Genomic DNA, 72089 nt, shown 5'->3' with positions numbered 1-72089 from the left:
AATCAGAATGAGAGCCCTTCTAAAGTAGTTGAGTCACCTTGGTACAGAGTTACAAGATTGCAAAGCAGATTGAGGAATGCTCCAATTTCTACAAGTAAGATGAGGAAGCTGAAACAGATCAAGAAGAAGAAACCAAAGGTAGACGTACTCAAACTAGTTTTAGAGGAAGATAAGAAACTATTTTGTGAATGGTTTGACAAGAAGGAGAAGTTTCCCAAAATTTTCTTGACTGGCAGCTATGGTTTAAGGTTTTTTGAGCAGTTGTCCGGTGCTAACCCGTCAGTTTTAATTTTTGTAAGTCCATTAATCACTGTGTGTATTTCTTTTTTTTTTTTAGTAGCTCCAGATTTAACGTACAGGTTTTTATAATATTTAGCATGTGGAGGAACTCTTGGTGCTGATGCGTGTATGAAACATAAAACGTCCATGCTTTTATGCCCGTAGTCATACTTTTATGGATGTTTCATTATGAAACAACATGTGCACTGCATGGGATAAAATGAAGGAGGCTGCCAGTAAAGAGGGAAAGGATTTGGACATTTGTGAGACAATTGATGCTTTCCAAGACTTGTGTCTTATACCCCTAATGCTATATCCTCAAGGAAGTACACCAAAACCTGGGGATGTGGAGTGGTACAAGGCAAAGGTGTTGTACTGTGTGTGGCAAATTGATAACAAGTATTTTGTGCCTGTTGTTTTCCACTTGGCAGATGGTTTGATTCGAATTTACCATAGCAATGTCAGTTTGTATGATGATGGTAAACTAGAAGAATTGGTACAACCCCTCGCACTCATGATCCCTAGGATTGATAACTAGGGGTTTTAGCCTATTATTTGCTCTCTTTTGCTTAGGTTTTGGGTCAAAATGCGTAAAGGTATTCTCGAAAACTAACTTAATATGCTTGCTTGCAGGGTTTGGTCAAAATGAGGCAAAGAAGCCATAATCAACTCATGAAGGAGTCAAACCTGCATGAATCCAAGGCTGAGAGTGGAGCGCTGAGAGCGGCAGAAAAGCGCGGCCGCGTAAGGACCACCGCTGAGGTGACCATTATTACACGGTCCGCGAAAGTAGATTCAGAGAAGCTGCTTTGAGTACTAAAATCACCGCTAACCGCGTTGGAAAGGCGCATCCGCGAAATCTTTGGCGCAGCCGCGAAGGGAATTCCACTGAGAGCGCATCTTGAGGTTGAGAGACCTTGCAAGTCGGGCTTAACTGAAGAACGCGGTCCGCGTCCAAATTACGCAGCCGCGATGGAAGCACACACGGACGCAGTTGAAATTACGCGGTCCGTGAATCTAAGCCCAATCCAAGCCCAGTATTGAAGAAACGCGGACCACGCTCAATATTACATCGTCATGAAAGCTCAAGCGCGGACGCGGTCAGAATTACGCGTCCGCGAATCCTCCGCAGGGGTATTTTTGTCCGAAAATTTCAGCCTAGTATAAATAGATCCTTTCATCAATTTTAGGTTAAGTTTTGTTGAGGAGAGCGCGTGAACGACTGGTTTTTTCCTTTTTGGGCAATTTTAGAGTAGATTTACCTTCAAACTTTAGATTTTCATCTTGTACTTTAATATTATGGCTTATATTTCATCTTTATCTTTGATTTCTGCAGTTATTATAAGTAGCTAGACCTCATAGCTAGGGTTGTGACCCAACCCTAGTGTGGGTATTTAATGGGTCTTGAATTTTAGGGCTTAATTATTTATGGGTTAGTGATATTTAGCCTAATTCATGCTAAAATTATAGAATTAGTGGTTGCAAACACTGACTCATGCCTTTATGACTTAGGCTATTCTTGAGTAAGAGGGACTAAGTCTAGGAAAATTAGGCTAACAAGGAATTGGGGTGAACTCAAGAGATTGATAGCCCCAATTAAAGGGTTAAGCCTAGAGATAGTAATACCCGACTTGAGCCAATTTCACTTATATTGTATGCACACCCATTTGGGCTTGAGAAAGCTAAATCGGGCAAAGTGACTCAAACTACCGAGAGGTATAGAGTGAGCACTTATGTGTGATGGTTATATCACGACCCCAATCATAACAATATTGTCCTAGATTCTAGATACCCATTAGATACTCACCTAGGCGGAAGTCACTTCCCTAGTTCCTTTAATACTTGAAAATGTTCACCAAAAATATTGTACTTAGCTTACACTTAGCATACAATAGTATAAAATTAGAACATAATCAATCGCAATAATGTTTGGAAGTGTAATTGGGAACAACACGCACATCTAGATTAGTTAGACACCCAACTCCAAACCAAATTGACTCTCTGTGGAAATCGATCCCGACCTCGTTGGGTAAAACTGCATCGACCATCCTCGCTACTCTATAGTGGTGTAGGTTTGGCCTCGATCACTTTTTGGCGCCCTTGCCGGGGAGTTTGGCGGTGTTGGCTATCTATCTAACTATTTGTGTGTCTTGTTTTGCTTTCCTTCTATTTTTCTAACTTTTGTGTATCAATCGCTCTAGGTACCAAATGGCTCATAATGATGCTCTCATACATGTTCTTCCGGGGGAAGAGGTAGATGATACTGGTGAAGGTGAGGTTAATCTAGGACCTCAAGTCGAAAGAAGAGGCCGCCAGGCTAATGACAACATTCCAAACCCTCCCCCACCTCCTCCATGGGCAGCACACCAGGTGCTACCCAATGAAGGTTACGCAAGTGCAATTGTCCCGCCCCGGATTCGGGCGGGCAATTTTTAGATTACAAATGTCATGCTGACCCTATTGGAGCAAAGGGGCTTCTTCACTGGAGCTCCTCATCAAAACGCATACAAGCATCTAAAGGGTTTTGTAGACACATGTTGGGGGAGCAAGCAGACGTACGTGTCAGAGGACGCTTTGAGATTGAGACTTTTCCTATTTTTACTTAGAGGGAAAGATTTGGATTGGCTTGAGAGGCTACCCAACCACTCCATACACACGTGGGATGAGTTGGCAGAAAATTTTATAGCCAAGTTTTTCTCACCGGGTCATATGGCAGCATTGAGGGATGAGATCTTAGCCTTTAAACAAGAACATAATGAACCCATACATGAAATCTGGGAGCGATACCGAACAATGGTCAAGGAATGTCCAAACAATGATGTGACTGAAGCAATGATTCAGCAGACATTCTATAGGGGCATCAACACGACCAACCAGTGTGTGGTGAATTAGTTAGCTGGGGGAAATTTTATTAAAATGCCTTATGCCGATGCTTGTGACATACTTGATGAGATGGCTGACACATCCTCAGCTTGGCAGAGTCGGGCAAATGTTCCTCAGGGTGACCCTAATGTCATCCATCTTCACAAGGAACTTCATCACTTTCGTTATTTTTCACTTTTGGTATGTATATAACTTTACCATTCCATGTATATATTCATCCCCATTTTGTGTATATTCGTTTCACTCCCCTATTGTACATATTCATTTTACTTTCCGTATTTTACTTTATAACTTCTTTTGTAATTTTCCTTAATAGTTTAGCTTCTTATTTCCTTTAGTAGCTTCTTTTTGAGTTTGTAGCCTCTTTTTACATTTCCGCGTGATCAATAAGCCTTTGATTTTCTTAATGCCACGATTCTTTCCAAAGGTGGATGTTGTGTGAATCGGGTGGCTCCTCCCAACGATGGATGGCATGACAACCTTCTTAAGGGATTGAGTCTGTTTTTCTTTCTGTTTTGATATATAGTAGTAATGAATAAAAGTGTCTCAGGTAGGCTTCACTTGGCACTAACACATTTACCTTCGACCTCATAGTTAGAAACAAGTTGATTGACAAAGAATAGCTCTAGTTGTGACCTTTAGACTCATGAGTTGACTAAAACTATCATCAAGTGGTTTCTTTGAGCCATCTGTGATCTTCAATCTTAGCTAGGGTTGTTGTGGGCCCTCGACTCTGTTCTCTTTAACAATCCATTAGCTTGAGAGAGAGGTGAGGTATTGAATTGCAAGTCCAAGTCCCGTGCCAATAAGTCTAGAACTTGCCCTGAATGTTTGTCTAGGCGAAATTCTAAGACTTCGACACCACCTGCCCCACCTGCTGCAACTCCTTCCTCAACAGCGGCTCCAATTAATATTGATGATGAAGAGGATGTCCCAAATAACGGTAGAGGTTGTGATACCCGGGTTGGAGGTTTGGTAAGATCAAGAAAGTCCGCAGTATGGTAAGATATATTTGTCAGTGAGAAATCCTACCACACGTTCCAAGAATGGTGGCCACAAAGGTTGCTCACCCTCGAGAGGGATTTCATAGAAGCAATTTGATGAAAGAGTGGGGTGGAAATTCTTCACTAGCAAGCTACCAAAGGCCAATGAGTACTTAGTCAAAGAATTCTACGCCAATGTCGCCCACATCAAAAAGGGCACCTATGTGACTAAGGTACGGAACCGGAAGATCAGATTTGATGGCAAGACATTGAACACATATGCCGGGTTCGATGGTGTGGACGAATCTCTATACTTGGAGAAAGTGGCATTAGATGAAACAACTCGTCCATGGTTAGCAGAGGTGATAGCCATACGAGGGACAACACTGTCCTGGCTTACACCGGGAGTCTCAATTGCCAGAAACACCCTTAGCTTTGAAGCTAAAGGATGGTGCACCTTCGTCTGCATCCGCCTTGATCCGTGCCAGCATGACAGTGATATTCCACTCTCCCGGGCGATCCTCATAGTGTCTATCATGGTGGGGTACCCGATAAATGTGGGAAATATCATGGCCAAAAACATCACCAAAGCTATCGGGAAGGAAGAAACATCATACCCATTCCCCAACTTCCTTACCATATATTTAGAGGACCAATATGTAGAAGGGAGGGATTTTGACATTAAGGTGAAGCCAAAAAGACCCTTCTCTTGGTACAACCTTCAGGGAGCAGACAATCCTAAGTCCAAAGGCAAAGCCACTACCGCCGCTGGCCAGTCTGAAGATCCAAGGGTAGTGGCCATTGGGTCCGAGCCTTCCACAGCCGAAGGTTCATCTGCTGCTATGCCACCTCCTTCCTCGGGGCCATCTGTCTCTGCCCCACTATCTGTGCCTTCCTCCTCAGCTTACCCTCAGACAACATTGCGGGTTAGTCAGACTTTATCCAGCATCAACAATTTGATGAAAGTAGCTACATCAAAGCTATCTACCTTATCCAGTGCAGTCGCAGCACATGTAGCTCCAGCACAACTTCAGATGCCTCTGTCAGTGGAGGAATCATTGAAAAAGATCCTTGACAACCAAAAGAAAATTCTGGAGACTCTGAGTACTCATGAGAAGGTAATCATAGATATGGGAAAATAGGTCAAGAAGGTGAACAAGAATCAAGAGTTGTTAAAAAGGAGGTAGAGAAGTTCACTTCTACTGGAGATATTCCACTGGACCTGCTTATAGAGGAGACTACCCATGCAGCACAGACAAGACAGGCATCAGAGCAGGAGAATGAAAGAGAGCAGGAGGCTGAAAGAGAGCCGGTGAGAGGATTTGTGGTGCCCCAGTAAGAAGACCCGGAGATACAGTTGGAGGACCCGGAGGGAGTTGATGAACCCATGCAGACAAAGGCCACATAGGGAGTTTTCTTTACTCTATATCCCTTCCCTAATCTTATTTTTGCTTTTAGCATTGAAGACAATGCTATCTTTTATTTGGAGGGGTGGTCTTATTTTGATTTGATGACTGGCATGTAATAATTATGATATTATTTTCCTTTATTTTTACTTATCGTTATTTTCACTTTTGGTATGTATATAACTTTACCATTCCATGTATATATTCATCCACATTTTGTGTATATTCGTTTCACTCCCCTATTGTACATATTCATTTTACTTTCCGTATTTTACTTTATAACTTCTTTTGTAATTTTCCTTAATAACTTAGCTTCTTATTTCCTTTAGTAGCTTCTTTTTGAGTTTGTAGCCTCTTTTTACATTTATGTGTGATCAATAAGCCTTTGGTTTTCTTGATGCCATGGTTATTTCCAAAGGTAGATGTTGTGTGAACCGGGTGGCTCCTCCCAACGATGGATGGCGTGACAACCTTCTTAAGGGATTGAGTCTGTTTTTTTTTCCTGTTTTGATATATAGTAGTAATGAATAAAAGTGTCTCAAGTAGGATTCACTTGGCACTAACACATTTACCTTCGACCTCATGGTTAGAAACAAGTTGATTGACAAAGAATGGCTCTAGTTGTGACCTTTAGACTCTTGAGTTGACTAAAACTATCATCAAGTGGTTTCTTAGAGCCATCTGTGATCTTTAATCTTAGCTAGGGTTGTTGTGGGCCCTCGACTCTGTTCTATTTAACAATCCATTAGCTTGAGAGAGAGGTGAGGTATTGAATTGCAAGTCCAAGTCATATACCAATAAGTCTAGAACTTACCCTGAATGTTTGTCTAGGCGAAATTCTAAGTGTAGCTCGACTTGAGAAGTAATTATAGGCTCTCCTTGATCCCATTTGAATTGTGAAAGCTTCCGTATCCTACCAATATGATATCCCTAGTCAACCCCTTTGAGCCTAAGCCTTTTTCATTCAATAGCCATATTACAAGCCTTCATCCGTTTTATAATGACCCCCTCTTGGCACCCAATCTTTTCTTAGCATTCATGATGAGCAATTAGCAAAAACATAAGTTTGGGAGAGAGACGAGGAATTTCAAAGTGATAAAAGGTACAAAGAACAAAAAGAATTGATGAATAGGAAAGGCAAAGAAAAGGATGAAGAGTTAAAAAGAAATATGTCAAAAAGAAAGAAAAGGTTGAAGGGGTTCAAAGAAAACAATGTTAAAAGGCATGGAATGATGAGAAAAGGAGAAAAATGATTGTCATGAACAAGAAAGAGTAACAATGTGTCTCTCTAGTTCCCCTGAGGAAGAAGAAAATGACTCAAAGCATCAAGAAAGTATGAACCGAAATGAGAAAATGGAGTGCTTAAGGAAAGATGAAACCATCATAGTTCATTATGTCCTACCTTGATCCAAAAAGCCTTCATTACATCCCGCTAAAGCCATATATGATTTCAAGTTAAGTGAGCTTACATTAGTGGTGATTTACATAATGGGCAAGCTTATGGTACTTAGAGCCGGACTTGTAGAATTCTTTTGAGAGTGATGAGCGCACTTCTTTACAAACCTTGTTTTGAGTGTCACATTCTATAAAGTGAGATTTTCTCATGGAGAGTAGAGGAGGAGGAGTTTGGAATCCACAATGACCTACGTGAGAGAGCGAGCTTCCTTGTTGAATTGAGTCAACTCTTGATGCTTTTGTGTCACATTAGAATTATGGAACTCAAAAAGTCATAGCATGATGTTGTTGATAATGCATTTGTGTTGAGGGTAATTGTTAGTCCCAATTGATGCTTGATGAAATCACCTTAGGAAAGCTGAAATTTTCCTTTCTTTTTCTTGTGGAGGTGAGAATTACCTTATTTGCTTGAGGATAAGCAAAAGCTTAAGTTTGGGGGAGTTGATAACTAGGGGTTTTAGCCAATTATTTGCTCTCTTTTGCTTAGGTTTTGGGTCAAAAATGCGTGAAGGTATTCCCGAAAATTAACTTAATGTGCTTGCTTGCAGGGTTTGGTCAAAATAAGGCAAAGAAGACACAATCAACTCATGAAGGAGTCAAACCTGCCCGAATCCAAGTCTGAGACTGGAGCGCTGAGAGCGGCATAAAAGCGCAGCCGCGTAAGGACCACCGTTGAGGCGGCCACTATTACGCGGTCCGCGAAAGTAGATTCAGAGAAGCTACTTTAAGTACTAAAATCACCGCTGACCGCGTTGGAAAGGCATGGCCGCAAAATCTTTAGCGCAGCCACGAAGGGAATTCCGCTGAGTGCGCATCTTGAGGTTCAGAGACCTTGCAAGTCGGGCTTAACTGAAGAAAGCGGTCCGCGTCAAAATTACGCGGCCGCAATGGACGCACACGCAGACGTGGTTGAAATTATGCGGTCCGCGAAACTAAGCCCAATCCAAGCCCATTATTGAAGAAACGCTGACCGCGCTCATTATTACGGGGCCGCGAAAGCTCAAGCGCGAACGCGGTCAGATTTATGTGTCCGCGAATCCTCCGCAGGAGCATTTTTGTCCCAAAATTTCAGCCTAGTATAAATAGAACCTTTTATCAATTTTAGGTTAAGTTTTGTTGAGGAGAGCACATGAACGATTGGTTTTTCCCTTTTTGGGCAATTTTAGAGTAGATTTACCTTCAAACTTTAGATTTTCATCTTGTACTTTAATATTATGGCTTATATTTCATCTTTATTTTTGATTTCTGCTATTATTATGAGTAGCTATACCCCATATCTAGGGTTGTGACCCAACCCTAGTGTGGGTATTTAATGGATCTTGAATTTTAGGGCTTAATTATTTATGGGTTAGTGATATTTAGCCTAATTCATGCTAAAATTATAGAATTAGTGGTTGCAAACACTGACTCATGCCTTTATGACTTAGGCTATTCTTGAGTAAGATGGACTAAGTCTAGAAAAATTAGGCTAACAAGGAATTAGGGTGAACTTAAGAGATTGATAACCCCAATTAAAGGGTTAAACCTAGAGATAGTAATACCCGACTTGAGCCAATTTCACTTATATTGTATGAACACCCATTTGGGCTTGAGAAAGCCAAATCGGACAAAGTTACTCAAACTACCGAGAGGTATAGAGTGAGCACTTATGTGTGATGGTTATATCACGACCCCAATCATAACAAGCTTGTCCTAGATTCTTGATACCCATTAGATACTCACCTAGGCGGAAGTCACTTCCCTAGTGCCTTTTAACACTTGAAAACTTTCACCAAAAATATTGTACTTAGCTTACACTTAGGATACAACAGTATAAAATTAGAATAGAATGAATCGCAACAATGTTTTGAAGTGCAATTAGGAACAACACGCACATCTAGATTAATTAGACACCCAACTCCAAACCAAATTGAATCCCTGTGGAAATTGATCCCGACCTTGTTGGGTAAAATTGCATCGACCATCCTCGCTACTCTATAGTGGTGTAGGTTTAGCCTCGATTAAGGATTTTGATGAAACCTAGCCAATTTACAGACTTAGGCCAAGATATGCTTACGAAGAAATGGTCCTGGGAGCGTATTTTGGATGTGCCATCCATTCGGCAAAGGTAAATTAAATATGCCATCCATTATGTTTAACTCATCCTTCTGGTTTCTTTAATAACTAATTATGTCTTTGATTATTGTAGTGAAAGCAGTGGAGCAAATGCAATGAAGGTTATTGACTTCCTCCTAACTGATACGTCGTTGGATCAACTTAATGACAAGCGAATGGAGTTGTTTAGGGAAACATTTTTAGTTGGTATCTTCAGGTGAAGGATGGGCCCTTCTTAGTTTTATAATTGTAATTTAAATTTGTGTTCGTCATATGGACAAATTCATTTTGGGTGAACTTGTAGTAATTTGAGATATTTGCATCTACCTCTATGTAATGAAACTATGATATTTTGCATCTACCCGTATATAATAAAACTACCCTGGTTGCGTAATAGACAATGTGTCTAGTAATAAACTAGCTATTTTGTTGCGTAATATACAATGTGTCTAGTAATAAACTAGCTACTTTGTTGCATAGTAGACAATGTGTCTAGTACTAATAATTTCATCAACTATAACATTGCATCAGGCATAACTCAGAGGTTGTGTAATAGACATCGGGTCCATTAATAAACTAGCTACTTGGTTGCGTAATAGACTCAAAGTCGCGTCTAATAACTTCAAAAAATTTAACATTACATCAGTACAATATTACATGATCCAAAATACTTCCAACAAAACAAACTTACAGTAATTAAACTATTCCTACCAACAACAAACCAATGTTCCTTCTTATTTTATTCATCTTAACCACCCCTCCAACTGTACAATTTACAGGAATATGCCTTCTCTCCAATTCAATCCCTCCATCATCATCATCTTCCTCATGAACATACATTGCTAATATATTTTCAAGTTCAACCATCTTCATTTTCACGCTTAAGAGCGTTCTTTTTACACTTCAAATTACTGATAAAGTCAGCAATCCTTGGATCTAGATGATCATCGTCCCATTCCTAAAATTGACATCTTTTACCCTATCGAATCAAATTGGAAAAATAATTTATTTGTAAAATTAAATCCCTAAAATTAAAAAGATGCGAATTTGTGGAATTTATCTTACTTTAGTTTTGGAGCATTTTAAGAATCGCCGACCAGCATTCAACAGAGTTGTAGCTATAAATTAACTGGCAGCCATGCCGCAGTGAAAATTCTTTCTCGATATCACGACCCCAATTTTTCACCTTAGGATGTCGTGATGGCACCTAGTCTCTAAGACTATGTAAGCCTAACAAATGCTGATTAAATAGCAAAATTGAACTATTTAGTCATTTATCATAAACCATTAAATGACATACATAGCTGCAAGCGGCCAGTAGTTATACATTTTTTCAAAACCGGTAGTACGAATTCAAAAGCACTACTAACAGACACTAGAATTTCTAAACATAATACTATTTTGAATTACAATTTAACAGTAACATAATGAAGTAAGATGGTGACTCCGAGGCCTGCGAACATCAAGCATGTATACCTTGAAGTCACCACCACACAGACGCAGCTCTCAACAACAAAATCAGAATACCTGGATCTGCACAAAAATGTGCAGAAGCATAGCATGAGTATACCACAATGGTACCCAGTAAGTATCAAGTCTAACCTCGGTAGAGTAGTGACTAGGCCAGGTCAAGATACCTACTAGACATAGAAACCTGTTCAAGATATACATAAGCTAACAATGAAAAGAACATCAATGTAAGACCAACGTCGGAAAATTATTGATTTACAACTAACCATGAAGTAATAGAAACATAAATGGCAGCAAGTAGTAAAAGCGTAATAAAGAAACAACATAATCAGAATACCAATGAGATGTAAATGAACTTAAATAAGGAAAAAATGGACTTACAACAAGAATTACCCTGAGGCACCACACCTTATAAACCACAAGTCATGAACCACAATTTTCAAATCTTACACATATGGCACCTCGTGCCCACAATAACAATCACCTTCGCACGGCAAATCCCACATGCTACCATGTACTTTGCAACCGTGATAAACATTAATTTAGATGAACGAAAGATATATTTAGATACCATAAAATATAATAACAATCTTGAATAAAGTAAGGTGGCAAATGAAATAATGAGTTTATTTTAAAAATCAAGTAAAGTAAAATAATATCTAATTTGTACGAAGTAGAGTATAAGATGGGTTTAGTTTAGAAATCAATACAATTGAGTAAAAGTATCATTTTTTTAAACAAAGCAAAACATAAGTTAAATTAACAAATTAATTATAGAATTTATTAAATAAAAATATGATAAACAATTTTAAGTAAGGTAAACATCTAACAGGGTGATATACTTAAACATCTAACAGGGTGATGAGTATAATTTGAGAACCCAATTAATATGAAAGTGCGATAACCATTTAGAATAATAAGGCACCGAGTGAGATAACGAGTTATATCTTAAGAGGTACATAGAATAAATCATGTTAATAATTCTTTTATTTAAAACCATTATATTACCAACAACACAACATAATATGATATAGTGACTCCACGCAATTAAATTCACATTGACAGTCAATTCACCAAGTTATAATAGAGGAACAGATTGACATGCTAAAGCAACATAACAAATCATGTAGAATGCATGACTCACACAATAAACCATAATCGTTCCAACACCAAGATAACAATGAATAACCAAACATAATCAAAATGTGGATGAATGATTAAAGGAAGAACAATGACCGTTCAAATCAACAAGTTATTCCAACATGGAGTGTACAATGAAAATCACAACCAAGGTATCTCCTCGTATTCACATTTCACAATTTCAATCACAATCTTTCCTTATATCACCGCGTGAGCCTTACATTTAGTTTTGAAAATTATTGTTTTCCCGAAATAGCTACACGCATTTTAGCCCACCTTATCTCACCGCGTTGCTACAAGTAGTTTTCCTACTAGCAACATGCGTATCAAGCCCACCTTATCTCACCTCATGCGTATCAACCCCTAGCCTTATACTACCGCATGCATATCAATATCACAACACAATCACAACTCGCACTATAAGTACCCATATGCGACAACTTGCCGCAAATTCAACAACACTAATATTTTCACAACAAATAGCCCATGTCTCAACCACAATGTGTACAAAAATTTCAACAATAACAAAATGAATGAGAATGCTCAACAAGGAAAGGTATCTCAACAATTAACAACTTCGCCTCAATGTGATAACGACTAATAACACTTCAATACCAATAACTCAACAAGATGATATTCCACAAAATAACAACTTCAATTAAAAGTGATTCAATAATTAAGAGGTAACAAGACAATAAGGAAGGCAATAGTTTCAACTAAAGTGTAACGACCCGACCGGTCGTTTTGAGCTCTAGCATGTCGTTCGGCGATTTGAGGCCTTGACTAGCTTCATTTCATGTATTACTACTTGTACATGTGGTATGAATCCAATTTTGGGAAGTTCAGAGTTGATTCAGATGGAAAATTCTAATTTCGGAAGCTTTAAGTTGGATGAATTGACTAAGGTTTGACTTTTGATAAAATGACCTCGAAATGGGAATTTGAAGGTTCCAATAGGTTTGTATGATAATCTTGGACTTGGGCGTATGTTCGGGTTGAGTATCGGGTGGTCCGGAAGTATTTCGGCGCTTATTATGGAAGGTTAACATTTTGAAGGTTTAAAGATTTTATAAGTTTGGTTTGAAGTGGATTTTAATGTTATCAATATCCGTTTGGGGTTTCGGGCCTTGGAATAGGTTCGTGTCATGATTTGTGGCTTGTACGTAAATTTTGGCATCCTTCCGGAATGTTTTGATATGATTCAGACGCGTTCGTTGAAGTTTGGAAGTTTGAAAGTTTAAAGAAGGATTTTGATCGTCGATTCTTAGTTTTGATGTTGTTTGGTGAGATTTGAGGCCTCGAATAGGTTCGTTTAATGTTATGGGATGTGTTGGTATGTTTGGATATGGTCCAAGGGGCCTCGGGTTTGAAATGGATTGAAATTGGATTAAAATTTGGATTCGAGAAAATGCAGAAGACCGCTGAAGTCTGGTGTCATTGCACCTGCGACGGTTTGGTCGTAGGTGCGAGGGAGGTCGCCGCAGAAGCAGAGAAGGCCTGCCAGGGGAAGGGCCTTAGGTGCAGAGTTTTGGTCGCATCTGCATAAGCGCAAAAATGAAATGTTAGGCACAGAAGCGGGAGAAGGCGCATGAGCGGATGTGGCTCGCACTTGCGATGTCGTAGAAGTGGGGAATGTGTCTGCAAGTGCGAAGCATCGTGTTTGGGGTGATTTTCTGCAGAAGTTGAGGAGTGGTCGGAAAAGGGATGCCGCTGGGGTGGCATATTGGCAGCAGGTGTGAAATTATCACTGGGCAGAAGGGTTCTTTAAATCGAGACTTAGCTCTCATTTCTCTCATTTTCCACTTGGATGGCCGAATTTGGGGAACTATTTTGAGGGGGTTTTCATCGAACAACTCGAGGTAAGTGATTTCTTCCTATTACAAGTTAAATACATGGATTATACAAGTAATTAAACATAAAAACTAGTAAAAATTGTGAGATTTTGAAAGAAACCTAGAAATTGACATTTTTGGACTTTTACCACAAAATTGGACATGGAATTAGGAATACATTATATATTTAAGCTCGTGGTGTTATGGGTAATGATTATCTTCGAAAATATTTAGAATCCGGACACGTGGTCCTGAGGGTTGACTTTATAGACTTTTCGAGCGGAGTTGGAAATTATTATGAATTGATTTATTATGAGTATTAGCGTATATTTTTATTGGTTTGTACATTGTTTGACTAGTTTTGGAGCGGCGGGCACCGGTTTAAGGTGTTAGAGTGGTGTGGGAGTCGGTTATGAAACTTCAGAGCGAGGTAAGTCTCCTGTCGAACTTTGTAAGGGGGAAACCACACCCAAGGTGATGTAATTATTATGTGCTAATAGTTGTGGGTGCTACGTATGCACGAGGTGATAAGAATCCATGAGTGGCTAAAGCATGTTTATGTCCGGGTAGACTTAGGACTTTACCATGTAATACTTGAAATATTTGAATTCATTCTACTGGCTTAATTAATTGAAAATATAATTGAACTTGATTTAGAAATACATGTATTTATGTTAGGTCGAGCCTTATTACCTTGAGTTGTTGGCAAGTAATTTGAGAAATGGTAAAGGTTATGTTCACCTTGTGTTCATATACTGTATTATAAGCTCGTGTCTCGTAATTTGATAATTCCTTTCTTTTCTTATGGAGCGGGCCGAACGCCTCGGCAGGATTATGTATCACACTCTCATGGGAGCGGGTCGTTCGCCTCTATAGTATAATAGATGCATCTATGGTTCATGTCGGTCGACCCTAAAAAATATACACGTTATGATGGGATCGGACCGATCGCCTCGGCAGTATCATATTCTTTCTGAATCTGGCCGTACGACCTCGGCATAATTGTGCGTTATATCGCTAACAGTCTGAGTATTCACAAGGTTATTCCTTCCATTGATGCCTTGCATCTTATATGGTACTTCATTATCCATTCGATATTGGCACTCGATATTTCTAAGTTGTTGAGATAGAATACGAGATTGGGAAATTGATATCGTTAGAAAGAAATTATGGAAGATTGTGTTAGTTACAGTTTTACCTCACTACTACTGTTGTTCTTCTTATCTGTTTATGATTTACCATGTTGATTTATTGGACCAATAGTAAGTGTCAATGTCGATCCCTCATCACTACTTCTCCGGGGTTAGGCTAGATACTTACTGGGTACGCGTTGATTTACGTACTCATGCTGCACTTTTACACTAAATGTGCAGGATCTGATAAATTCATTTGGTGATCATCTTGGCACGTAGGCGCAGCTGTTGAGGAGACTTTATGTGAGCTGCATTCCAGGCTACGTATCGCAGTCCACAAAGTCTCCATCGTAGTATTTATTTTATCCTGCCTCATTTACATTCTAGACAGGTGTTGTATTATTATTGTACTCCTTAGTAAATGCTCATGCACTTATAACGCCGGGTTTTGGGGGTTTACGATGGTGGTTCCTTATTATAATTCACATAATTATTATTATTTCACCTTATAATTCATATTTGTTTTATACAGAAGTTGGAAATAAAGATCACGGGTTTTCTACGAGTACCAGACCTCACTCTACTTATTTAATGGGATTCACGATTTTAAAGATAATAAAATGAGTAATTAAGTTGATTATGCACCGTTGGCTTGCCTGACGGCGGCATTAGGTGCCATCACGACCAATAAGGATTTTGGGTCGTGACAACTTGGTATCATAACTCTAGGTTCACTTGGCTCACGAGTCATGGGCAAGTCTAGTAGAGTCTTGCAGATCGGTACGGAGACGTCTGTACTTATCTTCGAGAGGCTACAGGGCTGTAGGAGCACTTCCCTTCTTGATTCCTCATCATGCGGTTTGATTCCTTTGAGGCTTATGCCTTTATTTCCATCCTACTCAATCTTATGCGACGTGGAGCGCTTGTTATCAATTGGGCATTGAGGAGTTGTAGTGGTACTGCATATGTGGTGCAGGATGTTTTTCCTAACGTACTCGAGAGAGTTATTATCATCGTCTTATGGAAGGGGGTTCTGTCATTTCATGCCCTGTATCTATATTGCCTATGGTTTTGAGGCTACACACAGATATGTATTATGTTCATGCATTGTTATCACGTGGTGTTGGTGTAATGATGGGGTATTTGTCTACGTGTCGAGGAAGTGAATGACTCGAAAGGAGGATTTCTCAGTGCATGGTTTAGGGGTTCGGCATTTAATTCCAGCAGGGGAAAGACAATCGATCTATGGATGTTCAGGCTTTGGTTGATGGAGTAGCGAGACTTGATATTTTTTAGCGTGGTGGAATTCTCATTTGCGACGTGGTGTCATCATCCATGTTTGAATGCATTAAGGTTCGCCGATGTTATAGTCTTCTCTGATTTGCCTTCGGGGCAGGGTGTTGTGAGGTGGTGCCTAAGAATCAGTTGTCATAAATAGCGGAGTTTAGCGATTTCAGAATCGAATTGGTGTTTCTAATGTTGATGGCTCGAGAAAGATGATATTTTAAGAGGTTTAGAGTTGGTAGCAATTTATTAGTTCAGGTGCTACATGTATGGATTTGATTTGAGGCAACATTTGGGCAGCGAAGTATGAGGAAGGACATGGCGGGAGGTGTCTCGCGGTGGTTGAATTACTAGAAGTCAAGTATGAAAAGCAGAGATCTAGAAGTTACTTAAAGAAGATGGTTTTACCGAAGTGAGAGTGGCAGATTAGCATATGGATTCTGTGGTAGGATAGCCGCATGCCTTGAGAAAGTTTAGAGCGATTTGGGAATCATGGTGGAAAGTGACTAGGTCTACGAATTTTATTTAGGATGGTGGCTACTATACTGAGAAAGATTGAATATGGCAGAGAGGAGTTTGCCTGAAATGAAGAAGGGTGTGAAGACTTGATTATCGTTTTTGGGATGCAACATGACTTCGAGTTTGGAATGTATTGTCATACTTTCAGTTAATGTATATGGGGAATGAACAGACTTTTACAGCTGGTGGACGAGCATGGGCTCATGAGGGTTTACTGATTTCGTAGTAGTGGTACCTAGTGCAGTGTCGTTGCAAGATGTCTGTATGGAATCCCACAAGTGGGTTATCTCTTGTGGGCAGGTTAGCGGTTGTGTGATTTTGATGAAGTTTATGTGAAGAGTTCTACTTACTACTCAGCATAAGGTTGAATATGCAATTGTGGCTGATAATTCGAAATCATGAAAAGCTTAACAAGAGATTTTGAAAAATTTGGCGGGTTAACGGTGCGAGATCATGGTGATTGAGAAGGAGCAATCTTTGTGAGTTCTACATTATGTTATGGTAGCTTAAAGCTAAGTGGGGGAGCCCACCGTCTACGGTTGGATCGCATGGTTATCTGCTTGTGCGATTTCTGGTTATCGGTGCATTGGTGGATTATTTATGACTAAGAAAAAAATATATCAGGGGTAATTCGAGCAAAGAACTTGATGAGTGTGTGCTATATTTAGCCTTATCGACTCAAGTGCAGGTTTTGGAAAGACTCAAAGTTTATGCTTCTTGTGGATGTGATGTACAAGAAAAATAATTTATCCAGTTTCTTTTTTGGGAGTGTTCATGTGATGACAGCGCACTCGAGTTTGTCTTTTATTCGGGACCAAGTCAGAGTGGGTGACTCTCAACAGTGGTTCTAATGGGTTTGTTATATGGCTGAAGACCTGGATTTTGCAGCAGAGTGTGAATAATATTTGGGGGATTTTCTATGTTATCATCGGGTATGTGGGGCAGTATTGGAAAAATGGGAGAAAATAGTTTCGGATTCGCGGAAGGTCTTTCAGAATGGGTGTACCAGTTTGAGATGTTATTGTGCACATGAGGAGGGTATGAGATGGTTCATGGGTATTAAGATGATGTGGTCTCATGAATTGGGTCACTCAGGAGGAGTGTTGTTGAGTTTCGTTATGTTCTCGAATGGAGCTATTATTATTTCTAAGGCAAGTAGAGAGTAAATTGAAATAAGTAGGGTAGGTTAGTAATGGTTTGCATCAGCATAATTGTGGTAATGATAAGTTTCTTCGGCGTGTTAAGTTATACAAGTGGTTTGTGGTTGTACGTGTGGGCTTGACAGCCACCATAATTTGATTTATTTGAGAGGTATTTAATTCCAATGGCCTTGTTATATGTGAATGGATCCCGGAAGAATTATGGCGGTTTAGAGCACAACTTGAGGTTTGTATTTTCTATGGTTATGGGAATTCAGTTCTTCTGGAATGCGTTAAGTGAAAGGGTTCTAGCCAATGAAGCGTTTATTCTACTAGTAGTACATGAGTTATGAAGAATTCTTGTACTCTCGTGTAGCGGCATGGTAAATGCAGTGAGCGGTATGGAAGTTTAGAAGTTGAGGACCAAGGTCGAGGTTTGGTGTTGATAAAAATGTCACGAGATCAGAGGAGCGGGGGGGCATCATAGGTTCAGAGTAAGCTGGCATTTTCTTCAGTATCACCTGAGAACAGTGTCTTATGTAAGAGGCTTTGTGTATTTATTTGCTTTACAAAATTAGTACGGTTGGTGGTATGGATGTGCAGACTTTTTTACCTGGTGTGGAAGGTTGTGGGAGCGTATCTCATGGGTAAATTATATAAGTATGACATGTTAGTCACTTGATTGGTAAGGATTGCAACCGAGCCTGGAGATTATGGTACCATCGTTAATGTGAAAGTTTATGCCTGGAGGGCGCTCTATTCCTTTGGTTGTGAACTGTAGGTATTTTTTCTAGATTGGGACGGCTTCTCGTGTGTGTCATGAATAGGGCCATTGTGGACCCTTGAAAGGTTATTAGCCCAGTATGGTATGATCAGAATCGGTTTGAGGTCCGTTATTGGGTCTAATGTGAATGTGTGCCTATATCAAGTCGGATGTGTTTATTCGGCATAGCATTGCTTACGGAGGAGCCTTCGGACATTGGATGTTATTCCCGTCGTCAGTTATACCATGTAAAGAAAACTCTATTGTGCCATGTGGGTTGTGAGACAGCTTAATTATCCGCACATGTATTGTGATCCCGTGTAGCTTGTGGTATTATGTGAGCAGAATGGCTCTCGAGATGCAGGTCATTTATTTCACCTTAGTCGTGCTTGGGTTCTGTAGCGTATGGCGCTATTCGTCTCCCCAAGGTTGTATTTTTGCACTTGGCGTGCTTGTGGGCGATATTTGGGTATTTCGTAGGTATGAGTATTATGGCTTGATGGGTATTCCCTTATTTACTATTATGTGTGGATCGGATGGCACGCCTCCATGAGTATGTTGTTTGGATCGGGTTGCACGTCGCAACGGTATCATGTATGGATCAGGTTGCACGCCGCAACAGCGAGATGTTGAGTACGATTTCCTATATCTATTCTTGTGCATTTTGTTTCTCATTCTCTGAGAAAGGTTCATAGCATCTTTTTGATTGTTTTATTCGTTACGCGGGCTGGGTAGTTCTTTTCCAGATTTCGTTCTTCCTTATATGTCATATTCGAGTTGTATCTTGTTTGCGCTTCGATGGCGCTGTATGAGATTTTAGACGGTGTGTGAGGTGGCTTATTGCCCGAGCAGCTTGTACTGTATGAGACAAGATTATTCGACCTGAGGTCATTTCGATCGTATTTATGTAGGGTATATTAAAGAGAAAATATCGTTATTCAATTCATAATGAGGTAATGATCCTTGCCAGGAGGAGAGACTCCATGTTTTGTTGATTCAGCAGGTGGGTATGAGTTTCTACACATCTCTTCCGTCGTAGTTGTAGTGCGATAGTTGGAACAGGTCTTATATGTGTTATGAGGTATACTACGGGCTTTGGGCCGGGTCAGTGAAATTTTAGCTATTGTGCTTGGAGGAGGTTGCCTTTGGCAAATGAGTTATGTGGTACGTTGTGTGATGTCAGAATGGGTGCATGATCATGTTTTGGTACAATATGTAGTGATCGATACGGTGTTTGTATTTTAGAATCAGGTCTTGTAGAGAAATTCGGAGGTTGGAATTTGGTTCTAAGGCTTATTGACCAAATAGAAGGGAGAATCTTCAGTTTGGCTCGAGCTAATGTGCTCAACTGGGTTGTGGTGGCACGGGTAAGTGCACGAGGTGTTGAACAGTGATTTTGGACAACTCTGGAGAAGTTCTTGGCACGTTCGAGGACGAACGTATGTTTAAGTGGGGGAGAATCTAACGACCTGACCGGTCATTTTGAGCTCTAGCGGTTCATTCGGTGGTTTGAGGCCCTAAGTAGGTTCATTTCATGTATTTCGACTTCTACGTGTAGTCGGAATCGAATTTTGGGAAGTTCAGAGTTGATTCGGATAAAAAATTCTAATTTCGGAAGCTTTAAGTTGGATGAATTGATTAAGGTTTGACTTTTGAGAAAATGACCTTGGAATCGGGATTTGGAGGTTCCAATAAGTTCGTATGCTGATTTCAGACTTGGGCGTGTGTTCGAGTTGAGATCAGGTGGTCCGGAAGCATTTCGGCTTTTATTATGGAAGGTTGACATTTTGAAGGTTTAAGAATTTCATAAGTTTGGTTTGAAGTGGATTTTGATGTTATCGATGTCCGTTTGGGGATCCGAGCCTTGAAATAGGTCCGTGTCGTGATTTGTGGCTTGTGCATAAAGTTTGGCATCCTTCCGAAATGTTTTGATATGATTCATATGCGTTCGTCAAAATTTGGAAGTTTGAAAGTTTAAAGAAGGATTTTGATCATCGATTCGTAGTTTTGATGTTTCTTGGTGAGATTTGAGGCGTCGAGCAAGTTTGTTTCATGTTTTGGGATGTGTTGGTATGTTTGGATGGGGCCCCGGGGGCCTCGAGTTTGAAAGGGATTGAAATCGGATTGAAATTTGGATTCGAGGGAATGCTGAAGACTGTTGAAGTTTGGTGACATTGCACCTGCGGTGTTTTGGCTGCAGGTGCGGACACACAGGTGCGAGGGAGATAGTCGCAGAAGAAGATAAGGACAGCCAGAGAAAGGGCCGCAGGTGCATAGTTTTGGTCGCATCTGCGCAAGCGCAGAAGCGAAACGTTGGGCGCAGAAATGGGAGAAGGCGCAGGAGCGGAAGTGGCTCGCACCTGCGATGTCGCAGAAGCGGGGAATGTTTCCGCAGGTGCGAAGCATCGTGTTTGGGTGATTTTCAGCTGAAGCAGAGGAGTGGTCAAAAAAGCGACGCCGCAGGTGTGGCAATTTGGCCGCACGTGCGAGTTTATCGCTGGGCAGAAGGGTTCTTTAAATCGAGACTTAGCTCTCATTTCTCTCATTTTTCACTTGGATGGCCGAATTTGGGGAGCTATTTTGAGGGGGGTTTCATCAAATAACTCGAGGTAAGTGATTTTTTCCTACTACAAGTTAAATACATGGATTATACAAGGAATTAAACATGAAAACTAGTAGAAATTGTGAGATTTTGAAAGAAACCTAGAAAATTGGTATTTTTGGACTTTTACCACGAAATTGTACATGGAATTAGAAATAAATTATATATTTGAGTTCGTGGTGTTATGGGTATAGATTATCTTCAAAAATTTTCGAAATCCGGGCACGTGGGCCTGGGGGTTGACTCTATAGACTTTTCAAGCGGAGTTGGGATTTGTTATGAATTGATTTATTATGAGTATTAGAGTATATTTTTTGCACATTGTTTGACTAGTTTTGGAGCGACAGGGCATCGGTTTGAGGTGTTAGAGTGGCGTTGGAGCCGGTTATGGAACTTCGGAGTGAGGTAAGTCTCATGTCTAACTTTGAGAGGGGGAAACCACCCCCTAGTTGATGTAATTGTTATGTGCTAATAGTTGTAGGTGCTACGTATGCACGAGGTGATAAGAATCCATGAGTGGCTAAAGCATGTTTATGTCCGGGTAGAGTTAGGACTTTACCATGTAATACTTGAAATATTTGAATTCATTCTACTGGCTTAATTAATTGAAAATATAATTGAACTTGATTTAGAAATACATGCATATATGTTAGGCTGAGCCTTATTACCTTGAGTTGTTGGCAAGTACTTTGAGAAACGGTAAAGGTTATACTCGCCTTGTGTTCATATACTGTATCGTAAACTCGTGTCTCGTAATTCGATAATTCTTTTCCTTTCTTGTGGAGCGGGTCGAACGCCTCGGCAGGATTATGTACCACACTCTCATGGGGCAGGTCGTTCTCCTCTGCAGTATAATAGATGTTTATATGGTTCGTGCCGCTCGACCCTTGGTAGTGTACACGTTATGATGGGATCGTGCCGATCGCCTCGATCGTATCATATTCTTTCTGAATCTGGCCGTACGACTTCGGCATAATCGTGCTTAACATTCTGAATATTTATGAGGTTCTTCCTTCCACCGATGCCTTGCATCTTATATGGTACTTTCTTATCCATTTGATATTGGCACTTGCTATTTCTATGTTGTTGAGATAGAATACGAGATTGAGAAATTGAGATCGTTAGAAAGAAATTTTGGAAGATTGTGTTACTTACCGTTTTACCTCACCACTACTGTTGTTCTTCTTATCTATTTATGATTTACCATATTGATTTATTGGACCATTAGTAAGTGTCGATGTCAATCTTCGTCACTACTTCTCCCGGGTTAGGCTAGATACTTACTGGGTACGCTTTGATTTACGTACTCATGCTGCACTTCTGCACTAAATGTACAGGATCTGACAGGTTCATTTGGTAATCATCTTGGCGCGTAGGCGCAACTATTGAGGAGACTTTATATGAGCTGCATTCCAGGCCATGCATCGCAGTCCACAGAGTCTCCATCGTACTATTTATTTTATCCTGCTTCATTTACATTCTAAACAGGTGTTGTATTATTGTTGTACTCCTTAGTAAATTCTCATGCACTTGTGACACCGGGTTTTGAGGATTTCCGCTGGAGGTTCATTATTGTAGTTCACGTATTTATCATTATTTCACCTTGTAATTCATATTTTTTTAATACGGAAGTTGGAAATAAATATCATGGGTTTTCTATGAGTACCAGACCCCACTCTACTTATTTAATGAGATTCACGATTTTAAAGATAATAAAATGAGTAATTAAGTTGGTTAAGCACCGATGACTTGCCTGACGGCGGCGTTAGGCGCCATCACGATCAATAAGGATTTTGGGTCATGACATAAAGTATATAAGAGCAAAATAACAAGTAAGAGGTAGAGCAAGTGCTAACAACGTCAAATAGAGCATGTAAGAGTAGATTAACAATGAGAGATATAACATGTTATGACAATTCAATTAAGGGCATGTAAAAAGTCTAGATAATCTAAACCGGTCAAATACCACATATGGCCCGTGTACCCACTCGTCACCTTACCTACACGGCCTTCACATAAAACAAATAGCACAATTAACCCAAATTCTAAGGGGTAGTTTCCCCCACACAAAGTTAGGCAAGATACTTACCTCAAACAAGCCTAATCGATACACTAGAAGCGCCATCCCGCTCAAATCATCCTCCGAATGGCTCGAAACTAGCCAAAAACAACTCAAAATCATTAAATAATGCCATAGGAAGCAAACCAAACCGATAAAGGTCAAATCTTTACACATTTACCCAAAGTCAACCAAAACGTCAAACCCGAGCTTGTACCTCGAAACCCGACAAAAGTCACAAAATCCGATAACTCATTCAATTATGAGTCCAACCATACTAATTTCACTCAATTCTGACTCTGAATTGGTGTTTAAAACTCAAAAATTCACTTTCAAAAAGTTTAGAAAAAATTCCCCAATTTCTCTTTTGAAATCATCAATCAAATGCTAAAAACGAAGATGGAATCGCGGAATATAATCAAAACCGAGTAGAAAATATTTACCCCATGGAAGAAACTTGAAGAACATCTTTGAATTCTCCCAATCCTAAACTTTCAAGATGAGAAAAAATCCAACATTAATAGCCAAAAATACCCAGTTGTTCTGCCTCGTTTCTTGTGCCAAACGATCTCAAAACTCGCTTTTGATGCCTCCAATGGATTCCTCGTGAACTTCTTGTCAAGTTAGGCTTTTTAATAACTCCATTTGACCTTATAATGAAGGATATGTTGGTTTCAATATTTGGAAATAATGTAGATTTTTAAATACAAATTCAATGGCAATTGCGTAATTAATCTGAAAATTCTAGTAACCCAATTCTTAATAAAATGACCATAAATTCCTCATACGATGTCGAAACTTGATGGTTCTAGTTTTTATGGTTTCAAAATTACGATACAGATAAAATGGTTTAGTCGAAACACGAATCAAAGGTTGTTTGCTCAATATGGTAACATTTATGCTCAAATCGACGTCGAAACCGAAAACAATCACCATATAACCCAAACTTATCCAAAACTCATCGGAATTTAACCAAACTTTGTGGGTGTGTCTAAAATCATCATACAAACTTATTGGAACAATTAAAATCCAATTCCGAGCCCGTTTATCCAAAAGTCAAACCTTGATCAACTCTTTCAACTTAAAGCTTCTAAAACGAGAATCATTCTTCAAAATCAAATCTCGAACCGCTCAAAAACTAAAACCAACCATACACGCAAGTCATAATCCATAATATGAAGGAACCTAAAGTCTCAAACAACAGAATAGAATGCTAACGCTCAAAACGACCGATCGGGTCGTTACATTCTCCCCTACTTAAACATATGTTCATCCTCGAACGTGCCAAAGTCATTCCAAAGCCATCAAATCGCCATATAACCTCGCCATACATATAACCATGGGTGATCCCACGTCACCCCAATCCATATAAGCCCGACAACATCACCTAACAGAGGATCCTTACTTCGACCTTAGTCCATAAACCTTAAAACCCAAATCCCCAACATCCGGAACTCATTATATGACCCGATTCTTGCATCTATGCACAGTATAACTCTGAATAAGCTGTATCAATCTATAACCATATCTCAAGACATAATCAGATGATATATCACATAACTCAAATACTCATAGCAATAACTTCCGGCAGCAATAGCTGCTCGATAACCACTCCGACACTGGTAACAAATCTCATATCAACTAAAATCTTGTTCTGAACCTTCGTACACTACCAATGATGAAAGAAACATACAGAAACTCATAATTACCAATCAGATTAACAAGTCGTGGAGCTCTCTTGCCCGATAAGAACCATAGCCAAAATCTAAGTCGACCAGTGATACAATTCTTGCAAACATATGTTAATCAAATCTGATAGCAATCATTTCAGGCCCAATAACCTTACCTCATCTAGTACAAGCTACTCGACCGACCTGTCACACAAATCCTACTTAGAGCCACATACCATGCAATCTGTGCACCAACAAATAATAACTCAAAATATACACAATGATGGAAAGAGAATGGAAATGAAGAACCCATTCCCCCAGCTCAACAGACACTACCACGAAGCGCAATTCAATCAATCTACCACACAAGGGGAAACATAACATACGAAATAAGCACAAAGTATCATATCCTAGCATAACACCGCTGCGATGCATGACCCAATCCGACATCGGTCCACCTGGACAATCAACAACCATAAGCATATAAACATCAAACACACGAAGCACATGACCATAAATATGGAGATATGGATATCACTATATACCAGAAATAGGAAGACCATAACCTAGGCACAATCAACCATTCAACACCCCACGAACAATCTCGCTTGAATTTCGCTACAAAGCCCAATCATAACCACATCGATGTGCAGATAACCAACAGATCACAACCCATCGTAACATAGGAGAGTAACACATGGGCATATCAGAACACGAATGTGATCCACCCTAATCGATAATATACCCCTCCACAATAACTGTGCTGAATAGATAAATATGACCTGATTTAGAACACACATCCTTATTAGACCTACTAGTAGCCTCCAAATCAATTTTGATCCTTCCGAAGTAGGTGGATATCCTACAAAAAGCCCAAAATAACATATCTATATTACATACCATCAGTTGCCAACCTCTTAACATACCTTCACTGTTCATAACCATGGAACAATCTGCCTCGTGAACCCTCTTAGTTTTCAAATCCCTAGAATACTACTAGAATCTCCATATCCGATCACAACTACACTACTCAAAATATTGACACATTCCTCATATATGGTAAGCCCATGAGAATTACTTCTATAATTCTTTTGTGCCACAAAGCAAAAATCTGGACATCAGTAGTTGATCAACCACGTGATTATTGTAATACCAGTCAGGCATCCACAAGTCGAAACACAATGCTTCTTCTGGAGTGTGCACCCTTCTTAGATGGAATCAAATAATGCTAGCATTCTTCTAAACATCTGAAATCGTCCATGTTGTCTAGAACTCGTGACCCCATCCGGGCAAAAATCATAACACACAACATGTTTTGTACGCCGGTAGCAGATATCTAGCTCAAGATGTGGTCAAAACTATCAAGAACTCTTCAAGGCCAATCCACACATCACCAAGCCATCATAACTGAACTTCCCCAACTCAACCAAGTCAGGCAAGCCGTCAAACCCAAGAGTATTTCCACAGAACGCTGGTGAAGCATTACCACACCAAAAGACTAGTTACCTTTGTTGCTATGCTGACCTAACACCACCGAGTTGACCCATATCTACTAATCCTCCTCGACTTGTCTTCAAGTCAACACTTTCCCGTATCGGTACACAATGATCCTAAGTCAAAGCTCGTTGCAGAAGACCCTAGCACGAACCACGTCTCCCGAAAACCCATAAACCATTGTATTTCCTCTGGAGCACCTAACAATGCTGCAACCGAGATACCCACTCTGAAGAGACCTTCTGTGAATATGAATATGTTTCTCTAACCTCTCTTATATTGGAATGTAGATTTAGCAATGATACAGATATTCCGCAAGTTCCAGCACCATCCCATGAAAATCTCAGATCTTAGTCATGTACAATTCCGAGGAATTCCTTAACACTGCATATATACCTCAGACCCAAGACTGATATGACACTTACCTATGCAATCTGATCGTCGATAGTAAACTTCTCTACTTAGCGCGGAGTCATAGGGCATAACATCCGATGATCAACATCACCAACCCTCATAAGCTCGTACAGCACCAATCAGATACACGAACAAGTTTCATCCCATACTTGATCAACTGAGGATCTTCTAACACGTTCGCATCCTTAGTTTGGAAAATACCTCGAGACAATGATCGAGCATCTATGGACCCCTCATAGACCATCCGCAACATTACAAACCGTCAGAGCATAGCTAATACTGAGCGCGCAACATCATATACGAGTGGATGTAAAGGGATATAAGATGTATGCTTCAAGCTGAATCAATGTCGCACGATAAAGAATGAAAGAAGTGGTTCTTAATAGTTCTGTAGCCTATCGAAGATAAGTACAGACGTCTCTGTACCAATCCGCAAGACTCTACTAAACTTGCTTATGACTCGTAGTACCTATGAACCTAGAGCTCTTATACCAACTTATCACGACCCCAATTTCCCACCTTAGGATATCGTGATGGCACCTAGTCTCTAAGACTAGGTAAGCCTAACATATGCTGATTTAATAACAGAATTAACTATTTAATCATTTATCATAAACCATTAAATGATATACATAGCTGCAAGCGGCCAATAGTTATACATTTTCCCAAAATCGTTAGTACGGAGTCATAAGCACTACTAAAACACACTAGAATTTCTAAACACAATATTGTTTTGAATTACAATTTAATAGTAGCATAATGAAGTGAGATAGTGACTCCGAGACCTGCGAACGTCAAGCAGGTATACCTTAAAGTCTTCCGTCGCGAAGACGCAACTCTCAAAAACAGAATCAAAATACCTGGATCTGCACAAAAATGTACATAAGCGTAGCATGAGTACATTACAATGGTAGCCAATAAGTATCAAGCCTAACCTCAGTAGAGTAGTGACGAGGCCAGGTCAAGACACCTACTAGACATAGAAACCTGTTCAAGATATACATAAGCTAACAATGGAAAGAACGTCAATGTAAGACCAACGGCGGAAAAATTGTTGATTTACAACCAGCAATGAAGTAATACAAACATAAATGGCAGCAAGTAATAAACGAGTAATAAAGAAACAACATAATTAGAACACCGATGAGATGTAAATGAACTCAAATAAGGAAACAATAGATTACAACTCAAATAATCAAATCGCTCCTAATATATGGACTTACAACAAGAATTTCCCTAAGGCACCACACCTTATAAACCATAAGCCATGAACCACAATTTTCAAATCTTACACATATGGCACCTCATGCCCACAATAACAATCACCTTCGCACAGCAAAGCCCACATGCTACCATGTACTTTACAACCGTGATAAATATTAATTTAGATGAATGAAAGATATATTTAGATTCCATAAAATATAATAACAATCTTGAATAAAGTAAGGTGTCAAATGAAATAATGAGTTTATTTTAGAAATCAAGTAAAGTAAAATAATATCCAATTTGTACGAAACAGAATATAAGATGGGTTTAGTTTAGAAATCAACAAAATTGAGTAAAAGTATCATTTTTTTAAATCAAAGCAAAACATAAGTTAAATTAACGAATTAAATATAGAATTTGTTAAAGAAAAAACATGATAACAATTTTAAGTAAGGTAGTATAATTTGAGAACCCAACTATAGTGAAAGTGCGATAACTATTTAGAATAATAAGGCACCGAGTGAGATAACGAGTTCTATCTTAAGAGGCACATATAATAAAGCATGTTAATAATTCTTTTATTTAAACTATTATGTTACCAAAAACTCAATAGAATATCATGTAGTAACTTCACGTAATTAAATTCACATTGACAATCAATTCACCAAGTTATAACGGGGATACAGATTGGCATGTTAAAGCAACAAAACAAATCACGTAGAATGCATGACTCACACAAGAAACCACAACCGTTCCAACACCAAGATAACAACGAATAACCAAACACAATCAAAATGCGGATGAATGATTGAAGGAAGAACAATGACCGTTCAAATCAACAAGTTGTTCCAACATGGAATGTATAATGAAAATCACTATCGAGGTACCGTCTCGTATTCACATTTCACAATGTCAATCACAATCTTTCCTTATATCACAGCGTGAGCCTTACATTTAGTTATGAACATAATTTTTTTCTGAAATAGCTACACACATTTTAGCCCACCTTATCTCATCGGGTGGCTTCAAGTAGTTCCCCTACTACCAATACGTGTATCAAGCCCACCCTATCTCACCGCATGCGTATCAACCCCTAGTCTTATACCACTGCATGCGTATCAATATCACAACTCGCACCACAAGTGCCCATATGCCACAACTTGCCACAAAGTCAACAACACCAATATTTCCATAACAAATAGCCCATGGCTCAACCATAATGTGTACAAGAATTTCAAAAATAAAAAAATGAATGAGAATGCTCAACAAGGAAAGGTATCTCAACAATTAACAACTTCGCTTCAATGTGATAAAGGCTATTATAACTTCAACACCAATAACTCAACAAGATGATATTCCATGAAATAACAACTTTAATTAAAAGTGATTCAATAATTAAGAGGTAACAAGACAATAAGGAAGGTAATAACTTCAACTAAAGCATATAAGAGCAAAATAACAAGTAAAAAGTAGAGCAAGTGCTAACAACGTCAAATAGAGCATGTAAGAGTAGATTAACAATGAGAGATATAACATGTTATGACAATTCAATAAAGGGTATGTAAAGAGTCTAGATAATCTAAACCAGTCAAATATCATATATAGCCCATGTACCCACTCCATTGCGTACAAGGCCTTCACATAACACAAATAACCAAAATCCTAAGGGGTAGTTTCCCCTATACAAAGTTAGGCAAGATACTTACCTCAAATAAGGTCAATCGATACAAGTGCCATCCCGCTCAAATCATCCTCCGAATGGCTCGAAACTAGCCAAAAATAACTCAAAATCATCAAATAATACCATAGGAAGCAAACCCAACCGATAAAGATCGAATCTTTACACATTTACCCAAAGTCAACCAAAAAGTCAAACCCATGCCCGCACCTTGGAACCCGATAAAAATCACAAAATCTGATAACCTGTTCAATTACGTGTCAAACCATACTAATTTCACTCAATTCTGACTCCAAATCGGTGTTTAAAACTCAAAACTTTACTTTAGAAAAGTTTAGAGAAAACCTCCAATTTCTCTTTTGAAATGATCAATCAAATGCTAAAAAGAAGATGAAATCACGGAATATAATCAAAATCGAGTAGAAAATACTTACCCCATGGAATAAACTTGAAGAACATCCTTGAATTCTCTCAATCTCAAACTTTCAAGATGAGAAAAACTCCAACAAGATTAATAGCCAAAAATGCCCAGTTGTTCTGCCTCATTTCTTATGCCAAACGATCTCGAAACTCACTTTTGATGCCTCAACTTGATTTCTTGTGAAATTCCAGTCAAGTTAGGCTTTTGAATCACTCCATTTGATCTTATAACGAAGGAGATATGTCGGTTTCAATATTTGGAAATAATGTAATTTTTTAAATATGAATTCAGTGGCAATTTCATAATTAATCTGAAATGATCATTCTTAGTAAAATGATCATAAATTTCTCATATGATGTCGAAACTTGATGATTCCAGTTGCCATGGTTTCAAAAATATGATACGGATATAATGGTTTAGTGGAAATATGAATAAAAGGTCGTTTGCCCAATATGATAACCTTTAGGCTCAAATCGACGTCGAAACCGAAAACAATCACCATACAACCCCCAAACTTATCCAAAACTCATCGGAATTTAACCAAACTTTGTGGACATATCCAAAATCTCCATACAAACTTATTGGAATAATGAAAACCCGATTCCGAGTCCGTTTATCAAAAAGTCAAACCTTGATCAACTCTTCCAACTTAAAGCTTCTAAAACGAGAATCAGTCTTCCAAATCAAATCCTGAACCGCTCGAAAATCGAAACCAACCATACACGCAAGTTATAATACATAATATGAAGTTACTCAAAGTCTCAAACAACCAAATAGAACACTAAAGCTTAAAACGACCGATCGGGTCGTTACACTCGACCCAAAGGATGCACTCGACCCTTGACTCATTTTCCTTCAATTGTATGAGTAATGTTTTTCGGAAGTAAAAATTGGGATTGAAATATGATCAATTTTATTTTGAGATGGCAGGTGAAATAGGTAATTTAAAATGGGTCAAATGGGTTAATTTGAATGGGTCAAAAAAATATGGTTAAAATATGATCAATTTTATTTTGATCACATGGCCGGTCAAATGAAAAACTTTAAATGGGTCAAATGGGTAATTTTAATGGGTCAAAAGATATATAGTTAAGGACAGGCCACGTGGACATATTTTAATTTACTGAACAACACAAGTTGTCTTCCATCAACCACTAGTCGCTGATAAACTTCTTTTTTATAAACCCTGAACCCTAAACCCCAACCCCTAACCCCAACCCTGGACATTCAACATAAATCAATAGACTTCTTTAATGGGCGAGTGTCAACTTGAGGTTTCGACCTCAACTCTTATTACGGTCGAGGGTAAACTAATGGTCAATAATTCACTAAAATAAGGATTACACCATGTTCGACCTTGGATTTTTTGACTTTATAACGTTTAAACATCTTATTAAATATCATGGAATATTTAAAGTTATTATACTTGGTGGTGTATTTCATATCATTAAATGTTGGTCATTCTAGAACATGTAACAACTCAAGAAGCAAGACCACTAGGTATAAGACTATTGTCCAGTGAAGTGTTGTCAACAAGTAATTCCTCTAAGTATGAATGTTATATATTGAATATTGGGTTGTAATATCAACATGTGTTAATATTAAGTATTGATGTGATCGATTTTAATAGGTAATTGGTTTTTAAATTGCATACATTGCCTTAACATTATGTTGTAATAATAGTCATTGGCTATATAATAAAAGTTGTGTTCACCAATTATAGGCTTAGGTTGATACCGATATAATTGATACGTTATAGTAATCCATTTTATCCAATTCAAAGTTTGCAATTGTTGAAATAGATTTTACAACTTTAAGTTATTCACAAATAATTATTATTTTTTTATTTAAGGTAACTAAATTAATACTTTATACTAATGAACAACTAATAATCGAGGACTTACCCCTATGCATGTCCAATTTATGACTGATATACCGCTCTTAATTCTTTATTATGAAATTCTATTGATTTACATTTATAACTGATCTATAGATCACAAGTAGGGTAGACTATATACTGTAGATTTATTCAACAACTCTAGTGAATTTTTCTACTCATTGGCGAAAACTTCAAATATTTAGAAGACTGGAATTTATATCTCCTAAGGTGTATGTTTCTATTGGAACCTCTTTATTTTATTTTGGGGCCTTTTTGTACTTAAGTGTTGTCAAATGGGAAAAATAATAACCAAAGCATAAAAATAAAAAACAGAACAACAAAATTCAAAAAATAGGGCAGAAAAATAAATAGACAAAAACTTTAATTAAATATTTTATTAAATAACTCCCCTCACAATAACATACATTTTTTTCATTAACTAAAGAAAATAATTAAATTGCGGGGGGGGGGGGGGGGAGGAGGATCACGGGAAGGGAAATTTTATGGGCTAACATAGTGGTGAATATTTGTACCATCCCTACGAAGGAGAATCTGCAACATGTGTGCGATACGGCGAATGTTCCTCTCTTGCCTCACCTTGTCTTCCTGGATCTCTCGGATGAGCCTATCCAGTGATTCCCTGATGAAAATGGCGTCCATGCTTGGCCTTGGCCTAGGAGGCACTTCTCTGTTAAGTGATTGGGCTATTTGGAAGAATGATGAATAGATATTTCCATCTGATCTAGTGTATTTATAGCCAGAATTTGACACTAAATTGTGCCTTTTTATATGACTTCTCGTAAATTACGTGAGTGTTGAGAGTTTTGAGAAACAAATTGATGCTTTGAATCAGCATACTCAATGTATTTCAATTAATTAGATAAGTCCTTTTCATATTGGCTGCCAGCGCTTATTACATTAGACATTAAATTAACTACCTAAACCAGTGGTTGTTAATAGACTACCTAAACCAACGGAACAAGTCTTAGTAAAATTGAAAATATCGATGAAGGTTGACAATAGAACATTGGTTGATTACAGGTTGTTGATTCTAAAACAATAGGCTACGACAAAAGGCCACATGACTCCTTCTTAAAATAAGGGGGTTGATTCTAGATCATAGGTCTATAATAGACAATGTGGGTGGTTGACCATAAAACAGTACTCTATGAGATAATTTGGTCACATGACTCCTTCTTTAAATTAGGGGTGGACATAATACCGGCCAAACCGTGAATTTTGATTTTTCGGTTTCGGTTATTCGGTCGGTGTAGGATTTTTAAATTATTAAATTTTGATTTTCAGTGCGGTTTACGATTTTGGTGTTTCGGTTTTCGGTAAAACCGAAAAACCAAAATTTTGGGTATTAGTTGAGAAAAATAGGTTTGAACCTATGGGTTCTTTTGAGAGTCCAAAACTTATTACCCATTTGAAGCCCAATAGTCCAATACCCATCTGAAGCCCACCCAATTTACCCAAACCCATCTAAAGCCTAACCTAAGACTTACTCACTTAGTGACTTAAGTTATTCCCTTCCTTAGAAATCAAAAATTAGGGTTCCTCCTCTAGTCCTCTCACCTCTGTGCGACTGCTGCTGTCGACGCCCGACTGTTGACTGCTGTGACACATTCTTCCTTAGCTCGTCGCTTATTTTTCTTCCTCGGGTTAGTGGTTACCTCCTTCCTCTGAGTTCCGTATTTCCATATCCAATGTTCACCTTTTAGGCATCCATGAATTCCATAATTGAAAACAAAGGTATCAATTTTTATTTTTATTTTCTGGAGATTACTTACTTGCTTCGTTTTCATCATTTTAGATCAGTAGATGGTCTAGTTTTGTTTTGATCAGAGCTGCTTTTTGACATGGACAATTGGAGATTGCTAAGGCCAGGGTGGACATTGTTTGTTTACAGTCTCTGCAGACATCTCATTTAAACTATGTATACATCTTAGATTTGCTTTGATGGTAAAGTTCATGAGTCATAATAATGCACAATTTTTGTGTTGGAGCCTTTTCCACTGTATATATAGCAGAACTCAATCTTACGAGTCTGACCCTTTTTGTACTTATCTAGTTATTATTACTTGTAATTGAAAAGGGAACTTGTAGTTGTTCTGGCACCAGAACTAGAAGTTTACACAGAACAACAGTGAAAGAACTGGAAGTTTATGACCAAAACAGTGAAAGAATAACCACTGGACTGGAAGTTTATGACCACTGGAAGTAAATCCAAGATATAAATATCTTGAACCGTTAATAACCGAAAAACTAAACCAGAAATAACTGAACCGAACCTTTGAAAAAATCGCACCGAACCGTAAATACTTTGGTTTGATTTGGTTATTAATATTACAAAACCGAAAACATATAAACGGAACCGTACTTTCATAATAACCGACCGAACCGACCTATGCCCACCCCTACTTAAAATAAGGGAGGGTTGACTCTAGATCATAGGTATGCAATACACAATGCTGGTAGTTGATTATAAAATAATAGTTTATGATGTACAATGCAGCAATTGATAGTAGAAACAACAAGTGATTACAAACAACAAGTCTAGAATATTTAAAGAGTTAATTATCTTTATTAGAATACCAGTAGCTAAAAGATCAAGAATGTTGCAACAATATTTTACAAGTCGTTTTCTTGTGACCAAGTTCTTTGCAAATGGAACATTTCTTTTTGCCTTTTTTCATGCTGCCAGAAGAACTAGGTTCTAAAATGCTTAGCCATCTCTTAAACTTCCTTCTACCCTTTTGTAGGCTCGACATCGGATGAAAGTATTTTTGTGGATTGAATCTCGTTAGACACCACCCATTTCTCTTATTTAGGGATTGTGTGAATGGTTCCTTCATATACAGCCAAATATGTTGAAACCTTATAGAACGGAGAGTAATGAGCATAAATGAAGGAACCATATCCATCCCCAAAGCTCAATCTCAGAGCTGCCATTGCATGTGGGCAGGGTATTTTTTTCAAATCAAACTGACAACAAAAATATGTGTTCAAATCCATATAAACTACCGCATCCCTGCCGTGACCGACGATGCTAAACTGGTTATTCTCTAATTGATGCACCCGGAGTGCGTCGCCGACAACCATATTATTCCTAATCTTCTTTTCAGCATAAGGAACAAAGAGAGTCAAAATATTTTTTATTTCATTACGCCTCTCCTTGAATTTTTCTGCAAACTTTCGAACAATATGATTTAGGTGTGGCAAGTAGGCCGGCCCTGGACCGCAGGCCAACTGGGCTAAGTGGGCCGGGACCGGTAGGACCGCTAGAGGTGGGCTTGGGCCGGTTCTTGCCTTTGAACCATTAGGACCAGGACCGTTTGGCCCGCCAAGGGAGCGGGACCTTGGCGGGCCAAACGGTCCCAACGGTAAGTTTTTAAAAAAAAATTGGCTATTTCAATAAAAGACGTTGGCTATTTAGAAAATAGCCATTTAACCCTCCCCCTCCCCCCCAAACTTTGTTTTAACCCCAAACTTTTTATAATTATACTTTTTCTCTATTTTTAACTATAAATACCTCCTTATTCTTTTATTTTTCTTACAAAATCAATATCAATCTATCACAATCTCTCTCTAATTTTATTCTATACTTGCTACTATTTCTTACTTTATTCCAAAAAATAGTAAAAAAATATTGAGGTTGTTACAATTTGTGAAAAAATTGTGAAGTTAGTGAATTGAAGTCTTCAAGTCTTCAACGATAATCAATTTTCAACAAGTTGTTCGTCAATTCGGTAAACTCGTTCCAACTATTAAGTCTTAATATTATAATCTTGTTTGTTTTATTTATTTGCTATTACTTGATTAATTAAGATGGATTCCTTAAAAAATATTTTTGGTAAAAATAAGAATAAGGGAAAATCCGAGAGTGGCGAATCTTGTGGTCATGTTGTTCCTCCTCCCCTGCCCCCGACTCCCCGAACCAAACCCTATATCCGTCCTACACATGCTATTCTTGATAGCGATAATATTTTATTATAATTTATCGAGAGTCAATTTTGCCATAATATTGCAGCCGGTGAATAATTAGACCATGAATTAATGAATGCTCTTTATTCTAATAATTATAATACTATTGATGAAAATGATGATGAGGAAATTGATCTTGATGAATCTCAACCGGATGATGATACACCCACTAGTCCTGGTCCTGATATTAACCCAACTAGTGATAACGCTGCTAATCCAAATGATGACCCATCTGATACTCATGTTACTGCCCCTACTTTTTCTAGACAACCTACCAAACGGACAGAAACATCTCATGTTTGGCAATTTTTTACTCAACTAATTCCACAAAATAAGGCTAAGTGTAAAACTTGTGATATGGAGTTAGCTTTTAAATATTTTGAATCGCGGGGAGGGGGGGGAGGGGAGACGGGAACTTTGACTAGACACATAAAAAAATACCCTAAGTGATGATGACGATTACCTTACGAATGGGGATTGGGCTAATGTTAAAATATTTGTTGATTTTTAAGAAAAATTTTATATTAATGAATCTTCTGGGCAATATTATCTTACTATTTCTAACTGTTTAGTTTATATTGCAGAACGTGGGGAAATTTATCAACTTGCTATTGATTCTATGAGAAAAAAGTTTAAAAAATATTTTTTCCTTATTTCCCCTATTTATGGTGTTGTTGCTTTGTTAAATCCTTGTATGAAATTAGGAGGTCCTCAATTTTGATATGAAACTGTTTATAATGGTTTATCACTTGAAGATGATGAGTTGCTTCAACTTCCGAAAGCAATAGCCTCAATTAAAATAAATGCTCAAACTATTTATAATGCTTATCAAGTTGCATTAAATCATGCTAGACCAAATGGGAGACGGGAACTTTGACTAGACACATAAAAAAATACCCTAAGTGATGATGACGATTACCTTACGAATGGGGATTGGGCTAATGTTAAAATATTTGTTGATTTTTAAGAAAAATTTTATATTAATGAATCTTCTGGGCAATATTATCCTACTATTTCTAACTGTTTAGTTTATATTGCAGAACTTGCAAATTTGTTTGCTCATTTTTTATAGGGTGGGAAAATTTATCAACTTGCTATTGATTCTATGAGAAAAAAGTTTAAAAAATATTTTTTCCTTATTTCCCCTATTTATGGTGTTGTTGCTTTGTTAAATCCTTGTATGAAATTAGGAGGTCCTCAATTTTGATATGAAACTGTTTATAATGGTTTATCACTTGAAGATGATGAGTTGCTTCAACTTCCGAAAGCAATAGCCTCAATTAAAATAAATGTTCAAACTATTTATAATGCTTATCAAGTTGTATTAAATCATGCTAGACCAAATGCTCCAACTCCTTCTTCTTCTGATTCTCAATCATCTAAAAGAACTGCGAGAGTAAGAGCACTTAGTGGTTGGGCGGGGTTTAGAGGTTCTCAAGGTTCTAGTAGTAATAATTTTTCACAATTAAATGAGCTTGAAGTTTATTTGTCGCATCAAATTGAGGAAGTGAATCTCGACGGCTCCTTTAATATTTTGCAATGGTGGAAAGACAAAGAAAAATACTTTCCAGTTCTTTCAAGGATGGTCCGAGATATTTTAACTATTCAAGCTTCAACAGTGGTATCGGAGAGCGCTTTCAGTCAAGCAAGACCTCAAATTGGTGATTATCGAGCGTCTATGAGGGGGAGCTTGGAAAAATAAGTACTTTTCAGAGATTGGATCCGTTCGGAAAGAAGAAATTTTTGACTTGCTGAATCACAACCAGAGGAAGACGAAGCTTACGAAGAAATGCTAGCTGAACTTACGGAGGATGCTGCTTCGCCCAACAATGGAAGCGGCGATGACCAAGCTACTTTTCCGCCACCACCAACGGAAATTTCTCCAGACCTTGAAGGATTTATGAAGTTTGTAAGAGATACCATGTAACTTGTATGAACAAAAAATTAGTATGTATTATGTAACTTGTATTTTGACACATCTTGATTAGTTTTTTTTTCTTCCCAATGGTGGTATTAGCATCTTGTTGTGCTCATTCCATAGGGGGGAGGAAGACTAAGAAAGATATTGCCATATTTGTTTAATGCTATAATAAAATTATAAGGCATTGCTTTGAATATCTCTTTATAATATTAGCACCTTAGATATTTTTTTAACATCTTTTTGTCTCTCATTTCTATTTAATTTTTTAAAAAAATCAATACTTAGCCCGGGATCATGATTTCGTGGGTTCGGTCTCGGGTCGGTTCCTACAAAAAGACCGTTTAACCCGGGACCGGTAGGCCCGTTTATGTAAGGACCGGCCCGGGACCGGTTAGACCGGCCCACTTGGCCCGTTTAGGGCCCGGACCGGCACACATGTCACCCCTAATATGATTGAATAGGCCAATGATCGGGAAGCCTCTTTGATCCTTAAGCATTACATTAAGCGATTCTGCAATGTTTGTTATCAACACGCCATATCGGTTTCCTAGAAAGAAGGCCCTGCTCCACTTTTGGAACCTAATTTCATTCGCGAGGCAGTTAACTACTTCCCTACTTTTATCACGCAATTGCTGAAAATGGTCAAAGAATTCCTCAATATTGTATGACTCTGCGGCAGGAAAAAAAATGCTTAAGAAAAATTCCACAATGAAACCTCTTGCGCATATTTTCAGCAATGTGACGCGTGCAAAAACCATGATGAGCGGCTGTAAAAATATTTTTGAAGCCATTCCCAATAGACAGATGTTGATTAGAGATAATGCACAATTCATCACCATCGTCAACAATGTGCCGCAACTATTCAAAAGAGTAGGTCCAAGAATCATCGCACTATTTATCGACTACACAAAATACAATTGAAAAAATATGATTCTCTGTATCTTGTGCCACAGCAGACAACAAGCAACCTCTATACTTGCCACTTAGAAATATCCCATCAACGGCAATAACCTTTCTCATATGCGCGATCCCTTAATGAAAGCTCCAACATATAAGAAAAAATATCTAAAATGTAATTTATCCTCAACCTTCAAATCAACAATATTCCTTCATTATAAGACATCATAACATGGCGATACGCTTTCAACAAAGCATACCCTTCTTCATGAGTACCCCTGATCATAGCCTTAGTTATTTCACCTACCTTTCAGCTCCTCCAATAAGTAAGATTTTGATTAAAATCTTCAAAAATAACATCCTTCAGATCTGACGAGGATGGGACTTTGCCATTAATATACCGTTCCTGGTAATATGTACCTAACATCTTCGACGACGCGTTAGGATGATGGCTTCATATGTGTTGTACCCCGCATGTGTGCTCGCCATAGTACTTAGTAATATAAAACCTATCATAACTCTCATACTTTAAAGTGTGTAACTTTCACGGGCAACTCACATCTTGGCATGCCACTGAAGTTAATTTGCTGCTACTCTCCTCAGACGGAACGTAAAATGCACTTTCACATAAGCAATGTCCAACTGTTTTATTAGATCCAATTTGTTGTCGAAATATTTTTCAAGGAAAAAACATGTACCATCAGCGTGGCTATGTTGTGTAGCTAACGAGTCTACCAAGCCTTCATCTCCAACTGCTCGACTGACAATATCCGGGAGCTCTTCCGCTCCATCTGCATCTTCCGGACCATACGAGTTCGTTTCATTGTCACTAAAATCATGCAAGTCATGACTAAATCCACCGAAACCATCTTTCACCATTCTTTCCTCCTCTACTTCTAAAATTGGTGGTTTTGTTGGTGGTGGTGCAGCTGCGGCATTTGAACCTTGATGAGACCTTTCAACAGGAACTTCAACCCCTTCTTCAAACTCATTTTTAGTCACAAATATCTTCAAACAAGGCCTCATAACATCAATTTTAACATCAAGGAGGTACGATTGTAAATCATTGTCATTCTTAATGAAGGAAGGAGAAATCTTGTCCTTCTTCGGTGCAGAGCTAAGCATATATGTAATATTCAAATTCATCGGGGAACATGCTAGTTTTCCACGTTTGATGACACCAATAAATTCGTCAAACGTACAATTGCTAGGTATACGGATAGGTACTGTAACCTTTGTATAGGAATTTCAATTCCAACTAGTTGGCCCCTCAACCCATTCACCAGAATATAGACCGCATACTAATATATAATTGCCCATCAGTCTATTGTGAACCAGTGGTCTACTCTAATAGTGGTCTATTGTATACTAGTGGTCGAGCACTGTGCAGAAAAAATAATTTGCAGAAACCTAAATTAATAATGACGAAGAAGATGATGAAAATACTTACCAGATGAAAGAGTTACACAATATACCACATGGAATGAAAAACAAGTTGCAATGGAGGAATCACCCGTGGAAAATGGGGATTGTAGGGGGGGGGGGCAGATGAGGCGGGAAGGGGTGGGATTTTCTTTTTCTTTTTTTAAATTTGATAATATTAGAATTATATAGGTTGGAGTCAAAGTGTAATAACTGAAACTTTAGGGATAAAGACTGAACTTCCCCCTTCACTTTATAATCTCAATTAAGTACTATTTAAGCATGAAAGTCAATCCTAAAATAATTAAAACCTGAAAATCACTTGGCTAATTCAAGTTTGAAAAGAGGCCACCTCGCAAGTACCCCGTAAGTTACCGAGAAATGATAGGTGGGGCAAGGAACTTAGCGTTTGGTGTCGTAAAATGCTATTCCTATAATTGTGCATTAACTACTTTATCATTTGTGGTTAAAAAATTGATGGATGGGTATATAAACGCGTCTTAGCAAAAAGAGTTTTCTTGTACAAATATGCCGCATATTATATGCGCCTGGTTAATTAACTAATTGTAATCATGTAAATAATTACTGCATATTTTTTATATGTGGCTCTTGCAATAACGACTAGCATATATAATAGCATTTGATATATTAAAGAAGTAATTAGAACCTTATACTTAAGGTTTGCAGAAATATCACGGTAAAAACAAAAGGAAATGCAGTAAAAACTTAAAGCACAAGTAACGGTTGGACGGTTGGAAAAGGAAGAGAGAAAGTTCCTCCTCATTATCAGGATTTCGTTAACTTTATCATCAAATTCCATTATTCTCTCAGTAACTTCCCTCTCCACTAACCCCCACTAACAGCCAATTAGTTACCATTACATTTTTACGGCTTTCTCAGCCGTACAAAGTAGTACTCCAGCAATTAGGTCTACTATCATTCAACAACAAGACAGTATCTTAATTCCTCGTGTTTCTCTCATTCTCTTTTGTTTCAGTTCTCTCACTTCCTCTTTGTCCCATCAATAACTAATCTTAAGTGTCTTGTCATGACAATTACCTCGTCTAAAAAAGTTTCCTTTTGAAGAAAGTAATTTTTAGTATCTTACATCAGAGTATCTGTGACGCGATTCTTGATTAACAGTCTTCTCTTAATTTGACATTGTAGTAACAGTGAGTTCTCCTTGAGTCTTAGCTCATCTGTTTAATTATCAATGGATAGTCTTATTTACTACTCGAACTCCTACTTAGAAACAGTTAATGATGAAGTCAACTCAGAATTAATGACTATGCTTCCTCCAGATCAGCTTCTTCTTGGTTTCAAAGATGAGAGCTTTTCTAATAGTATTCAAGATTCTTCCTTCTTTGAACCTCCATACTACTCCAACGAGTTATTTCTCCCCCAAGTAAATTCATACCAACAATTGAATAATTTTCAGAGGTGCCCGAAACGCCAAAAGTTCTTTCAAAATAACTGTTGCCTTGAAATCACTAACAATTATTTCAAAACTGAGTTTAATTATATATTTGATGTATTTACATGACTTGAGAGGCTAAAATTATATGAGACAGAAATTTATTTGGGACTTACCATGTGTGAAAGAATTATTTACTCCCTTCTTGTTATTGAGTTATTATTATTATTATTATTTACATAACCCATGCTTATTTAGAACTTCTGTATTTCTTTACTGTTAGCCCATAGTAAGTGTCGATGTCGACCCCTCACCATTACTTCTTCGAGGTTAGACTTGATACTTACTGGGTACATGTTGTTTATGTACTCACGCTACACTTCTGCACTAACCGTGCAGGATCAGAAGCAGGTGCATCTGGCGGTCACACCGGCGCGCATCCCCAATACCCTGAGGCCTAGTGGTGAGCTGCTTCCTGAGCCGTTCTACAGCACCTAGATCCTTTCTTTTGTACTTATTTTCTATTTATTTTATTTAAGACAGTAGTTAGAGTTTTGTATATTCTACTAGTGCTCATACACTTATAACACCATGTCTTGACATACATTCTAGTAGACTTTATGGTTTTTGGAGTATTTATATATCTATGATTGCACTCAGTTGCTTTCGTTTTGTTCATTAAACTTTATACTTCTTGAACATCTTAATAAATGGAATTTAATTACTTGGAAACCTATTAAAAAGAGTAATCACGTAGTTAGTTTACTGTTGTCTTGCCTAGCGGTGACATTGGGCGTCATCACGGCCTATAGGAGAAATTGGGTCATGACAATATGGTATCAGAGCACTAGGTTCACGTAGGTCTCACAAGTTATAAGCAGGCCTAATAGAGTATTGCGGATCGGTGCGGAGACGTCCGTACTTATCTTCGAGAGGCTATAGGGTGTTAGGAAACTGCTCTTTTCTTCATCTCATATCATGCAATTGATGATGTGCTAAGTATCATTCTCTTATTTTCTCACAGATGGTGAGAACGCACGCGACAGATGTACCCGACCATGGAGGAGTTTCTCCCCCTATTGCTAGAGGCCGAGGCAGAGGCCGAGGGAGGGCTCCTGATCATAGTAGAGGAAGAGGGCGTCCTAGAGTTCTAGTCATGCCACTAGTGGATCCAGTAGAGGATCCTAATATTGAGGAGCAGGGCGAGGTCCCTGCAACAGAGCCACCCCCGATGGATTTCATATCCATACCGAGATTTCAGGAGGTCATGGGCAGTATGCTGCGGTTCATAGATTCTATGACTCAGGCTGGTTTATTTCAAGCAAACCCAGCCACATCTCAGGCAGAAGGGGGAGCACAGAGCCCTACCGCTCAGGCTCCAGGACATGCAGCTGACGTATATCAGACCCCGGACGCACTACCCATGGGCGGAGCTTAGCCAGTTGCAGCAACTATACCTGAGCCCAGACCAGTTGCGGCCGATGATCCGCAGAAGCTATTGGACAGATGGACCAGGCTACATCCTCCTGTCTTTGGAGGTGAGTGACATGAAAACCCCAGGACTTTATTGATCGGTGCAAGGACAGACTGCACAATATGAGGATATTAGAGTCCCACGGGGTGGAATTTACCACCTCTCAGGTTCTTGGCAGACCAACAGGTTCTCTTCCCATGACTTGGGATCAGTTCACATGCCTCTTCTTGGATAGATATATTCCACCCTCTCAGAGGAAAGAGTTGCGGTTTCAGTTCGAGCAGCTTCAGCAGGGCCAGATATCAGTGACCGACTATGAGGCCAGATTCTATGAGTTGTCTCGCCATGTACTTATGATACTTTCTACTGATGCAGAGAGAGTGCAGAGGTTTGTTGTCGGTTTGCACTCTGGTATCTAGGCCACCATGGTTCAAGAGGTGGAGATGGGGATTTCTTACGGGCTAGTTGTGGAGATAGCTCAGAGGATCGAGGGTGTCCGTCAGCGGAGCCGAGAGCAGGCGACGAGGGACAAGCGATTTCGATATTCTAGAGAGTTTAGTGGTGCCCCGGCCGGGGGCAGGGGTCAGTTTGTGAGGGGTCAGTCTAGCAAACCCACATATCCAGCACCGCTGCCTCCTCGGGGTGCTCCAGTGCAACCTTATTTCATCACCATGCCAGAGAGTTCCTACCACCCACCAGTTATTCAGGGATCCTCCAGTGGGTATTCAAGCCATTAGGGTCAGACTTCAGGTCAGCAGTCCATCGTACCGAGAGGGTGTTTCGAGTGCAGGGACCTTAGTCATATACGGAGGTTCTGCCCCAGGCTTCGGGGAAAGGCAAGTGCAGCAGGGTCAACAGCTTATGATTACAATACCAGTTGCCTCATCAGTCATCCGGTCGCCTAGAGGCGGAGGGCAAGTGGGTAGGGGCCATCCTAGAGATGGAGGCCAGCCAGGAGGTGCTCCAGCCAGATTCTATTCCTTCCCAGCCATACTAGATGCATTAGCCTTAGATGTCGTGATCACAGGTATTATTTCTGTCTGCAGTAGGGATGCTTCGGTACTATTTGATCCAGGGTCTACATATTCATATGTTTCATCTCTATTTGCTCATTTCCTGGGAGTTCCTCATAAGTCCTTGGGTACTCATGTTTATGTATCCACACCAGTGGGCGATTCGGTTGTTGTGGATTGGATCTATCGGTCCTGCATTGTTACTTTCTATAGTTATGAGACCCAAGCAGATCTTATGTTTCTCGGTATGACCGACTTTGAGGTCATCCTGGGCATGGATTGGTTGTCTACATATCACGCCATCCTTGATTGCCATGCCAAGACTGTTACCTTGGCAATACCAGAGTTACCTAGATTGGAGTTGGAAGGGTTTGTCTGTCAGTGCATCTAGTCGGGTTATTTCTTTTCTGAAGGCTCGACACATGGTCGAGAATTGTTGTTTGGCTTATCTATCCTATATTTGAGATACTATTACAAAGACTCCGGCGATTGATTCAGTGCCCGTAGTCCGAGAGTTCTCCGATGTGTTTCCTTCTGATCTTCCAGGCATGCCCGATCGTGATATCAATTTATGTATTGATTTGGCTCCAGGTACCCAGCCTATCTCTATTCTACCGTACCGCATGGCTCTGAAAGAGTTGAAGGAACAACTCGAGGAGTTTCTAGCGAAAGGGTTCGTCAGACCAAGTGTATCGCCTTGGAGTGCACCGGTGTTATTTGTGAAGAAGAAAGATGGGACTATACGGATGTGCATTGATTACCGCTAGTTGAACAAAGTTACCATTAAGAACAAATGTCCGTTGTCGCGTATTGATGATTTATTTGACCAGTTGCAGGGTGCTAGGGTGTTCTCCAAGATCGATTTGAGATCGGGGTACCATCAGTTGAAGATTCAGAATTCAGATGTTCCGAAGACGACCTTCCGGACTAGATATGGCCATTATGAGTTTCTAGTGATGTCCTTCGGTTTGACTAACACCCCGATGGCGTTTATGGATTTGATGAACCGGGTGTTCAGGCCATATATTGATTCGTTTGTCATTGTCTTCATTGATGGCCTTTTTATCTACTCATGAATCATGGAGGAGCACGAGCAGCATTTGAGAGTGGTGCTTCAGACCTTGCGGGAACAGAAGTTATATGTTAAGTTCTCCAAGTGTGAGTTCTGATTAGATTCTGTGGCATTCTTGGGACATGTTGTACCAAGCGAGGGTATTAAGGTAGATCCCAAGAAGATCGAGGTAGTTCAGAGTTGGCCTCGTCCTACTACAGCGACTGAGATCAGGAGCTTCTTGGGGTTAGCAGATTATTATCATCGGTTTGTGGAGGGCTTCTCATCTATCGTCGCACCTCTGACTAGATTGAACCATAAGGGTGCTCCATTCCTATGGTCCAATAATTGCGAGGCGAGCTTTCAGAAGCTCAAGACCGCATTGACTTCAGCACTAGTGTTAGTGTTGCCTTCCGGTTCAGGGATGTATACTGTGTATTGTGACGCTTCACGCGTTGGTTTGGGTTGTGTATTGATATAGTAGGGGTGAGTTATTGCATATGTTTCACGTCAGTTGAAGCCCCATGAGAAGAGTTACGGTGTACACAATTTGGAGTTGGACGCGATTGTTCATGCTCTCAAGATCAAGAGGCATTATCTTTATGGGGTGTCGTGTGAGGTTTACACCGATCATCGCAACTTGCAGCATTTGTTCAAGCAGAGGGATCTCAATTTGAGGCAGTTCAGGTGGCTTGAGTTACTAAAATATTATGATATTACCATCCTTTATCAGCCGGGCAAGGCTAATGTAGTTGCGGATGCCTTGAGTAGAAAGCGGAGAGTATAGGCAGTTTGGCATTCATTTCAGCAGAGGAGAGGCCGCTAGCTTTGGACATTCAGTCCTTGGCTAACAGACTTGTGAGGTTGGATATTTCAGAGCCCAGCCGAGTTCTTGCATGTGTTGTCGCCCAGTCTTTACTATTCGAGCAGATCAAGGCTTGTCAATTTGAGGATCCGCACTTATTGGTTCTCAGAGAGACGGTACTACAGGGTGGTGCCAAAGAGGTTACCATTGGGAAGGATGGTATTCTGTGACTCCAGGGTCACTTATGTGTCCCTAATGTTGATGGATTAAGGGAAAAGATTCTAGAGGAGGCACACATTTCTCGGTATTATATTCATCCAGGTGCTACAAAGATGTATCGCTACCCGAGGCAACATTATTGGTGGCGGCAGATGAAGAAGGACATAATTGAGTATGTAGCGAGGTAACTTAATTTCCAGCAAGTTAAGTATTAGCATCAGAGGCCAGTTGGCCTACTTCAGCAGATGACTATACCTGAGTGGAAATGAGAGCGAATTACTATGGACTTCGTAATTGGGTTGCCGCGGACCTTGCGGAAGTTTGATGCAGTTTGGGTCATTGTCGACAGGTTGATCAAGTCGGCACACTTCATTCCGGTTGTTACCACGTATTCTTCAGAGAGTTTGGCTCAGATTTACATTCAGTAGATTGTCCGGTTGCACGGTGTGCCTATCTCCATTATATCAGATAGAGGCCCTAATTTTACTTCACATTTCTAGAGGGCAGTACAGAGTGAGTTGGGGACCCGGTGTAACGACCCGGCCGGTCGTTTTGAGAGTTATAACCTCATTTTCCCCATTCCTACTTCTTTTTGTGTTATTCAGCTATATTATGTTATATCAGGTTAGTTGGTTCGAGTCCGAAAGGAACTCGGAGTGAAATGAGACACTTAGTCTCATAATTAAAAAATTTAAGTTAGAAAAGTGGACTGGATATGGACCTATGTGTAAACGACCTCGAATTTGAATTTTGATGATTCCAATAGCTCCGTATGGTGATTTTTGTCTTAGGAGCATGTCCGAAATATTATTTGGAAGTCCGTTGAGGAATTAGGCTTGAAATGCCGAAAGTTTTATTTTTTGAGAAGTTTGGCCGGGGGGTTGACTTTTTGATATCGGGATCAGAATCCAATTCTGAAAATTAGAATACCTCTGTTATGTCATTTAGGACTTGTTGGTATATTTGGTTGAGGTCCCGAGGGTCTCGGGTGAGTTTCGGATGGTTAACGGATCAAAAATTGAACTACAACAGCTGCTGCAATTCCCTTATATTGGAAATTTCTTCTGCCAGATTCGAGCCCAGAAATCTCTCACGATCAAAGCCATGATCGAGCCCATAGTCTAGGGCCACGATCGAAGCCATGATCGAGCCCAGAGTCGAGGGCCACGATCGAAGCCATGATCGAGCCCAGGGTCGAGGGTCACGGTCGAAGGCTGGGTAGAAGACATGATCGAAGGCCTAGGATCGAGAACCAGGATCGAGGGCCAGGATTGAGGACCAGGATCGAGGACCCCGATCGAAGGCCAAGATTGAGGCAGAACCGAGGTTGTATGGGCAGAATTATAAAAACAGGGACTTCGTCCCATTTGCCATTTTTGACAAATTGGATCTTGAGGAGAGGCGATTTTGATATATTTTCAAGGAAAACTTGAGGTAAGTCCCTTGTGATCATTTCTACTTCATAATATTGAATTATCATCGAATAATCCGACTAGATTACATGATTTTGAGGTGTAAATCGGAGGTTGGAACTTAGAAATTTGGAAATACGATTTGTCGATTTGAGGGTCGAGTTGAAGTCGGATTTTGGTAAAATTAGTATGGTTAGACTCGTGAGTGAATGAGCTTTCTAGTTTTGTAAAATTTGTCGGATTTCGAGACGTGGGCCCGGGGCCCGGGTTTGAGCCAATTTCAGGTTTTGGTCTAATTATATAGTTTTTCTTGTGGAATTCATCCCATTAGCACGTATTGATGGTATTGTACTGATTGTGAATATATTCGGAGCATTTGGAGGCCGAGTCCAGAGGCAAGATCATTGCGGGTTAGAGATTTGACCAGTTTGAGGTAAGTAACGATTGTAAATTTAGTTCTGAGGGTATGAAACCCCGAATTTCGTATCATTCTACTATTTTAAAATGACGCACATGCTAGGTGACGGGCGTGTGGGCGTGCACTGTTGGGGATTTATGACTTGGTCCGTCCCGTAGCAACTGTAAAGTTGCATACTTTGTTGAAACGATTTGATACTTATATGTTTTAGAAAGAATTTCTGTAAATTGGGTTGAATGCCATATTTGGGCCTTGCGCCAATGCTGTTTGGACCCTTAGGGGCTGTTTCTTACCATCCTCTCACTGTTTTCGATTGAAAATCTATACTCAGTCATGTTTATACTTGTTTACCGCATAACTCAGTTTTATGACTCTATTTTGATGCATATAAATATTTTGGGCCGAATGCCCTGTTTTACTGAAATGCCCGAGTGGCTTGAGATATTTATGACTGAGTGAGGCCGAGGGCCTGATTTGTGAGGATGAGTGTGGATCGGGGCTGCCTGCCTGCAGCATATTTATGACTGAGTGAGGCCGAGAGCCTGATTTGTGAGGATGAGTATGGATCGGGGCTGCCCGCCTGCAACATACTTTATTATTTTGGCACGTGAGTTGTACGTACATATTATAGCGCTTGGGCTGAAGGAGCCCCTCCGGAGTCTGTACACACCCTCAGTGAGCTCAGGTACCTACTAAGTGTGCGAGTGCTGAGTGCTAAGTGACTTGGAGGCATGAGCGATTATGAGGTATTCCCGAGTGGCAAGAGTGATTGTGAGGTATGCCCGAGTGGCATGAGTGACTGTGAGGTTTTCCCGAGGGGCTGTATATGAGTGATGTTTTTCCCGAGGGGCTGTTTATGATTTCATCATTTTTGCTCACATTTGCATTGAGCCTTTGTTTGAAAAATTGTTGGAAAAATATCTTTAAATGATTTTTACTGGAACTGGGTTTAAACTAGATAATTTGATTCAAATCCTAATTTTTATAAAAGCATGTGGTATTTTACTGAGATTTCCTAATATGAACGTTATATGCTTTATTGCTCGTCACTACTGCTCAGTCTTTATTTATTGTTGTTACTTACTGAGTTGGCGTACTCACGTTACTCCCTGCACCTTGTGTGCAGATTCAGGTGTAGCTGGTCACGGTAGCGGTTATTGAGTGTTCTGGTTGCAGATTTTCTTGGAGATAGCAAGGTAGCTGTTTGGCGATCGCAGCCCCTGCTCTTTTCCCTCTTATCTTCCTCTAGTTGTATTTAGCTATTTTTTGGGCTGAGTTAGCCTTGATATTGTTAGACAGATTGTAGTATATGCTCATGACTAGTGACACCCCAATGTCGGGCTTTTCTTTCTGCACTTCTATTTTTTCCTTGATTTAAACCCTTTAAATGGAGGTTTTATGTTAAATAACCTTGGAATTATCTTTAAAATGAAAATATCGATTTTTTTTGCAAATGAGTCGGCTTGCCTAGTTCCAAGATAGGCGCCATCACGACAAAGGTTAGTTTGGGTCGTGACAGATTGGTATCAGAGCCTATGTTACATAGGTCTCACGAGTCATGAGCAGGTTTAGTAGAGTCTTGCGGATCGGTACGGAGACGTCTGTACTTATCTTCAGGAGGCTGCAGAACCTTTAGGAAACTTCACATTCTTGGATTCTTGTCGTGCAAATTTGTTGATTCTAGTAATTAAATATCTCTTGTTTTATTCTCTCACAGATGGTGAGGACTCGTACTACCGGTCAGGAGGGCCAGTCACCAGTACCACCAGCCAGGGCCGCGAGAGGCTGAGGCCACGGTAGAGGCCATGGTAGGGGCAGAGGTGCAGCCCATACAACAGCTGGGGCAGTACCTGCAGATCCATCGGTTGTCCCAGATCAGGACCAGGTTCCAGTTGTCGATGCACCAGCTCAGACACCACCTGTGCCTATTGTGATTCCAGGCCTTCAGGAGGCCCTAGCTCAGATTCTGACAGCGTGTGCTGGCCTTGCTTAGGCGGTCTCTATTTCGATGGCCGTAGCCACTTCTCAGGACAGGGAAGGCACTCAGACTCCCATCGCTCTCACACCCGAGCAGGTTATTTAGGGACTTCAGGCACCGGAGGCACCACCAGCCCAGCCGGTTACTGTTGCTCAGGATTATGTGGTTCCTGCTATGCCTAAGGATGATCAGCGTAGGTTGGATAGGTTTGGGAGACTCCAGCCACTACCTTTCAGTGGCACAGAGAGAGAGGATGCTCAGGACTTTTTGGACAAGTGTCAGAGGATACTCCGTACTGCTGGTATTTTGGAGACTTGTGGGGTCTCATTCACTACCTTTCAGTTTTCTGGGGCTGCACTCAAATGGTGGGAGACTTACGAGAGGTGTAGGCCTGTTGGCGCAGCACCCCTTACTTGGCAGTAGTTCTCTGTGGTCTTTTTGGAGAAGTTCGTGCCTCGATCTCGCAGAGAGGAGCTGCGTAGACAGTTTGAGCGGCTTCGCCAGGGTGATATGTCTATAACGCAGTATAAGATGCGGTTCTCCGAGTTGGCTCATCATGCTATCTTGTTGGTTCCCACGGACAGAGAGAGGATCATGAGGTTTATTGATGGCCTCACTTATCAGCTATAGTTGCTCATGAGCAGGGAGCGGGTTTCGAGTGCTACCTTTGATGAGGTTGTCGACATTGCTCGGCAGATTGAGATGGTTAGAGGTCAGGAGAGGGTTGAGCGGGAGGCCAAGAGGCCTCGTGGTCAGGGTGGATTCAGCGGTGCTCCTTTTAGGGGTCAGTTCCAGCACGGTAGAGGTCGTCATTTCAGAAAGGCTCAGTCAGCTCGGCCATTTTATCAGGGTGCATCATCTGGCCATGGTTCTCATAGTTCTCATCAGGGCCACTCATCACTTAGTGCCCTTCTAGTTCAGAGTTCGTCCCGTGCTCCACCTGTTCAGGGCTCTTCCATGCTAGGTTCTCCTACCAGTCATCCCGGTGCTAGGGGTTCCCTTCAGTCTCTACCGCCAGCACCAGGGAGTTGTTTTGAGTATGGGGAGCTTGGGAATATGTGGAGGCAGTGTCATCATCGTCATGGAGGTATATCTCAGCAAAGGAGTCAGCCTCCGACTATAGCACCAGCTACCTCACCACCCGCCCAGTCAGCTCGGGGTGGAGGTCAGTCAGCTAGGGGTCGCCCTAGAGGGGAAGGCAAATCAGGGGATGGTCAGGCCCGTTTCTATGCTCTCCCTACCAGACCAGATTCTATTGCTTCAGATGCTGTGATTACAGGTATTGTCTCAGTTTGCCACAGAGATGCCTCAGTATTATTTGACCCTGGTTCCACGTATTCATATGTTTCCTCGTATTTCTCCCATTTTCTAGATATGCCCTGTGAGTCCTTAGTTTCATCTGTACATGTATCTACTCTTGTGGGCGATACTATTATTGTGGACCATATATATCGATCATGTGTGGTGACTATTGGGGGTCTGGAGACCCGAGTAGATTTATTATTGCTCAGTATGGTTGACTTTGATGTGATATTGGGTATGGATTGGTTATCTCCATGTCATATTGTTCTAGATTGTCACGCTAAGACGGTGACGTTGGCTATGCCGGGAATTTCAAGGGTTGAGTGGAGCGGTTCTGTAGATTATGATACAAGTAGGGTTATTTTATATTTGAAGGCTCAGCGCATAGTTGAGAAGGGTTGCCTATCTTATTTGGCTTTTGTAAGGGATGTTAGTGTAGAGACTCCTGCCATTTATTCTGTTTCGGTGGTACGTGATTTTTCGGATGTGTTTCCTGCAGACCTACCGGGCATGCCACCTGATAGGGATATTGACTTTGGTATTGATTTGGTGTTAGGCACTCAGCCCATTTCTATTCCACCGTATCGTATGGCACCGGCGGAGTTGAAGGAATTGAAAGAACAACTTCAGGAACTCCTTGATAAGGGGTTTATTCGGCCTAGTGTGTCACCTTGGGGTGCACCGGTTCTATTTGTGAAGAAGAAGGATGGTTCCATGAGAATGTGTATTGATTACAGACAGTTGAACAAGGTCACAGTCAAGAATAAGTATCCTTTACCTCGCATTGATGATTTATTCGACCAGCTTCAGGGAGCGAGGGTGTTTTCCAAGATTGATTTGAGGTCCGATTATCACCAGCTGAAGATTCGGGATTCAGATATTCTTAAAACAGCTTTCAGAACCCGATATGGCCATTATGAGTTCTTGGTGATGTCTTTTGGGCTGACAAATGCCCCAGCAACGTTCATGCATTTGATGAATAGTGTATTTCATCCCTATTTAGACTCATTCGTTATTGTATTTATTGATGACATCCTGGTGTACTCCCGTAGCTAGGAGGAGCACGCTCAGCATTTAAAGATTGTATTACAGAGATTGAGGGAGGAGAAGCTTTATGCAAAGTTCTCCAAATGCGAGTTTTGGCTCAGTTCAGTAGCATTCTTGGGGCACGTGGTGTCCAGTGAGGGTATTTAGGTGGATCCGAAGAAGATAGAGGCGGTGTAGAGTTGGCCTAGACCGTCCTCAGCCACGGAGATTAGGAGCTTTCTTGGTTTAGCGGGGTTACTACCGTCGCTTTGTGGAGGGATTTTCATATATTGCATCGCCCTTGACCAAATTGTCCCAAAAGGGTGCTCCATTCAGGTGGTCGGATGAATGTGAGGAGAGCTTTCAGAAGCTCAAGACTGCTTTGACCACAGCTCCAGGTATTTACACCGTGTATTGTGATGCCTCGAGGATAGGCATTGGTTTTTTTTTATGTAGGAGGGTAGGGTGATTGCATATGCCTCGCACTAGTTGAAGACCCATGAGAAGAACTATCTTGTCCATGATCTTGAGTTAGCAGCCATTATTCACGCCTTGAAGATTTGGCGTCATTATTTGTATGGGGTTCATTGTGAGATCTATACAGATCACCGGAGTCTGTAGTATCTATTAAAGCAGAAGGATCTTAATTTGCATTAGCGGAGATGGTTGGAGCTTCTTAAGGACTATGATATCACTATTGTGTACCATCCGGGGAAGGCCAATGTTATGGCCGATGCTTTGAGTCGCCGGACAGAGAGTTTGGGGAGTTTACCATATCTTCCAGCAGCAGAGAGACCTTTGGCATTGGATGTTCAGGCCTTAGTGGTCCAGCTTGTCAGATTGGATATTTCGGAGCCTAGTCGAGTATTGGCTTGTGTGGTCTCCAGGTCTTCTCTTTATGACCGTATCAGGGAGCGTCAATATGATGACCCTCACTTGCTCGTTCTTCAGGACAGGGTTCAGAGAGGTGATGCTAGGGATGTGACTATTGGTGATGATGGCGTGCTGAGAATGCAGGGCTGGATATGTGTGCCTAATGTAGATGGGCTTCGAGAGCTGATTCTTGAGGAGGCCCACAGCTCTCATTATTTCATCCATCCGGGTGCCGCGAAGATGTACTATGATTTGAGGCAGCACAATTGGTGGAGGCAGATGAAGGAGGATATAGTTAGGTTTGTGGCTCGGTGTCTAAACTGTCAGCAGGTTAAGTATGAGCATCAGTGAGCGGGTGGCTTGATTCAGAGGTTAGAGATCCCAGAGTGGAAGTGGGAGCGGATCACTATGGACTTTGTAGTTGGGCTCCCACGGACTTCGAGTAAGTTTGACGCTATTTGGGTTATTGTGGATCGACTGACCAAGTCCGCGCACTTCATTCTAGTTAGTAGTACTTACTCTTCAGAGCGGTTGGCTGAAATTTACATCCGAGAGATCGTTCGCCTGCATGGTGTCCCAGTTTCCATCATTTCAGATAGGGGTACTCAGTTCACATCGCAGTTTTGGAGGGTCGTGCAGCGAGAGTTGGGTACTCAGGTTGAGTTAAGCACAGCTTTTCACCCTCAGATGGACGGGCAGTCCGAGCGCACTATTCAGATATTGGAGGACATGTTGCGTTCTTGTGTCATTGACTTTGGGGGTTCATGGGACCAGTTTCTGCCACTCGCGGAGTTTGCATATAACAACAGTTATCAGTCGAGTATTCAGATGGCTTCGTACGAGGCTTTGTATGGGAGGAGGTGTAGATCTCTGGTTGGATGGTTTGAGCCGGGTGAGGCTAGGCTCTTAGGTACAGACTTAGTTCTGGACGCATTAGATAAGGTGAAATTGATTCAGGAGCGGCTTCGCACGGCGCAGTCTAGGCAGAAGAGCTACACAGATAGGAAGGTCGGTGATGTGTCTTTTATGGTTGAGGAGAAGGTTTTGCTGAAGGTGTCACCCGTGAAGGGTGTTATGAGGTTTGGGAAGAGGGGCAAGTTGAGCCCCCGATTCATTGGGCCTTTTGAGGTGCTTCAGAGGATAGGAGAGGTGGCTTATAAGCTTGCCTTGCCACCCAACTTGTCAAGTGTGCATCCAGTGTTTCATGTCTCCATGCTCCGGAAGTATATTGGAGATCCGTCCCATATTTTGGATTTCAGCACGGTTCAGTTGGAGGGTGATATGACTTATGGTGTGGAGCCGGTGGCTATTTTGGATAGGCAGGTTTGAAGGTTGAGGTCAAAGGATATAGCTTCAGTGAAGGTGCAATGGAGAGGTCAGCCTGTGGAGGAGGCCACCTGGGAGACCGAACGGGAGATGCGGAGTAGATACCCATGCCTATTCGAGAATCCAGGTATGTTTCTAGACCCGTTCGAGGACGAACGAATGTTTAAGAGGGGGAGGATGTAACGACCCGGCCGGTCGTTTCGAGAGTTATAACCCCATTTTCCCCATTCCTACTTTTTTTTGTGTTATTCAGCTATATTATGTTATATTGGGTTAGTTGGTTCGAGTCCGTAAGGAACTCAGAATGAAATGAGACACTTAGTCTCATAATTAAAAAATTTAAGTTTGAAAAGTGGACCGGATATGGACCTATGTGTAAACGATCTCAGATTTGAATTTTGATGATTTCAATAGCTCTGTATGGTGATTTTGGGCTTAGGAGCGTGTTCGGAATATTATTTGGAAGTCCGTAGAGGAATTAGGCTTGAAATGCCGAATGTTTTATTTTTTGAGAAGTTTGACCAGGGGGTTGACTTTTTGATATCGGGGTCGGAATCCGATTCTGAAAATTGGAATACCTCTGTTATGTCATTTAGGACTTGTTGGTATATTTGGTTGAGGTCCCGAGGGTCTCGGGTGAGTTTCGGATGGTTAACGGATCAAAAATTGAACTACAACAGCTGCTGCAATTCCCTTCTGTTGGAATATTCTTCTGCCAGATTCGAGCCCAGAATCTCTCATGATCGAAGCCATGATCGAGCCCAGAATCGAGGGCCACGATCGAAGCCATGATCGAGCCCAGTGTCGAGGGCCACGATCGAAGCCATGATCGAGCCCAGGGTCGAGGGTCACGGTCGAAGGATGGGTAGAAAACATGATCGAAGGCCTAGGATCGAGAACCAGGATCGAGGACCCCGATCGAAGGCCAAGATCGAGGCAGAACCGAGGTTGTCTGGGCAGAATTATAAAAATAGGGACTTCGTCCCATTTGCCATTTTTGACAAATTGGAGCTTGAGGAGAGGCGATTTTGATATATTTTCAAGGAAAACTTGAGGTAAGTTCCTTGTGATCATTTCTACTCCATAATATTGAATTATCATCGAATAATCCGACTAGATTACATCATTTTGAGGTTTAAATCGGAGGTTGAAACTTAGAAATTTGCAAATAAGATTTGTAGATTTGAGGGTCGAGTTGAGGTCGGATTTTGGTAAAATTGGTATGGTTAGACTCGTGAGTGAATGAGCTTTCTAGTTTCGTAAAATTTGTCGGATTTCGAGATGTGGGCCCGGGGGCCGGGTTTGAGCCAATTTCGGGCTTTGGTCTAATTTAGTAGTTTTTCTTGTGGAATTTATCCCATTATCGCGTATTGATGGTATTGTACTGATTGTGAATAGATTCGGAGCATTTGGAGGCCGAGTCCAGAGGCAAGATCATTGCGGGTTAGAGATTTGACCGGTTTGAAGTAAGTAACGATTGTAAATCTAGTCCTGAGGGTATGAAACCCCGGATTTCGTATCATTCTACTATTTTAAAATGACGCACATGTTAGGTGACGGGCGTGTGGGCATGCACTGTTGGAGATTTGTGACTTGGTCCGTCCCGTAACAACTGTGAAGTTGCATACTTTGTTGAAACCATTTGATACTTATATGTTTTAGAAAGAATTTCTGTAAATTGGGCTGAATGCCATGTTTGGGCCTTGCGCCAATGCTGTTTGGACCCTTAGGGGATGTTTCTTACCATCCTCTCACTGTTTTCGATTGAAAATCTATACTCAGTCATGTTTATACCTGTTTACCACATAACTCAGTTGTATGACTCTATTTTGATGCATATAAATGTTTTGGGCCGAATGCCCTATTTTACTGTAATGCCCGAGTGAGGCCAAGGGACTGATTTGTGAGGATGAGTGTGGATTGGGGCTACCCGCCTACAGCATATTTATGACTGAGTGAGGCCGAGGGCCTGATTTGTGAGGATGAGTATGGATCGCGGCTGCCCGCCTGCAGCATACTTTATTATTTTGGCACGTGAGTTGTCCGCGCAGATTATAGCGCTTGGGCTGAAGGAGCCCCTCCGGAGTCTATACACACCCCCAGTGAGCGCAGGTACCTACTGAGTGTGAGTGCCGAGTGCTGAGTGATTGGGAGGCATGAGCGATTGTGAGGTATGCCTGAGTGGCAAGAGTGATTATGAGGTATGCCCGAGTGGCGCGAGTGACTGTGAGGTTTGCCCGAGGGGCTGTATATGAGTGATGTTTTGCCCGAGGGGCAGTTTATGATTTCATCATTTTTGCTCACCTTTGCATTGAGCCTTTGTTTGAAAAACTGTTGGAAAGATGTCTTTAAATGATTTTTACTCGAACTGGGTTTAAACTAGATAATTTGATTCAAATCCTAATTTTTTTTAAAGCATGTGGTATTTTACTGAGATTTCCTGATATGAACGTTATATGCTTTATTGCTAGTCACTACTGCTTAGTCTTTATTTATTGTTGTTACTTACTGAGTTGGTGTACTCACGTTACTCTCTGCACCTTGTGTGTAGATTCAGGTGTAGCTGGACACGGTAGCGGTTATTGAGTGTTCTGGTTGCAGATTGTTTTGGAGATAGCAAGGTAGTTGTTTGACGATCGCAGCCCCTGCTCTTCTCCCTCTTATCTTCCTCGAGTTGTATTTAGCTATTTTTCGGGCTAAGTTAGCCTTGATATTGTCAGACAGATTGTAGTATATGCTCATGACTAGTGATACCCCGATGTCAGGCTTTTCATTCCGCACTTCTGTTTTTTCCTTGATTTGAACCCTTTAAATGGAGGTTTTATGTTATATAACCTTGGAATTATCTTTAAAATGAAAATATCGGTTTGTTTTGCAAATGAGTCGGCTTGCCTAGTTCCACGATAGGAGCCATCAGACAGAGGTTAGTTTGGGTCGTGACACCCGGGTAGAGCTTAACACAACCTTTTATCCGTAGACTGACTGACAGTCAGAGCGGACAGTTCAGATCTTGGAAGATATGCTCAAAGCATGTGTGATGGACTTCGGAGGGCAGCGGGATCAATTCTTGCCTTTGGCCCAGTTTTATTACAACAACAGTTATCAGCACAATATCGAGATGGTTCCATTTGAGGCTTTATATGGTCGTCTATGTCGTTCGCCCATCGGATGGTTTGATCCCGACGAGGCTAAGTCATATGGTACTGATTTAGTGAAGGATTGGAAAAGGTAAAGTTTATTTAGGAGCGACTTCGCACAGCACAGTCCAGACATAAGAGTTACGCATATCAGAAGGCGCGTGATTTATCATTTATGGTGGGCGAGAAGGTTCTCTTGAAAGTCTCACCAACGAAGGGAATCATGAGGTTCGGGAAGAAGGGCAAGTTGAGCCCAAGGTTTATAGGTCTATTTGAGGTGTTGAGACGAGTTGGGGAGGTTGCTTATGAGCTTTCTTTGCCTCCTAGTCTAGTGGGAGTTCATCCGGTTTTCCACGTGTCTAAGCTCCGGAGGTATCATGACGACAGGTCACATGTGTTAGACTTAAGCACGGTTCAGCTAGATGAGAGCCTGGGTTATTAGGAGGAGCCAGTTTCCATTGTTGACAAGCGGGTTCGTTAGTTGAGGTCCAAGAAGATTTCTGCGATAAAAGTTTAGTGGAGAGGCCAACTAGTTGAGGATGCGACTTGGGAGGTCGAGGAGGACATGCGGAGCAGATATCCACACCAATTCAGCACTCCAAGTATGATTCTAGACCCGTTCGAGGACGAACGTTTGTTTAAGAGGTGGAGAATGTAACGACCCGATCGGTCATTTTTTTTTCTAGATTCCCATTCCCATAAATAAGACTCCTCGTATGTGCTTTTACTATTTTATGACTCACGGGTATGATTAGTTCGAGATTTGGAAGGGTTCGGGTTGAAATCGGAACACTTGGTTCCTTAATGTTGGCTAATAAGGGCTAAGTTTGACTTGAGTCACATTTTTAGTAAATGACCTCATAAACGGGATTTGAAGGTTCCAATAAGTTGGTATGATGATTTTGGACTTGGGCGTGTGTTCTGATCGTGTTTTGGATGACCCGGGAGCGTTTTGGTGCCTAATATTGAAATTTAGCGTATTAAAGGTTTAAAAGTTCTTTGAATTTGGGTTGGAGTAGGTTTTGGTGTTATCGGGGTCCGATTGGGATTCCGATCATGGGAATAGTTCCGTATAGTGATTTAAGAATTGCACGCAAAATTTGGTGTCATTCCGAGTAGTATAAGTATGATTCAACGCGCTCGGAGTAAGTTGGAAGAACTTGAAGTTCATAAGTTGATTCAATATGGTTTGGGGTGTGATTCTTAGTTATGATATTGTTTTTCGCATTCCGAGGGTTCAAGCAAGTCTGTCTAATGTTTACAAACTTGTTGGTATGTGAAGCCTCGGGGGCCTCGGGTGCAATTCGGACGATGCACGGATCTATTTAGAGCTCAAAAAGGGCTGCTGGTGCACCAGTTCTGGTGTGCCCGCATCTACGAGCTCGCAGAAGCGAGCCTAGGGCCGCAGAAGATCAAGGGAGTGGGCTGTCTTGTGGTCATAGAAGCGGGGAAAGGGCCGCATCTGCGTAGGCGTAGGTGCAATATTTCTATCGTAGAAGCAGCGTGAGACTGTGGCCTGTAGACCACAGTAGTGGTGAAAGTTCCGCATAAGTGGACTTGCTTCTGCGAGGAAGCAACCGCAGGTGGGCTTGGAGGCTGGCCAGGCATGACCGCAGATGCGACCTAGCTTCCGCAGAAGCAGTTCTGCAGATGCGGGAGAGCGTCCGCATAAGCGAAAATCACTGAAGGCAATTAGGTCATTTAAGACGGACTTAGACCATTGTTTTGACTCATTTCTTTCATTTTCTTGGGCGATTTTGGAGCTTTTGGAAAGGGGTTTCCACCTAGCTATTTGAGGTTAGTCATTTCTATCCAATATGAGTTAAATACATAGATTATGGATAGATTTTAACATGAAAATTTGTGAGAATTTTAGGTTTAGATGAATAAACCTAGGTTTTGATAAAAATGAGATTTAACCACGAAAATGGTTATGGAGTTGACTGAAAATTATATATCTGAGTTCATGAGGTTATGGGTAACAACTTTTTTCGAAAATTTCCGGAATTCGGGCTAGTGGGCCTGAAGGCTGAATTTTAAGAATCTTCCAATTTGGGTTGGATAATTACTCTAATAGCTAAATCATTAACGTTTGAGCGTATATTGATTAATTTATACAATATTTGTCTAGTTTCAGATTGTTCGGCACCGAGTTGAGGCTTTAGGGTGAATTTGAGGCCGGAAAGCGAGCTTTGAGACAAGCTAAGTCTCTTGCTTAACCTTGTAAGAGGGAATTTACCCCATAAGTGATTTAAATTGCTATTTGCTTTTAATTGTGGGGGCTACGAGGTCACGAGAGTCTATGCGTAGCTACAAACTATGCTTATGCCCGGGTAGTTTAGGACCCGAATCATGAAATACTTGTAATGTTGCACCCTACTTGTTAATTAAAGTTCCTAAATTATATTGGAACTTGATAGAGCAATTGTAAAATACCGAATTTCACTTACTTGAGTTTTGGCGGGTTACTTGACTGTTAATAAGAATTGTGGTTCCTTATACATTAGCCTTGTATTAGCTCTTAAATCGGTTGTTCATTAAGTATCCTCTCTTCTTGTGGAGCGGGCTGAATGCCTCGGCAGTAGATAGATGCATCTATGGTTCGTGTTGCTGGACCCTCGGCAGTGTACACATTATTCTGGATCGGGCCGTACGACCTCAGCATAATCGTGCTTGATAACACTCGGAGTTTAATTATATATTTTATATCTTTTCATGACTTGAGAGGCTAAAATTATATGAGACAGAAATTTATTTGGGACTTACCATGTGTGAAAGAATTATTTACTTCCTGCTTGTTATTGAGTTATTATTATTATTATTTACATAACCCATGTTTATTTAGAACTTCTGTATTTCTTTACTGTTAGCCCATAGTAAGTGTCTATGTCGACCCCTCGTCACTACTTCTTCGAGGATAGATGTCACGACCCAAAATCCAACTAATCGTAATAGCACCTAACCCAACCCGCTAGGTAAGATAACTTTCAATTATCCAATTTAAATAACAATTATTAAAGTAATTTAAGTGAATAAACATCTTAATCTTATACATCCCCCAAGAACTGGTAGTACAAATCATGAGCTTCTAAGAATAGAGTATACAAAGCGGAAATGAAATAAATACATAGTCTGTTTGAATAATACATAAATAGAGATTTTATAAATCTAAGACTACCCTGAACAAAAGACAGCTACAACAAGAACGCATGTACATCTTCAAGTCCCGCAACCATCGAGCACAGCAACAACAGCAGCCAACATCTGCACGCAATGTGCAGAAGTGTAGTATCAGTACAACCGACCCCATGTACTGAGTAAGTAACAAACCTAGCCGTAGGTTGAAAGTAGTGACGAGCTTCCACCAAGGTCGGGTCCATAACCAATAGTCCACAATAGTCCATAATAACATAAAACAAATAATACCAGAAGTAACTCAGAGATAAAATGCTCAGCCAAATCATGATTTCAAAAATAATAGTTCTTCCTTTCAAATACATCAGTGAAAACCTAAATCGTTTGCCGAAGTTTTCAATAATATAAATAATTTGAAAACAATAAATTTCTCCAAAACTATTCTCAATAATAAATAATATATTTCATTTTCCTTCCGGATAACCCGTGTAAAACAAATGCATCTCTATGCCCATTTGTCAAAAATGTGTGAGAAATCATGAATGATGTGATGTTGTACAGCATGAGAAAAAATACATCTCTATGCCTGTATGTCATGTGTGCATGCCAATGCGATGCAATTCAGTGATAAAATCATAAACACCCCCTCGGGCAGAACATCACTAATATACAGCCCCTCGGGCAAACCTCACAGTCACTCGTGCCACTCGGGCATACCTCACAATCACTCTTGCCACTCGGGCATACCTCATAATTACTCATGCCTCCCAGTCACTCGGCACTCGGCACTCGCACTCAGTAGGTACCTGCGCTCACTGGGGGTGTGTACAGACTCCGGAGGGGCTCCTTCAGCCCAAGCGCTATAATCTGCACGGACAACTCACGTGCCTTAATAATAAAGTATGTTGCAGGCGGGCAGCCCCAATCCACACTCATCCTCACAAATCAGGCCCTCGGCCTCACTCAGTCATAAACCTCTCAAGCCCCTCGGGCATTTCAGTAAAACAGGGCATTCGGCCCAAAACATTTATATGCATCAAAATAGAGTCATAAAACTGAGTTATGATATGCAATTAAATGAATATGACTGAGTATGAATTTTCAATTTAACACAATAATTCACAGCAATATGACCTCTGTGGGTCCTAATAATACTGGCACATAGCCTCAACATGATTTTTAATATGCTTTTCAGCTCAATTTCTTTAACACATAAAATCGCATGGAAAATGCCAAGGTTATTTAAATATAAAATTCCATATAACAATTATGTCACAATTTCTATAGTGCACTCCCATACGCCCGTCACCTAGCATGTGCGTCACCTACTAACAATTCACAAAATACAAATTTTCAGGGTTCATACCCTCAACTCTAAGATTAGAAGAGTTACTTACCTCGAACAAGCCGAATCCAATGTTGAGCAAGCTAAACAATGCTCCAGAAATCCCATTATGCGCGTAGCAACTCACGAATGGTTCGAATCTGCCAAAATTAATTTGATTCAGTCCACACAATTTAGAGGAATTAATTCCATATCAAAAATGCTAATATTTTCCACAAAATCCAAAATTAAGCCCCAAATATCACCCGTGGGGCCCACATCTCAAAATTCGATAAAACTCACAAAATACGACAACACATCCAATTACAAGTTCAACCATACTAATTTCACTCAAATCCGACTTCAAATCGGTATTCAAACTTGAAAAATTCGTTTTGTGACATTATAGAAATTTCCTTCTATTTCTCTTGAAGATTCAGTAATCTTACACCAAAAATGAAGATGAATTCACGGAATATAATTACAAGGGAGTTAAGAACACTTACCCCAAGTTGTGTGGAAACTTTCCTCTCCAAAATCGCCCAAACCGAGCTCCAAAATGTCCAAAATGAGGAAAAAATCTCGGAACCCTCGTTTTAAATACTGCCCACGCATTTCCGCACCTGTGGTGCCTGGGCTCGCACCTGCGCATCCGCATTTGCAGATAAAAATGCGCGCCTGCGAAAAACAGCCGGCCCTCTTCACTACTTCTTCGAGGATAGATGTCACGACCCAAAATCCAACTAATCGTGATGGCACCTAACCCAACCCGCTAGGTAAGCCAACTTTCGATTATCCAATTTTAATAACAATTATTAAAGTAATTTAAGTGAATAAACACCTTAATCTTATACATCCCCCAAGAACTGGTAGTACAAATTATGAGCTTCTAAGAATAGAGTATACAAAGCGGAAATGAAATAAATACATAGTATGTTTGAATAATACATAAACAGAGCTTTTTTATAAATCTAAGGCTACCCTGAACAAAAGGCAGCTACAACAAGAACGCATGTACATCTTCAAGTCCCGCAACCATCGAGCACAGCAACAACAACAGCCAACATCTGCACGCAATGTGCAGAAGTATAGTATCAGTACAACCGACCCTATGTACTGAGTAAGTAACAAACCTAGCCGTAGGTTGAAAGTAGTGACGAGCTTCCACCAAGGTCGGGTCCATAACCAATAGTCCACAATAGTCCATAATAACATAAAACAAATAATACCAGAAGTAACCTAGAGATAAAATGCTCAGCCAAATCATGATTTCAAAAATAATAGTTCTTCCTTTCAAATACATCAGTGAAATCCCAAATCGTTTGCCGAAGTTTTCAATAATATAAATAATTTAAAAACAATAAATTTCTCCAAAAATATTCTCAATAATAAATAATATATTTCATTTTCCTTCCGGATAACCCGTGTAAAACAAATGCATCACTATGCTCATCTGTCAAAAATGTGTGAGAAATCATGAATGATGTGATGTTGTACAGCATGAGGAAAAATACATCTCTATGCCTGTATGTCATGTGTGCATGCCAATGCGATGCAATTCAGTGATAAAATCATAAACACCCCCTCGGGCAGAACATCACTAATATACAGCCCCTCGGGCAAACCTCACAGTCACTCGTACCACTCGGGCATACCTCACAATCACTCTTGCCACTCGGGCATACCTCACAATTACTCATGCCTCCCAGTCACTCGGCACTCGGCACTCGCACTTAGTAGGTACCTGCGCTCACTGGGGGTGTGTACAGAATCCGGAGGAGCTCCTTCAGCCCAAGCGCTATAATCTGCACGGACAACTCACGTGCCTTAATAATAAAGTATGCTGCAGGCGGGCAGCCCCGATCCACACTCATCCTCACAAATCAGGCCCTCGGTCTCACTCAGTCATAAACCTCTCAAGCCCCTCGGGCATTTCAGTAAAACAGGGCATTCGGCCCAAAACATTTATATGCATCAAAATAGAGTCATAAAACTGAGTTATGATATGCAATTAAATGAATATGACTGAGTATGAATTTTCAATTTAACACAATAATTCACAATAATATGACCTCTGTGGGTCCCAATAATACTGGCACATAGCCTCAACATGATTTTTAATATGCTTTTCAGCTCAATTTCTTTAACACATAAAATCGCATGGAAAATGCCAAGGTTATTTAAATATAAAATTCCATATAACAATTATGTCACAATTTCTATAGTGCACTCCCACACGCCCGTCACCTAGCATGTGCGTCACCTACCAACAATTCACAAAATATAAATTTTCAGGATTCATACCCTCAACTCTAAGATTAGAAGAGTTACTTACCTCGAACAAGCCAAATCCAATGTCGAACAAGCTAAACAATGCTCCAGAAATCCCATTATGCGCGTATCAACTCCCGAATGGTTCGAATCTGCCACAATTAATTTGATTCAGTCCACACAATTTATAGGAATTAATTCCATATCAAAAATGCTAATATTTTCCACAAAATCCAAAATTACGCCCCAAATATCACCCGTGGGGCCCACATCTCGAAATTCGATAAAACTCACAAAATACGACAACCCATCCGATCACAAGTTCAACCATACTAATTTCACTCAAATCCGACTTCAAATCGGTATTCAAACTTGAAAAATTCGTTTTGTGACATTATAGAAATTTCCTTCTATTTCTCTTGAAGATTCAGTAATCTTACACCAAAAATGAAGATGAATTCATGGAATATAATCACAAGGGAGTTAAGAATACTTACCCCAAGTTGTATGGAAAATTTCCTCTCCAAAATCGCCCAAACCGAGCTCCAAAATGTCCAAAATGAGGAAAAAATCTCGGAACCCTCGTTTTAAATACTGCCCACACATTTCCGCACCTGTGGTGCCTGGGCTCGCACCTGCGCATCCGCATTTGCAGACTAAAATGCGCGCCTGCGAAAAATAGTCGGCCCTCTAAAATATCGCATCTGCGCCGCTATTCTCGCATCTGCGGGCTTCGCAGATGCGCATTCCCCTTCGCACATGCGGCCTCGCAGATGCGGCAAATTCCTCGCACCTGCGAGCATTGCCCAGTCCCACTCTTGGCCATTTCTGCAACTTATTTCATGCACATGCGGCTTCGCACCTACGATCAAAATCTTCGCAGGTGCGATCACACCAGTAGGCAGCAGTTCCAGCATTTCCTTAAGTATAAATTTGATCCGTTAACCGTCTGAAACTCACCCGAGGCCCCCGGGACCTCAACCAATTGTATCAACAAGTACCATAACATAACATGGACCTACTCGAGGCCTCAAATCACACCTAGCAACATCGAAACGACGAATTATACCTCAATTCGAAATCATTGAACCTTGAAACTTCAAATTTTACAACTTATGCCGAAACACATCAAATCACGTCCGATTGACTTCAAATTTTGCAAACAAGTCACATTTCACATTATGGACCTATTCCGATTTCCAGAATCGGATTCCGACCCCGATATCAAAAAGTCAACCCCCCGGTCAAACTTTCCAAAAATTCAACATTCGGCAATTCAAGCCAAATTCCACTACGGACCTCCAAATAATTTTCCGGACACGCTCGTAAGTCCAAAATCACCATACGGAGCTATTGGAATCATCAAAATTCGAATCCGAGGTCGTTTACACCTAAGTTCGCATCCGGTCACTATTTTAACTTAAGCTTTAAATCTTGGAACTAAGTGTTCTAATTCCTTCAAAAACCTCACGGGACCCGAACCAATTACCCCGACAATTTACACAACAACTGTAAAGTACAATTCGAGCAGTAAAGGGGGAAGCGGGGTTGTAATACTCAAAACGATCGGCCGGGTCGTTATATTCTCCCCCACTTAAACATGCGTTCGTCCTCGAACATGCCAAGAGTTGTTTCCAAGCCATCAAATCACTGTTCCATCTTACCACACACGTACCCGGGGGTGAACCCACGTCACCCTATTCCATATAGGCTTGACTACACAATGCAACTGAAAATCATTAATTTAACCTTAGCCCATAAACCTTTGGAATTAAATTTCCAACCTTTAGAATTTCTTTCAAGACACGAATCCTATATTTACACACTGTATGAATCCGAACAAGTTGCATCGAGCTATAACTATAACCACGGATATAATCAACCAACATATTACACAACTCGCATGCTCGCAGCACCATTCCTGATCGTAGTGACTACTCCAAAACTAATCGCATACTAGTATTAAACCCATATCGAGCCAAACCTCATCCCCAAAACCTTTCGTACATTGTTGATAATAAAAAGAAACACACAAAATTTCATGACTACTTACCAGATCAACAAGTCACGGAACTCTCTCGCCCCAACCAGAACCATAATCGCTTTCTGAGCCGACTTTCAATATCATCCTTCCGAACATACCGTAATCGAACCTGATAGTACCCATTCTAGGTCCAATGACCTTATATTACTAAACACAACTATTCCACGGACATGCCGCACCAATATAACTCAGAGCCACAGCCCATGCCATCCGTACACCAATATGCAACAATTCAAATGTACTCAGTCATGAAAATGACTCAAATGAGAGAACTGCCTCGCAAGATTAACAAGTACTGCCACAACAAAATACTGAAAATTCATCATACACCGTAGAACCATCACCCGATTCTAACACAAGGTTCATACCTTAACATAGCTCCGCTGCAATAGGTGTCCCCATCCAAACGTTGGTCCATATTATATACCCCGAGCCACCCTGCTCAAAATCAATAACCACGGAGAGGCAAATGACAAAACTGCCACACAAAACCTTTAAGAACATAACCATTACACAATCGATCATGCAATACCCAAATACTCATCACGCTCAACTTTCACTATAAAGCTCAAATAGAACCGCACCATTTGTGTACATAACCAATGAATCACAACTCCTCGTAGCATAAAGGAGTAACTCACAGATCATTTGAGAACGCGAATAAGTTCAACATCAACCAAGTGACACATCCCTCAATAATAGTAGTATGGAGCCAACCATTCCGGCTTGGTGTAGAATACACATCTTAGTTGGGCCTACCTATGAACCCCCAAATCAACTCGGTTACCCACAAAAATATAAAAATTCTTCCGAAAATCCATAATGACTGAATCATAACACATTCTATCATATGGCTAGCTCCGGCCACAATTTCACAGTCCACAACCATAAAACAATCCACTCCTGAGAACTCCCAATCTCCAATTCCATAGAACACGCGAATCACCATATTTGATTCCATCTCCACTGCCCGAATGCCTAATAACTCTCTCATACATGATCATCCCACAAGAAATACTTTAAAAGTTCTTCCGTGCCAATTGACAAAATTTGAATATCGGCAGTCTATCAACCATGTGAGTATCGCAATACTAATTTATACCTCCGTAAGTAAAAATACAATGCGCCTTCTGAAGTCCGCCCCCTTTCTCATACAACACCAAGTAGTAATAGTATTCATCTAGTTATTTGAAACCGTTCATGTTGTCCAACATTCGTTACCTTCTCTTCAAAACTGTACTACCAACTTGTACATGAAAATCTAACTTTCGTACAACACATAATATCTATCTTGCCATCATGTGAAAAGCACAAGAATCTTATTATCAACTTTGAGTTACCAATAATTTACATACCATTTTAGTTAGAAACCTTTCTCTTGCTTCTTTCCAGGAGGAAATCACAATTCACCATAACACATTCTCCACACCGATAGAGACCATCAAGAATACCTTGGAATCTATTTGCACGTAATCAAGCCCTTAAAACTAAGTTCCTCTAACCCGACCAAGCCACGTAAGTCACCAAGTCTAGGTGTATTTCCACAAAGCACCTGTAGAAAACCCTCATATCATAAGCACTCAAAGAACCGATCATATTCATTACCATACTGATCCAACCTACTACCAAGTTGTCCTATTTCTCCAAGTACCTTCCGAATTTGTCTTGAAATTGATACTTCTCCTTGCTAAAATACCACGATCTTTAACCACAACTCACCCTACAAATCTTAGCATAGAACCACAACGCCCTACGGCCCATAAGCAACTGTATTCTTCTTAAGCACCTTCAAAAATACTACAACTATAACACTCACTCTGAGAATACCTTATGTGAATTTGAAATTATTCTTCTTACCTTCCTTATACAAAAATGTAGAATCCATAGTCATATAGAATTTTCGCAAGTCCAGGCACCATCAAACGCAAATCTCGGATTTTATCCATACACAAGTCCGGAACATTCTCACTTGCTATATATAATTCTCAAACCCACTGAAATTGTTCTCGAGAGTCACCCACTTTGCTCAATCTAATTGCACCGCCCAAATGGGCCAAAAGACACGTGCCCCATTAGCGCCACAACACTCAAAGAAGTAACTCTACTTTAACACCACATATCAAATTCATACTCCGTGCGCACTACATCATTCACCAATAACAACTCACTCATCCCGCGAATTTCATTTACTCATACGTGAAATATAATCCTTAACCAGGAATTTCCTTATTTGAGTCATCCTCGATCTCAACTTCTGCAAGTCATAGATAACCCACAAGTACGCCTCAGACCAAAATTAAAATTTAACACCTAACCATGAAATTAAATTGTCAATAGCCAACTCCCCCACTTGACTCAAAGCCATATATTAAAACATTCCATAACTCACAATACCAATACTCTCTTACTGCTATAATGCTTCAGTCAGTTCAACAAAAAAAATTCTTCTCAAGCTCATTCAACGCCAACCATAAAAAAAATACCCCAAATCATCCGCTAAGCTCGCAATCCTTGTCTTGACACTCAAGTCAACTTTCTCATCTAGATTCAAATTCAACTCTCTACACATACGCCCCACTAGCAGAAAAGAAACCCTCCACTCACATTACAAGGAACACACCTACGTAGATTACTCTCTAGGAGATAACCCACCTTCCTAGCCTCAAATTGGCATCTTGTTATGCATTTTCGCAGCCACAATGCCTACACAATCACTAAATCTTTCCAAGTCCAAACTTATTAACAAGACACGAGAATTTAGTCTGTCCCGAAATTTAACAATCGTGAAAGATCCTTCAAAACATTCACACTCGGGATTGTACGTCACATAGAAACAAAAATCAAGCACCCAATGACCTTTCCTTTACATATGAAGGAAACACTTCTCGTTATGTTCAAATCGTCTTAACACATCCCGCGGTCACAGCATACCCATCATACCGCCATTTCACCGCTCATCGAGCCACATCACCGGACATATGAGTCCAATTGTACAAATTACCACTGAAGCTACCAAGATTAAGCTGCGATCTAAACTTGGCCTCAAGTCCTCCAGACTGGCCCCTTCACCCATACATAAAATACTCATCTCGAAATTCGTTCATGGAATCACAAGTCGGCGATGCATAGCTGATACTGAGCGCTCATATGCGCATACGAATACGTGAAAGGAATTCAAAGAGTTATGTCTCAAGCTGAATCAATCTCGCATGATAAGGAAAGAAAGATGGGAAGTATATATCCTAAATGCCATGTATCCTCTCGAAGATAATTATGGATGTCATCATACCGATCCGCAAGACTCTACTAGACACTTGCTCATGACGTATAGAACCTATGAACCTAGAGCTCTGATACCACCTCGTCATGACCCAAAATCCAACTAATCGTGATGGCACCTAACCCAACCCGCTAGGTAAGCCAACTTTCGATTATCCAATTTCAATAACAATTATTAAAGTAATTTAAGTGAATAAACATTTTAATCTTATACATCCCCCAAGAACTGGTAGTACAAATCATGAGCTTCTAAGAATAGAGTATACAAAGCGGAAATGAAATAAATACATAGTATGTTTGAATAATACATAAACAGAGCTTTTATAAATCTAAGGCTACCCTGAACAAAAGGCAGCTACAACAGAAATGCAGGTACATCTTCAAGTCCCGCAACCATCGAGCACAGCAACAACAACAGCCAACATCTGCACGCGATGTGCAGAAGTGTAGTATCAGTACAACTGACCCCATGTACTGAGTAAGTAACAAACCTAGCTGTAGGTTAAAAGTAGTAACGAGCTTCCACCAAGGTCGGGTCCATAACCAATAGACCACAACAGTCCATAACAACATAAAGCAAATAATACCAGAAGTAACTCAGAGAAAAAATGCACAGCCAAATTATGATTTCAAAAATAATAGTTCTACCTTTCAAATACATCAGTGAAAACCCAAATCGTTTGCCGAAGTTTCCAATAATATAAATAATTTGAAAATAATAAATTTCTCCAAAAATATTCTCAATAATAAATAATATATTTTATTTTCCTTCCGGATAACCCGTGTAAAACAAATGCATCACTATGCCCATCTGTCAAAAATGTGTGAGAAATTATGAATGATGTGATGTTGTACAGCATGAGGAAAAATACATCTCTATGCCTGTATGTCATGTGTGCATGCCAATGCGATGCAACTCAGTGATAAAATCATAAACAGCCCCTCGGGCAGAACATCACTCATATACAGCCCCTCAGGCAAACCTCACAGTCACTCGTGCCACTCGGGCATACCTCACAATCACTCTTGCCATTCGGGCATACCTCACAATCACTCATGCCTCCCAGTCACTCGGCACTCGCACTCAGTAGGTACCTGCGCTCACTGGGGGTGTGTACAGACTCCGGAGGGGATCCTTCAGCCCAAGCGCTATAATCTGCACGGACAAATCACGTGTTGCACGGACAACTCACGTGCCATAATAATAAAATATACTGCAGGCGGGCAGCCCCGATCCACACTCATCCTCACAAATCAGGCCCTCGGCCTCACTCAGTCATAAACCTCTCAAGCCCCTCGGGCATTTCACTAAAACAGGGCATTCGGCCCAAAATATTTATATGCATCAAAATAGAGTCATAAAACTGAGTTATGATATGCAATGAAATGAATATGACTGAGTATGAATTTTTAATTTAACACGATAATTCACAGCAATATGACCTCTATGGGTCCCAATAATACTGGCACATAGCCTCAACATGATTTTTAATATGATTTTCAGCTCAATTTCTTTAACACATAAAACCGCATGGAAAATGCCAAGGTTATTTAAATATAAAATTCCATATAACAATTATGTCACAATTTCTATAGTGCACTCCCACACGCCCGTCACCTAGCATGTGTGTCACCTACCAACAATTCACAAAATATATATATTCAGGGTTCATACCCTCAACTCCAAGATTAGAAGAGTTACTTACCTCGAACAAGCCGAATCCAATGTTGAGCAAGCTAAACAATGCTCCAGAAATCTCATTATGTGCGTATCAAATCCCGAATGGTTCGAATCTACCACAATTAATTTGATTCAGTCCACACAATTTATAGGAATTAATTCCATATCAAAAATGCTAATATTTTCTATAAAATCTGAAATTACGCCTCAAAAATCACCTGTGCGGCCCACGTCTCGAAATCCGATGAAACTTACAAAATACAACAACCCATCCAATTACAAGTTCAACCATACTAATTTCACTCAAATCCGACTTCAAATCGGTATTCAAACTTGAAAATTTTGTTTTGTGACATTATAGAAATTTTCTTCTATTTCTCTTGAAGATTCAGAAATCTTACACCAAAAATGAAGATGAATTCATGGAATATAATCACAAGGGAGTTAAGAACACTTACCCCAAGTTGTGTGGAAAATTTCCTCTCCAAAATCGCCCAAACCGAGCTCCAAAATGTCCAAAATGAGGAAAAAATCTCGGAACCCTCGTTTTAAACACTGCCCAGGCATTTCCGCACTTGCGGTGCCTGGGCTCGTACCTGCGCATCCGCATTTGCGGACAAAAATGCGCGCCTGCGAAAATAAGCCAGCCCTCTAAAATCTCGCATCTGCGGGCTTCACATATGCGCATTCCTCTTCGCACCTGCGGCCTCGCAGATGCGGCAAATTCCTCGCACCTGCGAGCACTGCCTAGTCCCACTCTTGGCCGCTTTTGTGACTTATTTCACGCACATGCGGCTTCGCACCTGCGATCAAAATCTTCGCAGGTGCGATCACACTAGTAGGCAGCAGTTCCAGCATTTCCTTAAGTCCAAATTTT

This window comes from Nicotiana tabacum, chromosome 15 (assembly GCF_000715075.1).
Source record: "Nicotiana tabacum cultivar K326 chromosome 15, ASM71507v2, whole genome shotgun sequence".
Classification (NCBI taxonomy): Eukaryota; Viridiplantae; Streptophyta; class Magnoliopsida; order Solanales; family Solanaceae; genus Nicotiana; species Nicotiana tabacum.
Note: the sequence above shows the minus strand (reverse complement) of the source record.